Below are 68117 nucleotides of genomic sequence, written 5' to 3'. Positions count from 1 at the left end.
ACGAGAGGCAGAACGGCAGAACCATGGTGCACGGATGGTCTACAATAGAGTCTTATAGAGTAGTAGAGATTTGTGTATTTAAACGTGGGAACAGAGAACCGTATATGGTTTCTATGAGCTCTTAATGTTCAATCTGTTGAGAACTATGTCACCACGGATCACCAGATCCACTCCCTTCCCTCCCGTCAGCAGTAGAGGCGCGAGAAGCTGTAGAAGACTCGTCTCCCTTCCCATAAGCACGACAGAGGAAACACACAAGACACATGATATAGGGTTGGGCCTCTGGCCTCTTTCTGATCTCTCTGTAATATGAAGAGGTGTACAGGTTCCTTATATAGAGATGTGAGACCCCTCAGGGGCAAAGCCGGTATTTGCCCACATAACCCTAACTAGGGTTACTTAACACTCCCCCTTGGGCGAATACCACGACCAACACATGCCTCGTTAAAATTCCGAAAAAACCCAGTGGGAAAATATAGAGAAAGAGTGCATGGTGATACAAATTGCATTTGCACTTTATTGCCTCGTTAAAAACCTCATGTGAGAAACTTCAAGAAAACTCACCAAGGGAAAAAGAGTACAACAACTGTCATCGTGACAGATTTTGATCCTCTGGAATCTAGATTCTATCGAATCTTCTACAAGGGCTAACTTTAGAAATGTGCTCCCCCTGATCCTTGCAAAACTGTATCAATAAGGCAAAACATCTTCTTCTGGAAGTATATGCACATAAAGATTTAGCAAACAGATTGCATATCCTTGCAAGGACTATTTCAGGAATTTTACCTCTACTCACTTCTAGGATATACGAGGTAAGTGCACGTATCAATATAAATAAGCCACTTTGACTGATGGTGTTTGATCGACTGGATCTATATATTTGATAGAAAGTTCCATAAATGTTCACATATTGATCATCATGCTCACGCCTTCAGGGCATAGAATATGACATTTATTGTCTCACGATTGTGATCAATACAAGCATTCGCTCCCCCTAACGATGACATCTATCAAAGTCGTTATCCCTCATAACTCAAGCATATTCTTCAAGATATATGTCTCATTGTTCATCTGGAATAACGAGAATGGATGAGGTTGGGGTGCTATCATTTTCTATCTTACACCACAATTTATACATAGTTGTGCAAAGCAAATAACATGTCCTTCAATAGGACTTAGGGGATAATATAGTTGTAATAGTACATATTCTAAATATGACACATCACTCCAGGCGTTCATCCATTGCAACATCTATGATGGTGTAACAAAAGTCCATCAAAGATCGTAATCCATTAGGGATTTTTCATCAATCAGATACATCGTTATAGTCTGTCATTCTGGCACAATGGAGATATTTTGCCACTAACACCTAAACCTTATAGGTTTATGCCATTAGGGCTTTAGAGGATACCGTAATTCCACATCTAGTGGAAATTACCATGAGTAAAACTCATGGAATGCACATGTGCTTATTCGATGAACTTCAAGTCCTTTGGTACCTCATCTTATTCCTTTTCGGGTCTATATGGGTCTTTATCCCTTTATAGGGATTATCAAACTTTGGTGTTCAACACAGACTTTGTTTATTCTGGATAGGTTCCATCTGGGAACGATAGTCTCAACTACGAGATATTCTCCCTACATAGGAGAGTGATCATTCATCAGGAATGTATTATTCGGTATGAGATTTATATGTTGCATATTTATAATTCAAATATATGAGTCCTCCTAGGATCTCATGACGGATCTTCAGAATCCTATTAACTACATATTTTAATTCATGCCATTTGCCAGATATATTACATAGCGGAACAGTGTTTATTCAACACATACGTGGGATGGGTCTCTCACAAGACCACTTGAACCATCGTATTCACCACACATTATTTCAATAGTGCCCATAAATGTCTGAACTTCAAGCTCGCGACTTTCATTTTGCAATTATTGGTTCAGCCTCGATTGCATTTATCAATGACCCGATAAGAGAGCTTAAAGCACTCATGCCTAGGACTTTGTTTTGGATCCATTTGCAATCTAGAGGGGGAATATAGGTGTCGACATATTTGTCTCCCACATTTAATGACGATCTTCGTTATTTCCCAAAACAAAAGATTCATTGTTCTGTATTCCTAGCACAATGATATTGCGCGCATTGCTAGAAATTTCATCATCAAGATGAACCTCTTCGCGAGGCAAATCACCAGCAGGGCGAGTTCACCGGAGGAGAGTTATTACAGACCACGTGAATCTGCAATCAGAACATATGCTTTGACTAAGACCAATGGATCATATTCACAGGCGTCCCCGAGAATAGATCAAATGCCAATAAGTCAAATGTGGATACAATATTAATCCCGAGTATATCCACATCTACATCAGGTAGAAGCATTCAGACCAATATGGTTACTCCTCAATGATTTCTGGCAAACTCCATATACATAGGAGTACACACCGAACGACAGATTCAGTTTGGCTTTTGTGCGTTTAATAGAATATTGAGGCATTACATTATATGGGCATTCCTCCCCCTAATGTCGAGATGTTCTAAAAGCATACATATAAAATCCCCAACCACAATCATCTAGTTGTGGCCAATGTATGCTATTGTGGTGATTTATTTGGGAAATCTTACGCACATTACGGATCGGGGTTTTATGCAGTGAGCTTTGGACTTAGATTAATGTAGTGACATGAATACTACATATTTTTCCTTCAACATGAAGGGTTAGTCTCAACATCCAACGAGACACGCAACAACAAGTTGCTTCATGGTTACAATTCTGCAAACTTATTGTTATTACTACCAAATGCATAGTCAATCTTTAAGATTTAGACTGATATGTGCAACACCATTTTATCCATAAGGGTCCTTCAGGGGCTCATGCATACCATTCGTCGTTTGGAGTCATTAGTTGACTTCAGATCAACAAGTAAAATGACCATCATGGTCTAACACTCACAAAGACATTCACTGGTTGCATTGTGCGTTTAAGCACATAGGAAAATATGTGTGTAGATAATGGTAGTAAAGTGCACGGCATCAGGCCAATGTTGCCAAGCAAATATTTTTATATGCATAGATGTATAGTCCAGCTCGTTTTTATCACTGCCCATGGTTTACCCAATTACTCATACTGTTCTGAAATTGGGTATCGATTTATGCAACATTTTTAGGTATAATAATTTTGAGAGAGAACTTATAACAATAGTCAATTATTAATGGTGTTGCCAGCATGGCAAATATTTCTCCTCATATTATATACCAACTTGTTCTATAAAGCATTATTTCGATCTCTTCATTGTTCAGCAAAAAGAGAAGCTTTGGAATAGAACAGACAAGGCCAAGAATTCATTTTATCTGGGAAAAATCACCATATAACTAGCTTTTGATGAAGCAAATGATGATAACTGCTTGGCAAGAACGAAACAATACTGGTATCCGCCTAGGATCCATCTTCAACAACAGATAGTACTGCTCTCGTACGAAGAAATCATCAGGAGTAGAGAGGATACAACAGGTCTCTACAAGATCTTCATATTTCTATCACAAATTATCATCACTAGTAGTCTAGTGGTCAAGACATATGACTCTTCTGGCTCCGAGGACCAAGGACATGTTAATGTCTAATTTAGCTTCAAGCTCTGTTGTGATGTGGGATTTTATAGTTATTTGTCTACTTTTCTCACTTCTGGTAGATCGGAGGCAGATAATGGTAAGCATGCCAAAGGGTGGAATTCAGTGTAGTTCGGCTACCTAAACCCCAGGTATGTGTCCATTCAGGACCGACCTTTACCATTTAGCTTACAGTGTATACCAAACTTGTCAAAGGACTATCCTGAGTCAATTCAGTGACTATAAGTATTTACAATTCCGAGAGATGTATGCGACACAAGCATAGAGGTCCTAGATAGAACGAGTAAAGTGGTTCGACAGGAACATACTATGGTTTTCACACCAACACAGTAAAATTTTTCTCAAAATAACCTCTCGGTATACTCGCAACTTCGTGTTGCTAGCGGTTACATGTCCTTTTATCTCATAGTTTGCTTCATGTCATCCAGCGACAAAGAGAGCAATGTGATAACATCTGGTTGAGCAATGTATGACTGAGATTTCTGATCTTAAATCATTTGGTAAGGTCTTTTTGCTTACTAATATAATCCCAATTTGTGATATCTTTATGCCAAAAAGGCTTTCATGCATTAATATTGAATTTCTTCAGGTTACTTCGGGTAAAACTTTATGCACGAGGAGAGAGCAGAGATTTAACTTATCTGTGTTTCATTGTATTTCGATTTAATTTCCCGGATTTACTATAGTTGTTATGGCCACTTGGTGATATATATAAATATATGATGCCACACAACACAATCAAACAAAATATAAAGTGAAAACAAAATTGTTTACGAAGGTTGCGTATAATGTGACTTTAGGGGGCTTGAACAACCCACCACAATCCACGCGAGTACAAGCTCTAGCGTCTGGTGTCAACGCGTGTGCGGCCATCAGGGCTACGACAACACAACAAGCCTTCGTAATAAGCGCAACAGGCACAATTATGGCTCAGTAATTGAGGTACACAATAAGTCCGCGCAACGTGCACAACAGGCGCAATTGTGGCTCGATGATCACGGATGACAGACAATGCCTACAGGGTATGCGAAAAATACGCGACTCAGCAATGACGGTCTGACTCAACAGGAGTGATCCGATTAATAGAGAGCGCGACATAGCAATCACATGACGCAGCCAAGTTCGTATGACACAAATATTGCGTCATGTTGCTAGGGCGCAGCCAATAGCCAATGTCTTAACTCATCCAATTAATAATGTAACCTGATCGGCACATCTGTGTACCCACTATACAATTTAATCGCTCGACGTGAGTCCAAATTCCAAAAGCTCAACATAATATAAATATTTAGAGCGATTTGAGTATGCCTTATATAGACTTTACATGCATTTTAATAATTTTCTGCTATAATAAATAAAAGCAGAAAAATAAACACCAAAATTATTGCATGAGCATAACACATCAGCATTTTTCATATTTAAACATGTATTTCTCTACTAATTATTTACTGCAGGAAATAATTAATTAAAGTAGAAATTGTAACATAAAACATGCTTTATTCTTTTTGTTATTTACAATAGAAAATATATAGAATAAATAATATAGAGCATGTATACAAATTTATATAAATTCACCAAGAATTTTATTTATATAAATAATTAAATTGAGATTAACGACCATTTCGAAAATAAAACCAAGAAAGGTCAAAGAGGAGTCGTTGCTTCCTGTGCATGAGCAAGACCCACGACCGCTCCCTTTTTTCTGTTGACCGTCCATGCATGCACGATGCGCAACGTCACACGGTTTTTCTGTTTCGTTGCCTCAACGGCCGGCTCGGTAGTCAATCCCGCATTGAAGTTTGAAATGCGGACGTTACGGACGAATGGGCCTGCCGGGAAACCGTCCAGATCTTCGAGAATAATTAGGCTGGGAATGGGTCCTCCTGTTCTAGCGGGCTCTCGCACCACCGCCACAGCCGACCATCATGATTCATGTCGCGGTGTTGGGTCTCGTATTACCTTTGCTGCTTGCGCGACGCGGCCCCACTGTAGGCACAGGCGTGGCTTCTGGCGTCGGCACAGCTCCGGTGCGGCGTGGACGCTTCCAGCGTGGCACATGCTCGAGCGCTGGCGTAGTCTCACCGTAGGCAGACTGGCAGAGGCATGACATTGGAGTAGACCAGCTCCAGCAAGGCTCCGATGCGAGTGCTTCCGGCACAGACGCAGCACCATGACGGAGACAACAAGTTGGTGGCGCACAGATCACACCAACGGATCAAGAAAACATACCGCTCGATTGCGTAGAGGGAGAATCGAAGGCTGTCGCGTAGGACAGTTCGGCTAGGCCAAGGACCTGCCGGCGTGACGAAGGGTTGATGCAGATCTGATCTCGCAGCAACGTCGAGGTAGAGCGTGCTGATAACGTGTTGAGAACTACGTCACCACGGATCACCAGATCCGCTCCCTTCCCCCGTCAGCAGTAGAGGCGCGAGAAGCTGTAGAAGACTCGTCTCCCTTCCCATAAGCACGGCAGAGGAAACACACAAGACACATGATATAGGGTTGGGCCTCTGGCCTCTTTCTGATCTCTGTAATATGAAGAGGTGTACAGGTTCCTTATATAGAGATGTGAGACCCCTCAGGGGCAAAGCCGATATTTGCCCACATAATCCTAACTAGGGTTACTTAACACAATTAACAGAAACATAAATTTGCTAACTAGTGAAGTTCACCACATGGGGCTGGTTCGTGTTGCCAATTTTTCGAAACCCATCTATGGCGAGGTCCGAATTGCAAAAATCTCCAGTCACACCACACGTCACGCTCGCACCGGCGGGCGGGCGGCGCCCTGACGGCCGAGGGTCACGTCACACCCAGGCAGCGGCTGCGCTCCAGAGATAACTAGTGCGGCGGAGGGCGGGATGCTGCTGCTCAATCCGTGTCCTATCCCAAAGGTTGGCTATAGCGGAGTAGCGGTTGCGGCATCTGCTCTCTATTTTGGCCCTAATTACTGGTTCAATATTCTGTCGTGGTTGCATCCGCACCGGCGCACCCCATAGAGTCTCGCTTACATTCGCCCTCGGCTCCATCTAGCTTGATTTTGTGGTTTGGATTAAGGCAGCTTTAGCTTAACATACTGGCCTCCCAAGGTATAAGTGGATCTGCTCCCACACTTCATTTACTCAGTTAGCACATCAATTCGCAGACGTTTTATTACAGACTAAATGTTGCAAATGCAGTCACACAGTCTCTCAGAAACGCATAGAGTCGCATTAACTCAGTAAATCAACATAGTCCAGTGACTACATACTCCCATTTGAGTTTATTTCAGTACAGATTATTCTGCGCCTCCACTCATACCATCCATCGAGTGGAGGGCATGGGCTAAATGTCGCTAACAATGAGATGTGCTAATCTTGCTGCCTGCTGCTGGCGCCGCTCGATTGCATTACTCAAGTTTGAAGCTATGTCTGTTTATTGTTAGGTTCTGTTATGTACACTGTGTATCCATAACAAGGACACATTAATACATTATTGTACTACACTTCTACTCAAGTAGCTTCAGCCAAAATAAATGTATCTGAACAGGAACATCTGGTCGTACAACACTCCGACACCGAAGAACATACCAAAGGCCACCGCAAAGATGACCTTATCGGCGTACTCTTCCGTGGAGACATCGGTGACTGGAACTGCATCTGCTGAATTACAGTGGCGCATCAGCGTAGCGCCGCACAGCTTTGGGTTTCCAAAAAAGCTAGAGTCTGGAAATGTGCTAAACTGGCCCCCAGTTGGAACAGGCCCTTCTAGATCGTTGCTGGAAATGTTGAATTTGGAAAGGAAGTGAAGCCTCTCCAGCACAGAAGGGATTTCACCGGTCAAATTATTGTAGGATAAGTCTAGCACCTGCAGATTGGTGAGGTTGCCGACTGATTGTGGGATCTCCCCATGTAAGTTGTTGAAGCTCAAGTTGAGTGTAAGGAGTGCCTGTAGCTGGCCAATCTCTGGAGGAATTATACCGTTGAATTTGTTGTTTCCTAGATTCAACATTTTAGGGAAGCCACTGGTTGTACGGTATTGAAGAAACGGTGCCAGGTAGACAGGAAACTTAAGTATTATTGGGGCAGAGTGAGCTGCCTCAAGCGTTGGCATCTCCATCAGTGCTGTTGGTATGTCACCAGTGAGATTGTTATTGGATATGTCTAGATAGAAAAGAAGGTTTAAGCTATTAATCCAGGCTGGTATTGGTCCACTGAGTTTGTTATCGTCTAATAGTAAAGCTCGCAAGTTTTTGAGCTTAGCCAGCCAGTTAGGTAACTTCCCATACAGTGGACATTTATTTATGCCAAGACCCATGAGATTCTCAAAGCCATGAAATTCATCATCATCTGGCATGGTCTCATGCTTGAAGTTGCCCCCAATCAGCACGAGAGTGAGTGTCCTGGACTTACTGAGGATTTGAAGTGTATTTCTGATATTTGTAAAACTATTGTGAGCGAGAGCTAGGAATCTGAGGGACTTGAGATTGTTTATCCCTGATGAAAATTGACCATGAAGGTTGTTGAAAGATAATCGCAACGCAATAAGGTTGCTGCAGGAGTAGAGGCTCTCTGGAATTGTTCCAGTGAATTTGTTTGACCTGCAATCTAAAAATTTTAGATTAGACAGGGTGGAGAAGTTGACATGGTTGAGATCTCCTTGGAAGTTGTTGTCTTTAAGGATGATGGTTGTGAGATTTGAGCAACTGCTAAGGGCTGGTGGCAGCTCTCCAGACATGTTGTTATTGTCTAAGTGAAGCTCCTCCAGCCTCTTGAGCTGCCCAATAGAATTCGGGATCTTGCCATTTAGTCCATTCCACCCAAGATCAAGGATGACCAAATTTCTGAGTTTTCCTATACACTCAGGATCAAGTGTTCCTTGCAAATGGTTGTTAGGGAAAGAGAGGTGCTCTAGTGAGGTAACATTGAAGATCTCAGATGGAAGGGTCCCATTGAGTTGGTTCTGGCCAGCCTTAAGCACTTTCAAACCAGAGCAATTACCAAGCTCTGAGGGTATTCTACCAACGAACTGGTTGTAGCTAAGGTCAAGGACCACAAAGAATGGTTTGTCAACACAAATTGTGCTCGGAATTTCCCCAGCAAAGCTATTATTGCTCATATTGAGAGCAGCCAGATTCTTCATGCCCTCCAATGTGGTGGATGGAAAATATCCTGTGAGGAAGTTACTCGAGATGTTCATTACCTTCATCGCGCTGTTAGGCGTGGATTGCAGCTCATGGAATTCTCCACTGAGCTTGTTAAAGCTGACATCGAGGACAGTAATGCTGCTGGAGAGCAACAGTGTCGATGGGAGTCCACCGGAGAGCAAGTTGCCAGATAGGTTGAGCTTCAACAGGCCGTTGAGATTGCCAAGTGAGGGTGATATGTGCCCCTCAAGGCCCATAGCAGCTAGTGAGATGTCTATGATAGTTCTATCTCCATTGCAAATGACACCCTCCCATAGACAGCAGTTTGTGTCATTCTGCCATGAACTGGTGAGGCCAGAGGCTTGAGAGAGACCATTGAGGAACTCGAAGAGGGATGTCTTCTCCTCTTCTTTGCAGGAGCTGGCAGGAGAGGCCAAGAAGAGCAATAGCACAAGACTAACACCAAGTAAAGGTATGTGTAGCATTTCTGATTTTCTATTGTTGTATGAATACTGGAGTGGCTGCATGGTCTCTTACATGAAACAGGGTAGGACCTCGCAAACACATCATGCTATAATATAGCAGCGGCAACAGAATCTTGAAAAGCTTGCAAGGATGTTGTTCCCATATTGCTTTTACACCTTGTGTTCTCGTGATTCTGTTTGTAACCCTTCTGCAAGTACAAGTTCTGATATCTAGATTCATAAGAGCATCTTTCTTTTTTTATGGTAACACTCTGACTCTAGGTCTCAGTCCTTTTTTGTTTTTTCTTAATCTTCGTTCACGGATGATTAGTGAATCATGTAAAAATTATTTTACTGGAAGAAAGGCACTGCAAATTTGCAAGGTTGTATTGTTACTTCAATTGCTAAAGTCATACAGACTATTTGCTCTGCATATTTGGTATTTCATTTGCAAGAGCCATGAAGACTATCTGTTCTATATGCAGTGGCATTTCATGTGTTGGTTTTGTAAAATATAAACCTTGCAATGTTTTTCTCATTTTCCATTTTCCAATATTTTTTTGTGGAATGTGAACTGTACTGATTCGCCAAAAACATATTGTATGATTGTAGTGAAATGCCGACTGAATCAATTGGAATATGGATGCACCCCTGTCTAGAGATTTGGGAAGAAAATGAGTACAAGGTAGCCCTGTAGTTCCCAGATGTAAAGGGAACCATGGGGCTTGAGTGTACGCAGGACATACAGGTATGTTCTTCTAAACTTTGCAAATGTTGCTTTTTCTGAAGCTTATTATTGAACACAGGATACAAGTTGGTAATAGGATATCCTTAAAAGCTTTACAGTGGTGCCAGTAGCCATCCCTTTGCTGGCTAGTGCACTCCGGGTGATGACCATTCTAAGGGCTTGTTTGGGACCAAGTGAAATGAAGAGAATTGAGGGGGCTATAATCCCTTGTTATTCAAAATTGAATAGTAAGGGATTATAGCCCCCTCAATTCTCTTTGTTCCACCTACTCCCAAGCAAGCCCTAACAGTAGGATCACCAAGTGGAGCTTAGCATGCACACACCTATCCTGATCTGATCTTCTTTTGGAAAAAAAGAGAATATTCATTCGTGGTCCACGTGAATGCATCTTTCTGGCACTACGTGTTTCGTCTCTGGCCTATACCTACTGACCAGGATGGATTCGGCCTTGGTCTCTCCACCCCTGTGCAGCAAGGCTTGCTACATGCTGGTCATGGCTTCTTCTTGGGAGTGTCGCGTGGATATGGCATCCGATCCCGTCCTGAGTTTGATTGGCAAATTGGTTCACTTAAAACTTTGTATCTACCCACAGATAGGATATACTTCAATAGTTGAATTGACCACCGGTGATCATATGCCAAAGGAAGAGAAAATGACTTGCCCAATCGGTACAGCTAGCGAGTTTTGATTCTTTTCTTCTTCCTCTTCGTCTTCCTCTTCTTTGAGAATTTTCTGTGATTCCTGTTGCCTTTTCCTTTTTGCGGATCATGGAGAGTTGGTTCCCACTAGTTATCCATCACATGCTTTTAGCTTTCGGAGTCATGGTGGAAGGAGTGCAGGATGGGAAAAAAAATATCCTTGAGCTGACATTCCTTGATATTGAGCTCGTTTTAGACATGCACAATATGCAAAGTCGAAGATACTAAACGGTCCACCAATTTACGCCCCTTGGCTGCCACAAAATCTAGGCCCTGCATTCTGCTCCAGTGAAAAGAGTGTCATTTAGAATTTTGCACAGTTAACATGTTATTAAAACTTTGGTTGTCGACATCCTTTTTGAACAATTGAACTTTGAAAGACGGCTTCTCTAGATTCGCCTTGGAAAGTATTATGAAGACATTAAAATCTAGCTAAATTTGCTGAGGGACATTCTAAAAAGGCGGGTATTGCTGGAAGGCATATGATTTTGATGCTGAGTTGGTTGGCTGAAGGATGATAAGGTCAAGATTTGATGGAGACCAGGTCTTCTTAACAAAGCCTATGTCTTAACCTCCTCCGTCTTAGCCTCACTTCTGAAAGAGTGAAAGTGGGGTAAAGAAAACCTAGAGGTAGAACCCATTTGAGACTGTGAATCTTCAATCTCGGTTTGAATGAGCAAGCCCTCAAAAAGGCTAGTCTGAGAGGAGTCTAGAACTAGAACTAGAAACCGGGCTAAAATGCACATGATCCAAGTAAGGAGAGGAAGCGGAGATCTAGATCTTGAATCGAGAAAGTGGCTTTTTTTTCTATCAGAAAATGGATCAAAGCGGATATGCAAAAGAGTTTTGGTTGCAACAGAACAAAACAGACGCAGATACAGATGTACGGGTTGGTGGGCGCCGACGGGGCCGGGGCCTCGACGGCCGCAGCTGGGACCTCGTGGGTGGATGAGGAGGCGCATAGCGCGTTCGGGTGGTGGGAGCAATGGGACTGCGGGAGAGGAGCGGGAGGTGGAGGGGGGTGGGCGAGGTGGCGGCGCGCCATGGCTCAACGGCTGGTGCGGATCGGAGCAGACGAGAGTATGAATGGAGGGAGAGGACTGCGATGGGCCGATTTAGATGTTCCTTTTTTTGGACCAGTACGGATGGACCTATAGTCGTTTGATCTGGAGCCCATTACCAGGCACGGTGGGAGATTTTGCCCGTCGGCAAGCCCACGTAAACCTCATCTTATATTACTGTACCAGTTTTGTTATTTATTTAGCAAAAGAAACGGCCCTCCGTAACCGTAATAAAAGTAACGCTATCCGTAATGACTGAACTAGAACCATACTAACAGACACCGGACAGCATGATTTGGAGCGGATTTTAGCAACGTTCTTCTATTTCACGGCAGGGGAAAACATAAAAAAAAACAAGACGACGACATGTAGATAAAAACAAGTTGATAACAGTGATAATCGATGCAAAACCCACTAGAATGACATTACGTCGCTAATGACAGTCCAAAAAAAAAGTATACGCTACATCAAAAACAATCTAAACGGCTGGCTAGTTTGATTGCCCGAGACATGTGACCGGATCAACTGTAAAGAGTTGTCGATGTCGGTCGGGTTATATAATATAGTCAGATTATAATCTCAACGTAAACGTAGATGGTAGGTTCGGTCTCCGGTCAATTATGTTTATGACCAACCAACAAACAAACAAAAACAAACAAACAAAACGGCACGCGTCTCATCCTCGTATCATTAGCGACACCCAAAAGCAGTCCGTGAAGCACTCCTCCAAGCTCCAGCAGATGCGGTGGCCGGCCAGGATCCGCCGCACGCCAAACTGCCAAGAGAAAGAAAGAAAGAAAGTAGATAGATAGATATACCCGACGGGTGGTCCTTTTTTTCCCCCGGCTTTCCCCGTCCTGCTCTGCTCTGGCCCACGGCAAAAGCCGAGGCCGAGAGCGTCCGCGACCGCGACACATGAAATCCCGGGCCGGGTCGACCGTTGCAGTCCAGAGCAGCCAAGCTTCTTGTTTGCTTTGCTTCTGGGTCCTCCTTGTACGATCAGGCTCGCGGCCAGACCGTTGCAACTACATACACACATCGCAACCGTGGGTGGGGGCCCACTTGCTGTCTTTACCTTACCCCCGACCCCGACCCCGACCACCCTGCTACAACAACGCTGCTCTCCTACGGCCTGCAGAGGCTCTCTCCGCCTGTGCACAGAGTTAAGAGGGTGGGAGGGAGGAGTAACGGAGGGAGAGAGGAAGGATAGAAGATTCACGGGGTGCAGTGCAGGTGTGGCACTGCAGGCCTGGGCTGGGCTTGCCGACGCCCGGCTGTTGTGTGCCCTACCCTACTGCCCTGCCACCTGGCAGGGTACGGGAGTGTCTCGTAGCATGGTTTGGTCAGTGGTTATGGTTAGGCAACAATTGCTACAGCACAGTACCTTGGATCGCGCAGTTACTCCCCCACTCCGAGTACGCAAACAGTACCTAAACCTCTTGCATTTATGGAGCGGGGTACGGGGAGGCGTTTAAAAAGGAGCGTGTTCGGTGTTCACGTGTGGGCCCACTCTCCCTAGCCCACTATACCAGGACTCCTTTTTCCTAGGGTAAATAATTAGCCGTGTGATCACAAAAATATGCCAACGTAATTTTCTCCATGCATGCAAAAATATCGAGCAGCAAATCCGTCCCGACCGACGAGGCAAGCGAGCACGCGTGTGTTCTTTTTTCCCATCCTCAATAGCTTCAAGTAAGTGAAGATAACTCAACTATTCAAGTTACCTTCACTCCACCTAAAATAGCAATATGGTACTAAAATAACCACCGTAACTGTGAGTAGGCCTTTGGAATTTATAGAAATCACTAGTTAGATGCCCGTGCATTGCAATGGACCAACGACATACAAAATATTCAACTAAATGTTAGTGCCCTTATGGTTAGTTGTATGTATGTTCAATGGTACATCTAAAGGAGAAGCATGAAAAAAGCAGGTGAGAGAATGAAATAGGAACAAATACAAGTGCGCCGTACAAAAAGAATATAGTATGTATAACAGACAGATGCAAAATGGTAGCATATCCCATAATTATCATAAAAATACTAAACACATTGGAATCCCAAGAAACACACAACGGGTGTGTTAAACGGGATAGTAAAACATTAGTATTTTATTAACAGACGGATCAAATTCAATCAGTACATGCACCAAATTGGATCACAAATGAATAAAAAGTGAAACGACATACACACACAATCATCTAAAAGGTGAAATGAGTCAATAGCTGTTCTAGTTTTATTCGGTACATGCACGAGCACTGAAGTAAACAACTTGGGATGAAACCCTCAATGCTACAACATTATATCCCATATGAGCTCACCAAGGGATTAGAGTCAAGATTCAGATAACGGGAGAACAACAGTAAACTACAATCATATTTATTCAATCATATAAGAAAATAGCAAGTATGGTTATAAGAGGAATGCAACACCATCTATCCAAAAAGGCATACTACAAATATCAACACAGTCAAAATGAATGACTTACTGATGTATGTCCTCAGGATTGCTTCGAAGTTTTTAGGAGCAGATCTACATTTCATCACCAACCACTTGTTCCCATTTTAGCAAGTAAAAAATTCCATGGAAGTAAAAGCCTAACCAATTCCTTACCTTTTAAAGATGGACACATTCTGGAACAACAATTGCAACATGAAAGATGACATGTGTCTATTAAGCTTGCCTATGGGCACCTAGGTACAGGGAAGTTGTCACTAACACGACTTCGATCAAGATTCAAGAATGATAATTGGGAATAGCCATGTTGTATCATATGAAGAACAAACAGATATGGACGACATGTTTCACCTGATTAGTTGTAGTTTTAGTAGTTTTAACTGAAAGCTTTTTTGCCTCTTTATCCAAAGCTAACCACTTTAGAGAAGCATGAGGTTAATGGTCAACAGAACACACCTTCAACTATTCTCGATAAACATAAACAAAGCATAATATACATACCACCCATCTAGACCCTTGTAAAGCAGCGCCATCTGCATTCATCTTCTTTACACAAGTGCCTCAAACGAACCAAAATCCTCATCAATGGCCCAGCCAAGTTTCCCATGAGGCAACCCCTATTATACGAGTATACAACACGCAGGGGTGATTAAATCTGATAACTGGAAATTTGAAAAGATAGAAATTAAGAATACATTATGCTTTTCTAATCAATGCAAGATCAATATTTTAGGCACGCACGACATTTATTGGTAAAGGTTTAAAGGAACAATGCCTCATTATTATCATGGTCTGTTGCGTTTTTCCTTATTGATTCAGCAACTACGATTAGACAGAGAAATAATTATCTCGTCACTGTACTTGAACAAGCCCATTAATCAACTACAGTTAATGGTTATTTTAGACAGAGAAAACTGGAACTATGCATAGTTCCATTTTGCTCGTATATGCATAGTTCCATTTTGCATATATCAAGCAGTTTGCTCCAAGCATCGTGGATGGGACCCTTGTATATGTCAAATACTTGAGCAAAATCCAAAAAATGTATCAAAGATCAAGGAGATGTTTAAAAGCAAGGATAGTTGAACCATGTATTATGCACATATAGGTAATAGTTTGAGTTCCCCTTGCGGAAGTCTTGCTCTGACAGCGAGTCAGCTAGTTTTGCTCCACTGCACAAAAAAAACCTCTTCTAGTGGACTATAACCTACAATTCCAATTCCAACTTGAATACCTCTCACCGACACCTGTACAGGTTGGGTGCGTCATGGGCGGAAGAATGTCCATCGAACACCCACACATTTCCCACAACAAACCATACAGCGAAGAAACAGTCCAGAGCCATCTTGAAGTGATCAGCAAAAGCTTAGGCCCTACAACGAGGAGAATGCAGCTCAGAGAAAACTTGCCAACAAAGTATTTATGATTCTGATGACATGTATAGATATGCTGCTATCAAATGAGAACAGTAGGACATAAAACGTTAGATTGGTTACTGCAATGAATTCTTTTAATTATGCCAAGTGCCAAGCAATTCCCATTTATTTTTTTATCTAACAGATCTGATCTGAGAAGATTAGTCATACTCATGCGCCGAGTCCAGGTATTGTATGGACTATTACTTCTTGAGGGCAACGATCTGAATGCAAGAAACACATCTCGCCAGATTAATTCTCTTTGCAATACAACTCAGGACAACGAGAGGCAGAGTGTTCGGGGTGAGTACCTACGGGCTGGGCGTCCCGCTGAACCAAAAAGTATGGCGACGAAGGAGCGCCCGAGATCCTGGGAAGGTAGCTGCGCGAAGGAGGACATGGGCGTTGATGGCCGCCTCGCAGCGGGTCACGGTAGCGGATCGAAGGCGCGAGGGGGAGCTGAGCGAAGGGGGAGGAGGGCATTGATGGCAGCTTCGTAGCAGATCACGGGATCTAGGAGGGGAGTAGGGCGTTGATGGCGGCAGCAGATCACGACGGACATTACCGGGTCGCGCAGATCCGCGGCGGAGAGGGTTTGGCAAGGCCAGGACGCGAGCAACACGCGAGTGAGCCATGACAAAAACCAATCGCGGATTGGATCCGAGCAGACACATCACGCATTTAGGGTGGTAGAGGCGTAGTGTACACTGGAGTTGATGAACTCCTCGACGCGGCCGTTGGCAAAGCGGCCCAGGAGGCGGGGGCCCCTGGCCGTGGCGCGACATGCACTCGAAGGTGCGGACCTCGTCGGCACGGTCGAAGAAGACCTCGACGCCCCGGCCGTAGATGCGCACGAGCACCTTGCGCGGGCCGTTGCCCTCGGCCTCGCCGCCGAGCCAGGTGATCCGGAAGACCTCATTGGTCATGGCGCCCCTGAGCTGGGACACGGCCAGCGCGCCGGGGTCCATGTCGCCGCCCCAGAGGTCCCCGGCGAGGCGGTGCAGGATGCGGCGCGCGTCCACCGGTATCCGGTCGATGCTGGCGCTGCGCTTCAGCGTGGGCACGACCTTCTCGCGCGGTGGCGGGTCCGCGGCGGCCATCGACGCGTGGAGGGGCGCGAGTAGGCGACGGCGATCTGCGGAGGCGGAGAAGCCGTGTGAGTCGTGTGTCGGTTTGAGTTTGATTTGATCGGAGAGGGAAATGCGATTTTGGGGGGCTTGGAATGCGGTCTGTCACTGTCGGCTGTCGCGGAATCGAATCTGATTCTTCCGCGGATGGGGAGCTGAGTGGAGGAGAGCATTGGTGGCGGAGAGGATGTCGGGGTGAAGGCAGAACCGTGCACCATGTGGTAGATGTGGACGCCTACGTTGTATGCTTAAGAGTAGTAGAGATTATTTAGGGAAAGTCCAAATTCTCTAACACAAACATGCCCGAATAATAGCGCCTCCTCCTAGTCCTAGCTGCTCCTTCTGTAAGTAGAGAGGCACTGGTTCTAAAAAAAATACAACACTTTTAAGACACCTTACGCATAAATATGGAGACTTTTACATTAACGCTGTCAGTCACGTCTAATTTTTTAGTACGGTGTATACCTCCTCCTCTGGACGCCTGCCACGTGCGCGCGCACGCAGTTAACCCCTCGTGCCAATCCAGATCGATACAATGCAAACCAACCTGATGAATGAATGGGGCGACCTGTGGAGTAGTAGATTTGTAGTCAGAGCAATAGATTAGTGTGCTCGTTGCGCTTCTATTTATTCTACGGTAATCTATTGTGCCGTAGTAGTATAGTATAATATACCTGTCGGCTGTCATCGTTAAGAGCTGAGAGTGTGTGTGGTTAGGTTAGGATTCTCCACCAGCAACCATTGCATGTGAAGCTTGGAGTGGGCAGAGGGCAGTCTGGGCCTCGCTCTAGTGGAAAGGAAAGGAAAGGAGAGTGCACCACTAATAAATTGTGTCTCTGTACATGTGTGGTGTGGGTGCGCTCAACAGCTCAAGCGTAGTACAAGGGGCATGCATATTCAATGCGGTTTTGTTTTTTACCATTTCTTTTTGGTGCTTTTACTTCATGAGAAAGCCAAGAGAAAAGTGTGTCCAATTAATTCGGCGGAGGGGAGGGGGGACAGATCATGCAAAACAGAAGGGTGTTGTACCATGCATGGTTCCTTAACTCCTGCTACTATTCTAGAGATATGTGTCTTTTTTTGAGGGGTTTGGATGGTGAGAACTGAGGAATTAGAGGCTGAAATAGGCTCACACAATATGTCTGATGCTGTGGCGGACCTAGGATTTAAATCTAAGACACATTTTTTTATAATTAACATCATATATAGTTAGGTACCAAGTATATTTAATTTTTATCAAATTAATATATGAACATAAAACAAGCAAGATGCCTCATGAGTCAATGCCATGTGGGGTCCATGGTATATATCTAAAGTTTGGATCTTTTAATGGTATAGATTCAATTGTTCCTTCTTAAAAACTAGGTAGTTTTCATAAACTAGTTTCTTAAAAACAAGGTGTTTCCAAACAGATCTTACACTTTGAAAAAAGAAACTTAACCGTCCCGTTTTCTCTGCACTTTCTACGGCCACCTGAACAGATATACACCACACTCCCTCAATCAGACAATCACGTGGTAATTGCACCACAAACTGCAGTCGACGAACTTAAATTTCCGGAAACAGTAACCGCTGTTGCTTCTTCACCCACCGTTTCTAGTGCATGCAGCAGAATGATACCTGCTGGTCATGGCCACCTGGCTTCTCCTCATCAACAGCTCATATTTTCCTTCCTTCTCCACTACCTCCACCCAGCCATCTTCCCCCACTCCACCAGGCCACCACCACCACCAGTCCACCACCTCTCTCTCTCTCTCTCCTCCCTTTTTCTCCCCTCTTTCTGATGCTTTGACGCCACAGCTCGCAGCAGCTTTGGCCGCCCCGCCTCTGCCTCTGCCGCTCTGCGTGCCTCCCACCACCTCCTCTGCCACTGGCTAAAAGCCGAGGGCGGAGCTGTAGGAGAAGAGCCGAAGAGAAGGGAGCAGAGAGAAGCGCAGGAGAGGGGACCGCCGACCACCGAGGGAGCCGGGCAAGATGTTCGACAGTCTGCTCAACTCCAAGTTCTACAACAAATGGTACAGGAATCCTCCCTGCCGGTTCGGTTTGTCGCGTGGCTGGGATCTTCAGGCCCGGCTGTTCTCGAATCCTGCCGCCTGTTTTTTTTTCTTTCTTTCTGGACACCCGAGCTCGAAATCGATTGTTTTGAGCTTCCTTCGCCGGCGATCTGTTCAGCCTTTTCTGTTTGCCCTGGAGAAAGGGAGGGCGAATGTTTGTTTAGCCGCATTCCGCTCGTCCCTCGATCCGAATCCTTTAGCTCCACTTCTCATCTCCTTCTGCGAATTCAAGGAACTGTTCCCCGGACTTGCGAGCGTTCCTGCTCCTGTTCTTGATCTGTGTTCTGCTTTCCCGCTGTTTGTCCAGATTCCTGCATTCTCGATTTGACCTGTCACCTGTATTTGTTTGATTTCTACTACCCCAACCGCTGATTTAGTTGCTGTTTGGTGTAGCAAGCACGCGATCAAGTGCACCCGGACCCGGCTGGATCTGCTGCGGCGGAAGAAGCAAGCGATGGTCAAGTTCCTCAAGAAGGACGTCGCTGACCTCCTCACCAGCGGCCTTGAATCGCACGCCTTCGCACGGGTAAACTGTCCTCACTTATCAAGGCTTAAACCTGAATTGTGCAGTGGCATCGGACCGGACGGATCTACGTTGGTTTTTCGAAGCTGAATCGCACCGAGGAACCTATGACGAAATGCAGGAGACATGTGATGGTGTTTGTAATGGTATGTTCCTGATTTCTGTTACTTTGCTGTTTACCCTGAACTGCAGATGGAAGGGCTGATCATTGAGATGAACCAAGCATCGTGCTATGATACGATAGAAGAGTACTGCGAATATATTGTGAAGCAGCTCAGCCACATGCAGAAAGAGAGGTAACTGTCGGTTCTTCAAGTGATGCACTGTTGTCTTGTTTGGAGATAGTTGCTTCAGTGCATAGTTTGATAGCTATATAACATGATTTTCTTGTTCATTTGTGCTCAAGGCATGCCATACTCCAGTTCTCATGCATATGTCACGTTTAAGATTGAAAATTTTTTCAGTCAAGGTAGCTAACCACTGACGTGATGTTTGACTTTCTGGTTTAGCAATTCCCATAGTATCCCAAAGCTGTACATGATTTGTAGATTCTTACGTGTACCAGGTCCTCCTTTTTTGTATTTTTCTTACTAACCATGCATACTACCATTGTTCTCTCATCCCAAAAAAATGAATACCACAGTTGTTCACATTTAGGCTTTGTTCGTTTCATCCCTAATCCATGGGGATTGAGGGGGATTTTGACTTGTAGGGGATTCAATCGCTCTCAATCCCCCTGGGTTTGATAAAAACGAACAGAGCCTTAGGGATATGCTAGAATTTCAATGGTAGATAATATATTTTACTTTGGGTGTTTTTACTTGTATCACTATCAAAATATCTAGTTGTTTTATCTATCATTTCGATTAATATTACAGTAAGACTTTCTTATGCAATTGGTCACTGAATCTGTGATGTTCCTTTAACAGTGAATGCCCGCAAGAAGCCTTGGAAGCTGTGTCTACTCTAATATTTGCTGCCGCTAGATTTCCTGATTTGCCTGAACTGTGTGATCTGAGACATATATTCACAGAGAGATATGGGAGTTCTGTCGAGCCTTTTGTTAATTCTGAGGTGCTGAAATGCTTTTGCTTTTCTTATATTTGAGCTGAACTCAATTGGTTGGAACATATGGATTAACTTAATTTTTCTGTGCAACAGTTTGTTCAGAACCTCCAGAATAAATCATTTACTGATGAAGAGAAGTTGCGAGTAATGAAACGTGTTGCTGAAGAATTCTCAGTTCCATTTGATAGCAGGGCACTGCAATGGAAGATAACTTGTGGCTCTCAAAATAAACATGTAAGGTTTTAATAATCTTTTTGCATTATCAGATATATGCAATGGCTCATTGAATAATCATTTGGTAAGCATATATGCATCATTCAATCCTAATCTTCACATTCTTTTGCCATCAGGATCTTCCAAAGAAGAGTTCACTTAAACATGATATGGAACGAGATGGACACAAGGTTGATAGGCATGCTGTTCATGAAAGAAAATCAAAAGCTATGCCTGAAGGCTATGAACAGAAGCAGGAAATGAACGTAAAACCCAAAGATATCCATGTCGTTCCTGATGGCATTGGCCAGTTAGGTGAAAAAAACAGAAAGAACTACTCTGATAAACCTAGTGAGAGAAGGCACGTGGATAATCCTTTGCCTCCTTTGGACATGAAAGAAAAGAATGGTCAGAAAGAAATGAAGAAATCTGGCAAAAAGGATAGTGACCGTCGGAGGGAACTGATGGATGTGGAGGTGTTAGACATCAATGGCTTGAAAAAACAGGATGTTGGTGCGATGAAACCTTCCGGTGGCCCCGATCGTAGTTGGGGTCATGCTGACCTGGGGCTTAAAACTCTGGGCATAGAAAAACAAGAAATTGATCCAATTTCCACCTTGAATGGTAAAGCAGTGAACAAGCCTCCTCCTTATTCTAAGCCCTACAGAGCACCAATGGGCGAGAAGGTTGCTGAAGACAGGCAGCCTGTGCCAGAGAAGGCAACCAATATGCGTCCTCCTTATGTTAAGCCAAATTTTGAAAAACATGCAAATCAAGGCGCAAATGGCCACAAGCAGAGTGGCACCGAAGAAACAATTTACCAGAAGCGTGAACCAATCTATGATCCTGTCTCCGTGAGAAGTAGGGTTCCAAGACCACCTGCACATGCTGATGAATATGCTGGAATGGAGGAAAAGATGGCAAACCAAGCACCTGATGGCCGAAGAAGACACTCAAGCAAGAGGAATGGTGCCCATGACAATCATGACCAGAGAGTTGCCCATGTTGTACCACCCTTAGAAGGCATGGGGGTCGATGACGATATCAACAACGCGAGGCCTTTTCATCGAGTTCCTAGCGAGCGAAGAAAGCACAAAAGCAGGCAGAACGGATCGACGAGCGGCAGTGACTACAATTGGGCCAGCGAAGGCCACGAGTCTGATGGCGACGATGTGAACACATCGATCGATTTCGGCAACCTCCTGCCCCGAGCCCCCAGTTCGCACAGGAAACACAGGAGCCGGAGCGCTGATCCTCGCAAGGCAGGAGGCCGCGGCGACGACGAGGAGAGGATGATGGACAAGCTTCTGATGCACTACAGCAAGAAAGGGCTGGACAGGGAGGAGCGCAAGGAGAGAGCCAACAAGTCCCGGACCCTGTTCCCACGAGACGACCAGCGCGGCGACGGAGCCGGAGAACTGTCTAGCAAAGGAGGAGGAGCATCTGCACACCGCCCTGAAAGAGCCGCATCCTTGCCTTCAGAATCCGCAAGCCCCAAGGCAAAGGCGAAGGCGAAGCCCCCTGCTCGGTCCATGTCCATGCAGCCAGAGATGTCGAGGGGGAACGTGCATCCGAGCATGCCGGATTTCGACGAACTCGCCGCGCGCATCAGTGCTCTGAGGAACGCGTGAGCTGTGCCCCAAGACTGACTGCCCTTCAGCGACGCTTCTGTTGTTTCAGGAACAAACCTCTACCATGGAATCTGAAACCTGGTGGTGCCTGCGAGTCACGGCCTCACGGGGGATAAGAGGACACTCGAGGAGATACAACTGTGGCCTGTTTTCGCAGCAATTTTTTTTTGTCTTGGTGGTATACTTGTTCTCGTGTTGCTCTGAGTGTGTCTTGGTGGTAGAGTATTGTCATCAGGAAGAGTTGTTAAGATGTGGCAATTCATAGGGATACCATACTACCATACCGATAGCCAGCTACAGCGATCTGGATGTGGTTGTTTGTTGTACTCATAGAACAGATACTGTTGGTGTGTAAGATGTCCATTGATGCTGCTACGATGATAAAGAAATTCCTTCTTTTATTATAAGTTTTCCCTCCATTTGCTGATGAGGCCGGAGCAAATGCCGTTTTCTTCAGCGAAAATCAGGCAGCCTGGCGGCAGGCATTGCTTGCTGGTTCCTTGTTTTTTTTTTAGTCTCTCCTGGGAGAGGAGAAGGGCATGTGACGGTTGTTGCATCTGGCGGTGCCGACCGACAGCTTCTGCTGCAAAATCATTCGGGGGCACGTTCTTGCATTGTGCGGTATTCTTCTTTCTTGGATTGCCCAATCGATCTTTTTTTATATATGTACGGGGGGATCGGGTTCTTCGAATCAATTTTATATATGTACTAGGTCATAGTTTCAACCGAAACAACTGCTAGTCTTGTTCCAATATTGTTATAGATAGATGAAAGAAATCGTGAAGTGCTTTTTTTTGGGGGTGTCATTTGTACCTTTGATTCAGACCATTGACACTGAGGCCAAACTGGTAGCTAGGTCATACTAGTTTGCCAATCAAAAGAGAGAGAGAAAAAAAAAGAACGGAGGGCAAAGTCAGCACTCCAGCGGTCAGCAGCGCATGTCTTGAAGAACTCTGGCCGTGCAGCCGTGCAGGTGCAGTGCAGGTGTGGCTGACGGCTAGCCCAAGGACCTCATGACGCCGACGACGAAACGCAGGATGTCGCAGTCGCCTTCGCCGCCGCCGCCGCCGTCGAGCACGTCGTCGCAGACCAGGCGCTCCAGCGCGGGGTCCCGCGGCAGCGCCCCGGCGTGGAACAGTACGGTCGCCGCCGTCTCGGGCAGCGGCCGGCTCGCCAGGCACGCAGCCAGCCTCGCGACAGCCCGGAGGAACAGCGGCAGGAGGCCCTGCGTGCACGCAACAGCGCCGACGACCGCGTTAGCAGACTAGCTTAGCTAGCTAGCTAGCTAGGCACGAAATGCAGCGAGAAACCACGTGACGACGTGCTCACCATGCGAGGTTCTGTGGACGACGGCTACGGTGCATGTGCGGCCTGAAGCGTTAGCTCTCGTCGCCGGTGCTTACTTGTACATTATATACATCTATAAATTAGTAGGTAGCATCGGAACCATCTACTGGGAGGCGGAGGCCGCAAACGGGCGGCGGTGGCAACGACGGGCGCCCATTGTCGCGTCGCGTTGGGAACCGGCAGCTGCTTGTTTTGTTCGCCTCGTTGGTCGTCGTCATCGCCGTCGGTCGTGCAGTGCTTTTCTCCGGCTCTCGGTTTTGGACTCTGCTGCGCCTGCGCGTCCTCCTCCCTCGTTCTTCGCCTGAGCGAGCGTGGCTGCCTTTTTCTAGTCGGGGTCGCAAAGGCCCCCCATGCTGACAGGGTTATTTATTTATTTATTTGAATCCATGCCATTATAATTTTCTAGATTTTAAAATACGATAGTTTGCCTATTTAGAAATCTATCATTGTATCTTTATCTCTCCTTTATTTACACTAGTACCATTTTCTGCCTGGATGAGCCAACTGTCAGCAGCGGACACGTACAGGGATGTGCGTGCGTGTTTATATTGTAATAATTGAAGTGATTGATAAGGCAATTTGCATGGATATGGATGATGATGCTGAATGTGATGCACTGGACTGGAGCCTCTCTGTGTGGTTGCTTCCTCCTGATGCAGAGTTAGGCAGATGCTAACATGACAATAAAGCCAACTAGTGCTGGAGTTGACACTGCTGGTCCATCTAATACGTGCTGGCACCTAAGAAGACCAAGGCACCTAAGAAAGAACAAGGCTAAAGTGGTTAGAAGAAGCCTCAAGGATTTGCTGTCTTAAGGGCAGTATGTAAACTTGTTTAGGGGGTGATATATTAAGTGTCTGATGGCTGGTCATTTTGGTAAGTTCAGTTGGTGGCCTGTTAAACTGTTGTGTAGCCTGCCCTTTTTCGTGCCTATAAGTTAAGTTGGTGGCCTGTGATGGAGTAGTAATGGCCTGTGAGCTTTGTTGGCATTTCTGATCTTGTAGACTGTGAACTCCAATAATTTAATTTCGCTTTGGTTGGGGCGCGCCTGGCTCAGCCTGTAGTGCAACGGCCGAGCGACGCTCGAAGAACCCAGTGGCAAGCCACTGTTGTGGTCCCTCCCCACAAAAAATACATTTAATATCGAAGTGAACACATGGTCCACATATCAGATATTAAACTGATAAGAACAGATACTACACTTGATCTTAGCCAAAAGGCCGAGAAAGGTATGAATTGTGACGGTGCCCTGCACCTTCTTTTGTAGTCTGCTTCGGTTGCCTCACCCACCAAGGGCTGCCGAGCTGGTACTATCCTATGAAACCGGAAGCGGAAGCGGGGCGGAGCGTTGTGGCTCGGCGCCTCGGCTGCCCGGACGTTTTCTCCCGGCCCGTTACGAAGGTTGCAGCGCACGCTGTTCGCGCAGCCCAGCCCAGCAATTGGCCTTATGGACTAGGACGACAAGGACATGCTCTTTGGCTTTGCTCTTGCTTCTGTCCGAAGAGAAGTAACACAGCTGGCATGTGGGGCGGGCGTTCATCAACAGGTTAAAATCATGAACCGAGGAAGCCACGACCCTAATAATAAAAGGCTAGACTAAAAGCTCGGGTTACTGGCCTGACTTCGTCTTAACGATGGTTCGTAATCGTAAGCTCTTAGCTACTTGCTTGACCTGTAAGACTTTATAGCATTTTATTGCATCGCCGTCACACTACTTTTTCAAGCTAAGTTAAGACTTCTTGCTTTAGGCATGCACATCTTGATATCCTGGTGTTGGAAGACGAGTGCATAAGCCACAGCTTCTTCTGGTTCTAGGTCATCCAATTGATTTTCAAAAACAGATATTCTGTTGATTTTGACACTCCTCACCACAATTCATTTCACGTGATACTCTATGCTTAATTCAGCATCAACGTTGCGGATTGCCTATTCGCCTTTAGTACATCAATCTGCAGAAAAAAAAAAGAGAAGGAAATAGGTGTTAGCAAAGTACTTGAAAATTCTGACAATAACCATTAAATGTTTAAACAAATAAAGAAAATGGATTGACAACACAGATATAGCTCCCTCGTCCTTTATGGATTGGGTGGATACAACTCATTGACATATTAAAGCCCAGCATTCAGAACCCATGTCCAAACCGTTGTCCTGGTACAGTAGAGTTGGAACCAGAAACAACGCCCATGTATATCCCACCAAATCAAGAAACAAAAATATTATTATTTTTGACCATGTACGCATCAAGAAACGACAATATTATTCTTCCGCCAAAAGATTTAAAGTTCCCTTATTAATTAAGTAATACAATCAATTTTTGAATTGGTATTGGTTGGGGTGCGCCTCGTCCAGCCAATAGTGCAACGGCCGGACGACGCTTGAGGAACCCAGTGGCAAGCCACTGTTGTGATTCCTCTCCCACAAAAAATAAATTTAATATCAAAGTGGACACATGGTCCACATATCAGATATTAAACTAATAAGAACAGATACTACACTTGATCTTAGCCAAAAGGCCGAGAAAGGTATGAGTTGGAACGATGCCCTGCGCCTTCTTTTGTAGCCTGCTTCTATTGCCTCGTCTTCTTTCAGCGAGCGAGTTGGTGCTATCTGCGGGGTACCGTAAGCGGCGTGGAGCTGCGCAGCGCAGCGCTGTGGCTCGGCCGTCCGGTAAGATGTTTTCGCGCGGCCCGTTACGAAGGTTGCAGCCCACGCTGCTCGTGCGGCCCGTCGCCCTGTGCACTAGCACATACACAGCTGACATGTGGGCCGAGCGTTTATCGAGAGGTAATCACCAACCAATGAAGGGACGATCCCAGAAGCTCGAGTTACTTGTCGGACTTGTAAAACTTCATGTAGTTTTATTGCATCACCGTCTCGCTAATCATGTAGTTTTATTGCATCACCGTCTCGCTATTTTTCTAAGTATCAAGCTAGTCAAGAGTTCCTGCTTTATGCATGCAGCTCAGTATTTCCCGGTCTAGGTTAGGTTTAGTTGCATTCCTCCAACACAAGCATATCTCTGATAAAAAAACAGGAGAGTACCAGCACAAAGGCATGAAATAAAGTTAAGCTGTAGCAATATTTCAAATCCATTAATCGTCTATATTGACATACACGAGAGAAGAGACTCCTTTATACGATCATCTTTCATTGCGTACACCAGAACAACAGCTATCCTTGCTTAGGCTAAACAACAGCTGTCCAGAAGCATGTATGCATTTCATATCCTACCGGCGATCAATAACATACTAGCCAATTAGTTTCCCCTTACAACTGAACTCTTGAATGCTTTTCATAACCTATAAATGGATTGTATATTTGTATTCAATGGCTCCAGCCGCCGTCATGCTCTGAGATAGAAAACAGTTAACTGAAATTTATAAATTTGCAAATACGTTTCGAGTAGATCCGGTTTTGAATGTTGTTTTACAAGTCGGTAAAGTTTAATGATTTGTTTTCATGTTTTTCTAAGTTCAATGGTCTAAGTGACAGAGTGTGTCGTACATCGAAGTTTGTAGAATATGGTCATCTTGAGAGACATCATTGTATCTTGTAAACACCATACTACACTTACACCTAGTAGTGTCCATGCAAGTCTATGTACTTGTTGACGCCTTTTTGGAGCGCCAAACACTCAACAAGAACCGTGGCGGTGCCTTCTGCACAGGGGCGGACGGTCCGCGTGCAGGGGCCGGACGGTCCGCGGCCTGGTGCGAGGCGCGGTGGTGCTCTCTGCGCAAGGGCGGACTGTCCGCGGCCTGGGGCCGGACGGTCCGCGGCCTGGTGCGCGGCTAGGGCTCCTGCCTGACGGCCGGACGGTCCGCGCCCTGGGGCCGGACGGTCCGCGCGTACGCAGGGACGGCGGAAGATCGCCGACGGCGCCTGGATCTCGCTCCCGGGAGGGACCCCGTCGGGGAGTAGAGATCCTAGGTGGTGTCTAGGCTCGGGTAGACCGACCTAGACTCCTCTAATCGACGTAGAGTCGAGGAGAGGCGGAGAATTTGAGGATTGAGAGGCTAAACCTAAACTAGACTAGAACTACTCCTATGATAAAATGCGAATAAAAGTTGTATTGATTCGATTGTTGATGATTACAAATCGGCCGTAGACCTCTCTATTTATAGAGGAGGGGGGCTGGACCCTTTACACAACTGATTCCGAGCTAATCCCGCGAATATAGCTAACAACCGTAGCACAAAACTCGGAACCCTAATCTGTTCTGCGCACGCGCGGACCGTCCGGCCCACAGGCGCGGACCGTCCGGACCGCGGACCGTCCGGCCTCAGGGCCGGACCGTCCGCACGCTCACTTTTGGTTCGAACATATGCCCCCCTGCCTTTTGGTGGAGCTGGGCGAACCAAAAGCAACTAACTCGATGTGATCACATCGGTTCTCTTAGGCATCTTGCCACATACTAGGATGGTATTGTTTGAGGAAACGCCCATTCAAAGCCTTTGGTAAATCCTTGCCTTGTAATGTTTGTAGCAAATAGGCGTTACCAGACATTATCTGTTTTACTTTATAAGGACCCTCCCAGCTTGGCGACCATTTTCCAAACTTCCGGTCTTTATTCCTTAGAGGCAAGATGGTCTTCCACACCAGATCCCCTACTTGAAACGACTTTGCTTTGACTTTCTTATTGTAGGCCCTGGCTACCATGATCTTGTCCTTTTCTATTGCTCCCAAAGCTATCATCCTCTTGTCGGTCACCTCATCAATATTATCCATCATTGAATCATAATAATCAGTAGCAGTTAGATCATTTTGTCTCGCAAACTTGACAGCATTCAAACTTATTTCCACAGGTAACACTGCTTCCTGCCCATAGACAAGCTCAAAAGGAGATACTTTAGTAGCACTATGTTTAGATATTCTATGAGCCCATAAAGCTTCAGACAAAATCTTATGCCAATGTTTAGGATTATCAGATACCTTCTTCTTTATCAAATTAATCAATGTCCTATTACTAGACTCGGCCTGTCCATTGGCCTGAGCATAATATGGAGACGAATTAAGCAGCTTAATTCTGTATAATTCAGCAAATTCACGTACCTCCTTTGACATAAAAGAAGTACCTTGATCTGTAGTCAAGGTCTGGGGAATGCCGAATCTATGAATAATATGCTCAGTTATAAACTCAATTACCTCCTTGTGCGTCATGTTTTTTAGAGCAACGGCTTCAGTCCATTTGGTGAAATAGTCAGTGGCAACTAACACAAACCGATGCCCCTTTGATGATGAAGGATGAATTTCTCCAATAAAGTCTAATCCCCATCCTCTGAATGGCCAAGGCTTGATGATAGGATGTAATTCGGCTGCAGGGACCAACTGTAGGTCGCCGAATTTTTGACACACTTGGCACCCCTTGTAGTACTTGAAACAATCAGCTGTCATACTAGGCCAATAAAAACCAGACCTTCGCAACAACCACTTCATCTTTGGAGCTGATTGATGGGTACCACAAATTCCTTCATGTACTTCGGCCATGGCTAATATAGCATCATCTGGGCCCAAGCACTTAAGCAGGACATCATTAACAGTTCGGCGGTAAAGTTCATCACTCATCAAAACATACTTGAAAGCTGTTCGCCGAATGTTCTTATCTGTCCTGATATTGGGATTTTGCAAATAATTAAATATAGGTGTCCTCCAATCACTTGCATCGGCTTCATTGTCAGCCGAATCGATTAAGAGAACCTTTCTGGTAACCTCGGACGGTCCGGCAACAACACGCGGACGGTCCGCGACCTGGGAATTTGGCTCTGCACTGGTTATCAGATTTTCAGTTTTGTGAAATTTCCCTCTCTTTATCCGATAGCCTGATGCATCTTGTGCCAAGTTGTTAGATCTATGATTCTCAACTCTAGAGATATGCCGAATACTGAACTCGTCAAAAGAATGGATTATGCTCCAACATTTCTCAAGATAACTATTTAGAGTACCATCAAGACATTGATATTCTTCTAACACTTGTTGGACAACCAGCTGAGAATCACCAAATACCTTCACATGTTTTACTCCCATACCATTTAAAAGTTCTAAGCCGAATAGGAGGGCCTCATATTCAGCTTGATTATTAGTGCAATAAGTTTTCAATCGGCTAGAGAAGTCAAAGGAGACATTACTTGGTGAAACAAGCACAATGCCAATTCCTTGCCCTTCATTGCAAACCGATCCATCAAAATATAAAGTCCAAGGAGTAATAGTGAGGTAAGACATGTCTAGTTCATGAATATCATTAACCCGATGTTCTACAATGAAATCCGCTATGACTTGACCTTTCATAGATTTCAATGGTTCATAGGCCAAGTCATATTCTACGAGTGCATAAGCCCACTTACCAATTCTACCACTCATAATTGGGTTATGCAACATGTATTTGATCACATCGGCTTGACCAGAAACAGTACAATGACTAGACAGTAAATAACATCTACATTTGGTGCATGCAAAAAACAAGCATAAGCATAACTTTTCAATAAAAGTGTACCTTGTTTCAGCATCCACCAACCTTCGGCTTAGATATGTCACCACATGCTCCTTCCCCTCGGTTTCTTGTGTCAGAACAGCCCCAATGACCTTGTCCTCAGCTGCAATGTATAATCGGAATGGTACTCCTGCTCGTGGTGCTTTTAATACGGGAGCCGAAGATAAGTATTTTTTGATGAGATCAAATGCTTCTTGCTGTTCTGCCCCCCAAGCGAATTCGGCATCATTCTTAAGCCGAAGAATAGGGGTGAACGCATCAATCTTCCCGGCTAGATTAGAAATAAACCTTCGTAAATAATTCACTTTGCCGAGAAACCTCTGTACCTCGACCTTACAGGTCGGAGGTCCCACATTCCGAATAGACTTGATTCGGTCAGGGTCTATTTCTATACCATGTTCATGTATGACAAATCCTAAAAACTTACCAGCCGACACTCCAAAAGCACATTTACGTGGGTTCATTTTCAAACCATACTGACGCATTTTATCAAAGGCTTTACGCAAATCAGCTATATGAGAACTAAACTCAGCCGATTTGACTACAATATCATCAATGTAAACTTCCACAGTGTTTCCTAACAATTCATGGAAGATCAAATTCATAGCCCTCTGATAAGTAGCACCAGCATTTTTCAGACCAAATGTCATGACAACCCACTCAAATAAACCAATGAAGCCTGGACATATAAAGGCCGTTTTAGACGTATCTTCTTCGGCCATGAAAATCTGATTATATCCGGCATTACCATCAAGGAAGCTAATAATTTTATTTCTTCATGCATTATTAATTAATGTGTCGGCTATGGGCATAGGATATTCGTCTTTAGGAGTTGCTCTATTTAAATTGCGAAAATCAATGCATACTCTAAGTTTACCTGTCTCCTTCTTCTCCACCGGCACAATATTGGAGACCCACTCTGCGTATCTGCAAGGTCTGATAAAATCAGCTTCTAGCAGCCGGTGGATTTCGTCCTTGATGCGTGGGAGAAGATCTGGACGAAATGTTCTAGCTCTTTGCTTGAAAGGTCTGAAACCAGATTTAATAGGCAACCGATGCTCTACGATCTCTCGGCTTAATCCAGGCATCTCAGTATAATTCCAAGCAAAGCAATCTGAATATTCTTTCAATAGACCGATCATCTCATTTCTAGAATCGGTCTCCAGGGTCTTGTTTACAAAAGTCGGCCTTGGAATTCTACCATCTCCTATGTCAATCTCCTCCAAAGGATCGGCCGATGTAAACCCCTGTCCTAGTTTATCAAGATCTCTGAATTCCTCTATCATGTCCCCCACAGAGGAATCAGATGATCTTTGTGTGATGGCGGAATTTCCGGTCTCGGGGACCGGATCATCCGTAATACTGTCTTTTCGCTGTGGTAGATGCTCGGTCTTAAAGTCCGAACTCTTTTGTGAAAGACCAGACCATCCGGCCTTGGCGGCCGAACTGTCTGTGACCAAAGACTCATGAACTTTGTGTGTATTCATCATTTTAACTTTATTTAGGATTTAGCCGATTCTCCATCGGCTCTAGCATTACAGGAATGAAACCTTTCTTATCTATACTTATGAATTGATAATCAGAAAAGTCTACTCCTGTGAGACATGTAGCAGTCTCATAAGTCCAGAGTACAGGGGCATCGGCCACAGCGATGCAGGCCGATACATCAGCATGTACTTGTTCTATGTCATCGCCTACCCATTGTATCAGCATTTGATGTAATGTAGAAGGTATACATTGATTGGCGTGAATCCATTCTCTGCCTAGGATTAAACTGTAATTTCCTTCTACATCAGCGACGAAGAATGCAGCAGCAAGGGTCTTAGTCCCGATGGTTAATTCAACGGACGTGACTCCCCTGGCTTTGATCGAACTATCAGTTCCAACACCGCTGAGGGTCATGTTGGTCTTGACAAGTTCGTCATCTTGTTTACCTAATTTTCTGTATAATGAATAAGGCATCAGATTTACAGCCGCCCCTCCATCTACCAACATCTTAGCAATCGGTATCCCATCAATGTGGCCGCGCACGAAGAGCGGCTTTAAATGATTTACCGATTCTTTTGGTTTAGTAAAGGCGGCTTCTTTAGGACCAAAATCAAACTGGGCAACAACAGGTTCATCGTTGCCGATAATAGTACAATCGGCAGAAAATGTAATAATATTTACATCCATACCTGGGCGTTCTGGAGAAGCCTCGTAGTCGACCAGGTCTTCTCCCAGCAGATCGTCCTCTTCCATTGATGTTGTCGTGTCGTTGGAGGCTTCCTGGTGAACGGCGGACGGTCCGCGTGCGGGGGCCGGACGGTCCGCGCCTGGTGCAGGTCGTCCAGAGACTTCCTGGTGAACGGCGGACGGTCCGTGCGCAGGGGCCGGACGGTCCGCGCCTGGTGCAGATTGACTTTCTATTTCTGTGGCCGTTTGTTTTTTCTCAACGGCCTTCGGTCTCCATTTCTTTTGCGGTGGCGGGTATAGTGGATGTGTGTCATTAAATGTCTTTTCCGCCTCCTTCTCCTGGCTCTCCTTTGCTCTTAGGCGCTGTAATTTTCTCTTTTGGGATCGTGTCAATCCCGCTGGGCACCATCGAGGCATGGAGTATTTTGGATCGACTGTTTTGATGGTAGCCGTATCCTTTTCGGTTGTGTTGGCCGATTCGCCGAAAATCATCGGCCCTTTATTATCTTCTTGTATGACAACATCTGCAGTGCCTATTTTGATGATGTCCTTTTTTGTTGCAGGCATATGCCCCCCTGCCGGATTGGTCGGCCTAGGAGGCCGAGTAGTCCGGCAATCTTGTTGGGTCTGTGCCTGGTGACCAGATTCAGCAGCGCTCAATCGGTCTTGCACTGGCGGCGCCAACCTATCAAAAACGGATGTTTGGGGTGCCCCCCAGGCGGGGTACTGTGGCATCCCAAATGGATATGGTGGCATGCCCCACATTTGATTTGGGACATATGGTGGAGGTAAGTATGTGTATGGATATGGCATAGATGGATAAGGGGGTGGAGGGGTCCATGTCGGCATGTTAGGTCTCAATTGTACAATAGGACCTTTCATTTCTTCCGATTGGTGAAGTGGTCCAATCGGCCTGACCTGACGTTGCTCATGAATGGGCGAGCGGGGTCGCTTCGGTGGCCGGTCACTGGGGCCGGCCTTCTTTTTCACATATTTAGACAACAATTGATCGAAAGTCGGGCCAGGCTTGATCAGCCGACCAGCTGCTTTAAATGTATTTGTTTTCCACGTACCTATCTCTGGTCGTCGTGGTTTGAAGGTACGTGGTCGCTGCGAGTCCTGAGCATGGCCGGACCGTCCGCCAGAGTCGTCCGGACCGTCCGGGGAAGCGTCGGACCGTCCGCGTCGGGACGGCAGACTGTCCGTGATGCGCAGCACGGGTTCCCGCAACTGTCTCCCTGTCTGCGCTTGCCCCCCAGTGTTAGAGGCTGTGATGGTCACCTTCAGTGTCTCCCCTCCATCGGGAGTCTTCTCGGCCACCACCTTCCTGCAAGCAACTTTACAATCTCCATCGGCCCTTTTAGCATTGCCGATGATTGTTTCCTTGCCTTTGCCTTTATCGGCTGTATTTGGCCGAACCAAGACTTTCTTGCCCTCGAAGTCAATCATGTTCATCGGAAAGGGCTCTGTATCCACCTGCATTTCCTGAAATTTCAATCGTCCTTCGTTAATGGCCGATTGAATCTGTCGCCGAAATACATTGCAATCATTAGTGGCATGAGAAAATGAGTTATGCCACTTGCAGTACGCACGACGTTTTAGCTCGTCGGCGGATGGAACAGTGTGATTTATTTTAATATTGCCATTTTTAAGTAACTCATCAAATATTTTATCACATTTACCAACATTAAATGTAAACTTTACCTCCTCTTGCCGTTTCTTTTGAACCGGCTGTAAGGAAGCACAAGCCGAAGATTTGGACTGCTTTGGCCAAACCATTTCAGCAGCGTACACTTCTGCTGATTCGTCATCTGAGCTACTTTGGTCGCATTCTACTATGTGTACGTTGTGACGCATTGTTTTAGCAGTTTCTTTGCTCCGGCTTTCGCAAGCCAAAGCTCTCTGGTGTAACTGTGCTAGTGTAAAAAATTGGATGCCTTCTAATCTTTCTTTTAAATAATATCGCAGACCATTAAAGGCTAATCCTACTAGCTGTTTCTCTGCTAAATGAATTTGAAAGCATCGGTTTCTTGTATCTCGGAATCTCCGGATGTAATCATTAACCGATTCATCTTTTGTCTGTCGCAACGACGCTAAATCTACCAAATCCAACTCATAGTCACCGGAGAAAAAATGATCATGAAATTTTTGTTCTAAATCCCCCATGATGAAATGGAATTAGGAGGTAAAGTGGCGTACCATGCAAACGCAGTTCCTGTTAAAGATAATGAAAATAAACGTACGCGAAATGCCTCTGTGTCGGCCAACTCTCCTAATTGTGCTAAAAATTGGCCTATGTGTTCACGTGTGTTCTTTCCTTGATCACCCGAAAATTTTGTGAATTCGGGTATCCTGGTTCCCTGTGGGTATGGGTGGTGATCAAATCGGCTGTCATAAGGTTTCCGATATGATTGCCCCCCAGGGACCATGCTTACTCCGAGCTTATCTCGGAACGCCCCGGCTATTTCTTCCCTCACTATATCAATGGCAGCCGGTGCAAGACCACCGGCTCTCTGGTTAAACATAGGTGGAGTTGGTTGTATATTAGTATGTTGTCGTTCCCCCCATTGGTATGAGCTACGTGGTGCATTTCCATTTGCCCTATATGGCTCATAGGTTTGATCGTTTCTTTCCGGCCTTCTAGGTGAGGCCGAGAAGCTTTCCTGGGCTCTGAATCCTGAATTAATGGGCTGGTGCATTGCATAGTGTGATGGGAAGTGTTGCTGGGGCGGGCGAGGATTCAGGTAATAATCCTCCTCAAAAGACTCATGTGCGGACTGTCTGGTCATTGGCCCGGACCGTCCGTGATTATGTGCGGCCCGTCCGTCGTTGCATGCGGACGGTCCGCCTGGGTAGTTTAGATTCAGTGTTGTGTGTGGTGGTTCGGGCGCATATCTAGGTAACTCATTAAAAATAGGCCCCACTGTTGCTGGCCCGGACGGTCCGCGCTCACGTGCGGACGGTCCGGGCATGTGCAGATCGGCTGGTTTGCTGCCGATTTGCGGTTGATTAGGGTATGTGTCCATCGGCATCCCATAAAGGGGTTGTGACTGGTCGTGACAACCTGTAGCCGATGTGTTACACGCATTATCTCCTAACTCAACCTCGTGCGAAGGAAAATTTGCGGTACTAGATTTATCAAATGCACGTACTAGTCTCTTAAGATCGCTTTGCATACCCCCTATGATGTTATGCATTTGTTCACGCTGATCTTCTACATAATTTCTAAGAGATTGCAGATCGTTGGTATTACTTACATTGGGGATATCTGGCGTGGGTTGGAGCGAAGCCGGATCCGTCGCCCGATGTCGGACGACCTTGTTGTTCCTGTCCACTTTGAAGTTGGCCAAGAACTTTGCTTTCGCCTCCTGGATCATCCGCTCCTTATGCTCCTCGAACTGGAGCTGCTCGTCAGCCGGCAAGGTTTCCCAAGTCGGCTCTATGATGTTGCTTGGAGAAATATCAGAGCTATCCCTTGAACCGGCCATTGAGGGCCGATTTGATGAGCTTAGATATGTTTTCCCCAGCGGAGTCGCCAAAAAGTATGTTGACGCCTTTTTGGAGCGCCAAACACTCAACAAGAACCGTGGCGGTGCCTTCTGCACAGGGGCGGACGGTCCGCGCGCAGGGGCCGGACGGTCCGCGGCCTGGTGCGAGGCGCGGTGGTGCTCTCTGCGCAAGGGCGGACTGTCCGCGGCCTGGGGCCGGACGGTCCGCGGCCTGGTGCGCGGCTAGGGCTCCTGCCTGACGGCCGGACGGTCCGCGCCCTGGGACCGGACGGTCCGCGCGTACGCAGGGACGGCGGAAGATCGCCGATGGCGCCTGGATCTCGCTCCCGGGAGGGACCCCGTCGGGGAGTAGAGATCCTAGGTGGTGTCTAGGCTCGGGTAGACCGACCTAGACTCCTCTAATCGACGTAGAGTCGAGGAGAGGCGGAGAATTTGAGGATTGAGAGGCTAAACCTAAACTAGACTAGAACTACTCCTATGATAAAATGCGAATAAAAGTTGTATTGATTCGATTGTTGATGATTACAAATCGGCCGTAGACCTCTCTATTTATAGAGGAGGGGGGCTGGACCCTTTACACAACTGATTCCGAGCTAATCCCGCGAATATAGCTAACAACCGTAGCACAAAACTCGGAACCCTAATCTGTTCTGCGCACGCGCGGACCGTCCGGCCCACAGGCGCGGACCGTCCGGACCGCGGACCGTCCGGCCTCAGGGCCGGACCGTCCGCATGCTCACTTTTGGTTCGAACAGTACTGTTTTCACTTTAAAAGCTAAGTAATATAGAAGATCTTTGAGATTATGTATATAGTTTTTAAAAATTGAACATGTATCCATTATAAAGTGAAATCATTACGTTAGAAATAATAACAGGATATAAGTCGTGCATAATCATGTCAGCCACTTGATCGTGACGTGATCGTGCTAGCCCATCATGTCGGGATGGTGTCCGTGTTTGTGACCCGACCATGCACCATGGGTTGCTCACGTGATGCTTTTGGGTAGGACAACATCGTTGATCGCGACTCAATGGTTCGTGCATAAGCACGTTGGGGTTACTCACAGAGTTGTACATGTTCGGTCCGCTTAGAAATGGCGTAATACCTTACTTCATGTTGGAGATTTGGTATTGATCTCTAGAGTATGAGGATTACAGACAGAAGATTGTGGGTGAGGATGAGTTGGAGTGGTGGATGATGAGATATGAAATGGTAGGGGGGGCCTCGGGCTTATATACATGACCAGAGAGAGTTATCCCATTATAAGCTGCGATTACTATCTACTTGCTTATCTCCTCCTTTGTCGCAGATCGTGTCCCTGCATATTCAGAGCCTTCATCTCCTAACCTCCCGAGTTATCGTCGAATGCCAAGCCCTTCGGGTGTTTGCAACTGCATCATCCGACACCTCCAGTCTTCAATGGCGCTTAACTCGTACGTCGGTCTTCATTAGCCTGGGTCGGGCTCACCTGAGTTGGCTCCCTTAGGGTGACTTAGCAGGAAGCCCATCAAGCGTCCCAGGATATGTTTTAGTGCATGTGAGGCCCCAGGGGTTATTGTTGGGAACCTGCCTGCCTGGGCAAGTTGATCCAACGAGTGAGTGGGAAGCGTGTTTGTAAAGTTTAGCATGTGATGCAAAAAGCTTCGTTAATCTCTCTTGTGAGGGCACTGTACGGGGGTATTTATAGGTACTCGAGGGGCCGCCTGTCCGTGTCAAAGACGTTTAGACCCTCGATATGGCTGGGCATTCGGTTTCTTTCTAAACTTCGGTTCGGTTTTTTCGGTTTTACAGACATTAGAAACCGATCGTTTTTTAAGAATGAAAACCAAGAAGTTTGGTTTCGGTTTTTTACTTCAGTTTTTCGGTAAAAACCGAATACCAAACTTATACTCAAGACAGTACATACAACAAGTTTTCATGATAGATTACACATAATTTTTAAAAAATAAAAATTTTATAGGTACAAATATTTAGAGATACAACATACATCCCATACAAATAAGTGAATAACAATTTAATTGTATCACATGTTTAGTTCACATAATCGAATAGTCAAATTTGATAACTGATAAAGTTTGGTATTCAGTTTTTTTGGTATTTCGGTTCGGTATACGTTGAAAACCGATTACGATACCGAAATCGAATTTCTTAGATAAAAAAACCGAAACCGAACTGAACTACCGAAAAACCGAAAATTCGGTACGATTCGACTTTCGGTTTATGGTAAAAAAGTGCTCACCCCTAACCCTCGAGTACCCGGTTTATCCCTAGAATATTCCCACGAGGGAATGTTGCAGATAGTCATTAATGTAAACCTTATTACAGACACGACCCTTATCGCACATGTCCTCACGGGGCCCATCACTATGGGCCGAAATCACACATGGGCATCCCCCGACGGTGAGGGCACGTGAGGTCCGTAGACATCGGCAGGGCCTTCATCTTGCCACACGAGAGCGAAGGGGGTCGCGCAGGTCTCCGTCCGATCGACGCCCTCGTCTTGTTCTGCCATGTTTTGTGGATGTAGCCTTCGCCTGCGCAATGAGGAGAGGAAGTCGTAGAGCGAAGGGTGGCGTGTTCGTCTTCGCCCCAACAATTATCTATCCCCCACAGGTGCCGGTCCAAGCACAACACTAGAGTCATACCGTACAGAAGCACTATGAGTCGCGTCATGCTTATGCTATCTTCAACAACTTATTCATCCTCATATTTATATTCAAACTTTACTTTGCGAGCAGTAAAATATACAATATAAAAACAATATTTTTGGTCCACAATTTAAGGGGTGTTTGTTTGAGATTATAATCTATCCAGATTATATAATCTAACAACTTTTAAACTAAGAGTTAGTTCAAAAATTGTTGGATTATATAATCTAGGTGGATTATAATCCCAAACAAACACCCCCTTAGTCTATTCCTTTCGCACAAAAAACACCTCCATGCATGCATGCACCTCCACCCATAAATGGCTTCCTATTCCGACTCTGATGCTGCAACAACTAGCTCGTTGCTCTCCCCTCCCTCGAAAATCGTCACGTCGCACCACGCACCGGCGCTACGAAATCTCGATGCGATCCGAGGATACAAGAACCGACCTGCGACTACGCCGCCGTGCTCCGTGCCCTTGCCGCGCGCGTTTGCATGTATTCTCTTGTCTAGAACACCGGCGGCCATGGCGCTATCGGCGTTGCCAACGTCTGCGCTGAGCTCCCTCGAGGCGATGCTCCACTCCCTGATGCGAGGGTCAGGGTCACGAGGAGGAGGAGCGGGGGCCGACGACGATGACGACACGCCCGTCCACGACGACACTCTCTCCTCCTCGCCGCCGCCGCCGCCACTTCCATCGCGTCCGACTCCGCGCGGCCGGCGCCCTTCGCGGTCGCGGCGCAGAGTCCGGGTCCAAGACACATGGCCAGCACGGGCGCCCCCGCCACCATTGTCACCTGTCGAGGTTCCGTCCTACGATTCACTTCTCCGCTTCCCCTATCGCATCAAACATTGTTAAGCATTGGGCATCATCAATGGCAATTTTTGAGGAACACGTGTGGCTGCTCGAGGCTTATTACAATGCGTTATGACCGATGGCGCAGGAAGACGTGACGACAGCGGCGACGGAGGGTGTCGTCTCGCCCTCGGTGTCGGTGGTGGAGGAGCTGGGGAGAAAGGCGGCGGAGGCCGAGGCGCGGCTGCGGGAGAAGGAGGAGGAGAACGCTGCGCTGAAGCGGCAGATCGAGAGCTACCATGTCAGGTGGCTGGAGCACGAGATCAGGGCCAAGGCCCTGGAGGAGGCATTCCACGAACAGGTGGCCGCTCTTCAGGTCCGTCCGTGCGTCCGGCAGAGTCTCGATTCTCGAACACGCTCTGGATCGATAACATAACTAGCGTCGATCGATGCTATTCATGACCATGCATGCAAAATGGCTCAGGACGATGCGCGGATGGCCCAAGGAACAGCGCACGACCGCCGCGGGGCCGGGTCGTCGGAAGAGACGGCGGCCGAGGAGGATCCGCCGCCGGTGAGGCTGTGGCACGGCCGGGACCGCATGTCCTCGTCCGCGGGTGCCATGCGGGGTGCGGTGGGCCGCCTGCTCGTCGTCGCGGAGTTCCGGCGGCAAAGCCGCACGCTGGAGCACGCCGCGGAGCCGCCGCCGCCGTGGCAGCCGGCCGCCCCGGTCGCCAACTCCGCCGCCGACCTCAAGAAGCTCAAGGCGCAGCTCCGCGCGTGGGCCAAGGACTACAAGGCCCGGCTGCGCAGGGCCCAGGCCGGGATCGGCAGGGATCGATGGCGCAGGGGCAACTGCTGGATCCGAACGAGCACTTAGAACATGCATATGCGCACAATTCTTCTTGGGGTCTCCCTGGTGTGGGAATTCCTTTTTTTTCCGTGCTCCCATGAACGAATTTTGTAAAAGTAGATCACATTTGGGGTTGTTCGGTTACACCAATCCATATAGATTGAGGAAGATTGATGGAGTTTCAATTTCTAGTAAGTCAAAAAATTCTCCTAATCTATACCAATTTTCTATAATCCATATGGATTGAAAATAACCAAACAAACCCATAGGTGGAGTAGAAAAAACAATTGACACGTTAATTTGCAGATGCCAAACATTGAAGTTTGAACGCAGATCGAGCTAAACACCAGCACATGATGATAGGTTAGGCTTAGACTTGAGGTGATAAGAATCGTTGTAAGAGAGCACTCTAAGAGCAACTCCAAGAAGGAATCCTAAACTGAGGCCTTAAATTCTGTTTTAAAGACGAATTTGATATGTTTAGGATCTGAATAAATTGTTGCTTTCCAACAAACAGACCCTAAACCCAGTGTTTAGCAACTAACTCTGATTTTCGCGGTTCCCGCTCACGCGTTACTCTGTTTCCCGCTCGCGTCACGCGCCCAGGTTTCTTCTTATTCCAGACGGCTGCACACACGATACATCCCACAGCGCCGTCAACCTCCCCAGCACAGGGCACCACAGATCTCCTCGCCTTGGATCACCTCCGCGCATCCATATTCTGGTCAGCGGCCCTCTATCTCCCTCCATCCTGTATTCCATTTGCATTGTTTCTGCAAAAGTCAGGTCCTGCAATCTCCTGTGCATTTGTTCCCCACGGAAGAGATAATAAAGTGCCAAAGATTCTTTGATTATGTTGCTTCTAATCAAACCATTGACGTTGTAGCCCATATGTTCTTGCCAGTATTGTTCCATGAGTTGTATCTTGTATGAATAATTTATTCAGAACCTGTTGTACAATTGCAACTAGTATGTAGCATGTTGATCAACTTCATTTTGCAGTGTATATCGTCATATGTTGTGATATGTGACAGCTTATATTTAGTAAATGGGTAACTGAAATAATTTTATATTCTGCCATATGTCCACTGCAGAAAGATGTCTGCAACTACGATATCTATGATCCACCGCGAAGATGAACAATCATACAATGAACTTGACCACTTCATGCTTTTCTTGATGGGTGCATATCGGAAGAGGAAGCAAAAGCAGCGAAAAAGACATCGAGGTTCAGTTTTTGGACACAAGGTTTACAATCGAAGTAGAGATGAACACGGTATGAAATTGTACCGTGACTACTTTTGTGAGAACCCAACATATCCTGAGAAGATGTTCCGGCGCCGTTTTCGTATGAGTTCATCTCTTTTCAAACGGATAGCTAAAGCCGTTGAACAACATGATAACTATTTTGTTCAGAAAAGAAATGGTGCTGGTCTTCTTGGATTTTCCTGTGTACAGAAGGTCACTGCAGCTTATAGACAGTTAGCTTATGGTGTTCCAGCTGATTATGTTGATGAGTATTTGCGGATTGGTGAAAGCACCGCTATTGAGAGCCTACGGAAATTTGTGAGAGCAATTTGCGAGGTGTTTGGCGAAGAATACCTTAGAGCTCCAAATGAAGATGATACAACTAGATTGCTTAAAATTGGTGAATGTCGTGGATTTCCTGGCATGCTTGGCAGTATTGATTGTATGCACTGGAAGTGGAAAAATTGTCCTACTGCTCATCATGGTATGTATTGTGGTCATGTGAAAGAACCAACCATCATACTAGAGGCAGTTGCGTCTACGGATTTATGGATATGGCATGCCTTCTTTGGCCTACCAGGATCGCACAACGATATTAATGTCTTGCGCAGATCTCCTCTCTTTGACAGACTTATGGAAGGTCAAGCGCCATATGTTCAGTATATGGTTAACAGGCATAATTATGAAATGGGTTACTATCTAGCTGATGGGATTTATCCAACTTGGGCATCATTTGTGAAAACAATAAAGGCACCGGCAAATTTAATGGATAAAAATTTTGCTGCTGCTCAAGAATCTCAGAGAAAAGATGTTGAGCGTGCATTTGGTGTGTTGCAGGCTCGTTTTGCAATCGTTCGAAATCCAGCGCGATTTTGGGATGAAAAAACACTCCGAGACATTATGTTGGCTTGCATAATAATGCACAATATGATAATTGAAGATGAACGAGACGCTGACGGTCTTGATGTGCCTTATGATAAGAGTAATGCAGAGACTGAAGGTGTGGTGTCGCGTGTAGGGACTTGTAATTTTTCGCCATTTGTTGGACGTCAAGAAATTCAAGATTCTCACATGCATCGTCAACTTCAGCAAGATCTAGTTCAACACCGATGGGAGTGGCGCGGGCACCGAAATGAGCAACATTAGTTTAGGCAGACAATGCTATTTGATGAATAAATCATTAGTAAAACAGTATTTTTATTTTTCCCTTTCTCAACATGTCTGTAATTTTTTTAGTTCAATACAGTTGTTTACATGGTCAACATTTCTTGCTGTAAGTTCAATACAGATGTTTCAGATCTTCAAAAATAGAGAAACAAGGCTCACATGGTTTTGGCTGCAGGAAGGCAGCAGAGACAAGTGCTGTCAACAATCCAGTAACTAAATCGTAAACTGAATCATGCTGCCATTACACAAACAGGAATAAAACTGAATCATGCTTCATACAGTTTAAACTACTGATCTGCTCAAATAATACTCATTAAGCAGTACTGAACTTGAAGGCAGCAGCCTGAACGACAGAAGAAAACTGAATCATGCTGCCATTATTTGACTGAATAATGATCCTGAACTAAAGGTTTTATTTGACTGAATAATGAAGCCTGAACGACAGCAGCCTCAACTAAAGGTTTTTATTTGACTGAATAATGATCCTGAACTAAAGGTTTTTATTTGACTGAATAATGAAGCCTGAACGACAGCAGCCTGAACTAAATGTTTTTATTTGACTGAATAATGAAGCACTGTTGCCTAACTACTCCCGAAACGCCGAGCCAAAATCTCTTGTTTCATCATCTTGAAGTATAGTTTAGAGTCATCGTCCATTGTGCTTGTGTCTGTTAGCATAATTTCTTTGTCCTGCCGATTTTGCTCCAATTGAACCTTGGTCATCTCAAGCTCATAGAACTTATCATCACGGGCCTTCCGGTCTTTCTCTGATTCTTCCCTTGCTTCCCTCATCTTTTTAACTTCTTCAAAGAAAAAATCGCCATCAGCATCGCAGCCATCGTGCTTTCTCGCTCGTGCTTTTTCCTTCTCTGCTTTCCTCCCTAGTGGTCTGTCAGCATTGACAGGACCATTACAGTTTGCCTCATGGAGGTCTTTCAGCTTTGAATCTCTGAAAGTCCACTTTGGCTCATGCCTAAGAATAATCCACGCATGGAAGACAGAAAATGCCTTCCCTTGATGGTCTTCCCGAAATTTCGCTTTCGCTTCAGCAAGCTACAAAATGACAAGGATAAATCATGTGAGCAAATGCTGTTATGTGAAGAAATTGTTGTATAAACATATGTAAATTTCACCTTGTCATCACTAGTTTTTCCACTTTCATTTTTTCTTTCTATGGCGTCATAGTATTGTTGAAAAATGTTCACTTCCTTCTGAATTATACCCCAACGATGCTTCAAAGACGACCAATTACGATCCGACTCAAATGTCCTATTCTTGTGAAAGTATTTGCATACTCTTTCCCAAAATGTGCCATCTTTTTGATCTCTTCCAGTAATAGGATCTTTACTCACATTAAGATACGCTGAAACTAATAGTGTGTCCTCCTCTTCACTGAAATTTTTGGATCGGCACCTTTTAGTCACTTGTGAGCTCATTTCATGCAGCACCGGTGATTGTACAGCTTCGTTATCAACTAGCACATAATCATCTGAGACAAAATCATCTGCAACATCCTGGCTTAGTAGTGACGTGTAGTAACCACCATGGGAATTCAGTGTGCTGCAAGAATAAAATAGTTACTACAACCTAAAAGTATTATTGACACAAACACCAGCAAAGCATTTAACAATACATGAACATTAGCAGGTGAACAATACATGAAGGAAATCAATTGAAAGAAGTTCATGGCATTCAAACCTAGAATCGGATGCCATCCAAGAGGGATCAGCGTTGTTGAACAATGAGTGTGATCCAAATGAAGGTTGTTGGCGTTCAGTCGGCATCGAAGATGAGTTATCGTTGCCGAACTGTGACCGAGATGCAGGTTGAGGGCATGCAGCGACACCGGATGACATGGGACCTGTTGATTCTTGCCGAATTGCATTTATGGCGGTGTTTAGCGAGGACCTTCGACGACCCCTTTGTGGCTGTTGCGCCTTCCTTTGATCCATGTGTTGAGTTCGAGATCGCTGGAGCAGGGAACGCCGACTGGTTGCAGCAGGGCACGGCGACGAGATGCCAATCCTGTGCGGGCGGGGCTCTGGCTGAAGAAGACGGGAGGGATCAGGTTGTGCGTCTCCGACTGCAAGCTGGGCGGACGGGCGGGGCAGCACCTGTGCGCCGGCGGCTGCGGATCACAGTTGCCGATGGCCCATCGACGAAGGAGACGAAGATTCACGGAGGGTTTGGCGGTTGAGATAGCAGGATAGGACCTCCCGTATGGGGTTGTATATCTAGGACTCTAGGGTTGGAGTCCTATATAAATTTGCTTCAAATTTATAAATTAGGACCTTTCTTGGAAGCTATTTCGTAGTCCTAAACTCTTTTATTTAAAATAAGACCCGGTTTAGTATCTTTGTTGGAGTTGCTCTAACAAGTCACTACAACGATTCTTACTAGAATAAAAAGCGCCCTATCGGGCGCTAAGGCACTAAGCCAATCACGTACGTAGTGAAACAAATAAAATCATATGTTATTTGTTTCATGACAAACTCTTTAATGCGGTTTTAAAAGAGAATCTACATCTAGATCATTAAATGAAATAGGATCAAATGCTTTCTGAATCTAACATTTTTTTCAGAAATCAAAGACTGGTACAATTTCTCAGTAACATACGTTCGACCACTGGCGTACAGGGAAAAAGAACGGCCTGGATGGCCACATACATTGCTGGGCAGTCGAAGATAGTATTTCAATCCGGTCATGTACATATAACTATACGAGGTAAAGGCAGTACATACCCAGTTTGTCCCCTCCAGCTGAGAATAAAAAGAGGTAGCAATGTATCCACAATTCCTGAAGTGAGTGCATAGATGACAACCAATGCAGTAAATAGTGCACCATGGTTGTAAGGGTAGAATACTCCGACAAGTGCAAGAAGGAATATAAAGGTTGTGTTGAAGAGGTGCCACAGAAAAGATTGTTAGGTATCTTTTTTGTCGAAACAATGAGCTGGAGGAATAATTTCAGCCCTGCAAAATATTACAGACAGAGAGAAAATAACCACAGGAACCTACAATGCCAATAGTTGAGTTCCTGTACCAAGAACAGAAGAAAATACTGACTTATTCTTTGGGAATCGGAAGACGTCACCATGAGGGCTTGTTCGTTTTGCTCTCGATCCATGTGGATTGGGTGGGACTGAGTGGGTTTAAATCCCAAACAAGTTAAAATCTTTCATAATTTTTTTCAATCCCATCCAATCTACATGGGATAGGAATAACCGAACAAGGCATGAATATACTTTCCATCCAGACTCTTCCTGGTCATCATCCGCTTCCTCATCGCGGGCATACCTTCAGGGCTTGTTCGGTTCTACCCCAATCCATATGGATTGAGGGGGATTGAGGGGGTTTCAATCCCCAGTAAGTCAAAATCCCCTCCAATCCATATCAATCCCCTCCGATCCATATGGATTGAAAATAACCGAACAAGGCCTCAAGTGGAAATGTACAATCTAAAGTAAACATACAGATGTACATACAACTGAATTGTATCAGGCTAAGTTGCTAACACGTTGTGTGCACTGTACCTGAGATAATCAGCCAATGTGATCAGCTGAATGTATAATCAAAATTTATCTTTGAATGTGTTAAACTGGGCTGTATATATGCATTTATCTCTAAATGTGATAAACTGTATCATATATATGAGTTTTCTCCTAATCTGAACAATCAGTGAGGTCCAATTCTTTTTTTGTATAGATTTCCATTTTCTTTTACATTCCCCTGCACCGTGTACAAACAAATATGGTACTGAGCCTAAAAAACCTACGAACATAGCTCTATTCATCACCATTTTGATATCACGTATAACATTTGTAGATGGCCAAGCGATAGTTGGATTTATTTCAATTGGTGTCATTCTACAACAGACATGCCAAGAGGTAGGAAAAAGCAGACCATTCAAAGCAATGAGTAATATTTGCTAGAGGAGCATATGGACCAAGAAAGTCATGAAGAACATGTTGTATTACACTATTACCTGACTGTTATCCTAGTACTGGAAAAGTCCATCTACATAGCAACAATGTCAGTGAGTTCAATGGCCAAGGTATTTGCCAAGCTCGCTGATACAACAAATAATTACTCTATCAATTTAAGATCATCTATGTTTTAATAGTGCATCAACATCATGTCAGTAGCTACTATGGTTCACAAAAAAGCAGAAGCAGAGCTAATGCAGCCTGCATGGCATTACAGATATGGAGGTGCTTTCATAACGTGTCATTTTTAGCTGTACAGACATAATTGCACAAGCAAAGCATCCAAATTATGTTCTATCCTTGATCCAAACAATGCAAGCAAAAACATGGAATCGTCACACAGTAAGGAAGGCTGTACCGGCTCTCTCGTCTTTTCTGGCGAGGAAGCCCTCGCCCCTCGCCTCTGGCGACGTGCAGCATGACCCAGCTGGCGAACGAGCTGCCTTGCTGGAGGCTTTCTTGGCTTCCTGCTGCGATCAAATCAACACATTAGAGGTGAGCGGAAGAAAGCAACGACAGCAAGAAGAGGAATCAATTTGGTTTATCTATCGTGCTGTCAACTATCTGCTATCTGCAACTTTTAGATAAATTTAAGATAGGTTTGGATGGCGCTGAGTGAGGACGTGTTCGATCTAGTCGGTGAGCGACGGATGGCAACGACAACTGAGGTGACGGGGAAAGTAGTTCAGAAACAGTATCATCTCCCAGAGCAAACATGGATCACTCTAACTTGTAGCTGGAGCTCAGTTTGAAAGAGAATTGTTCAGAACTATGCTTTGTATTGATGGAGGTTTGGATGTTGAGATATTCCAGCCCCTCTCCAAGTCCAATATCTACCAAAAAACGAAAGAAAAGTCAGTTAATAGTTTACTGAATCGGACGGCAGCAACTGAAAACAAACATATGTCAACCACCTCCTGGCTCCTGCTAGGAGCTACCAGGTATGTACTGCTCTCTTGCTTCCCCAAGTTCCCCTCATGTCCACTCATCCCCATGTTCACCCATCCTGACTCTTCGAGTAGCCATGTCAATGCAGTTTTTTGCTTCAAAAATCGATCTGCTCATGCTCGTCCCCACCCAGCTAGTTCACAAGCCTCAACGAAGCTAACCAAACATCAAGAATAAGGATGTACACACGTATAATCGAATACAAGCAACAGAACATGAGTATTACAGATTGAAGAAGAGGTGTGTTGCCGTCGACGATAGCCCCGCGATGGTGGCTGGTTGAGTGGACCCACGATGAGTCGCACCAGATTTACTACGGGCACCACCGGATCCATCGCGGGGATGGACAGGACGGTCGAAATGCCGCGCGGACCCAGACCACGCGCAGCGTGCCAAGCCCCGCGGCCGGGCTCGCGCGCCACGAGTCCCGCAACCGAGTGCCACCGCCCCGTGCACGGTGCACCCCGATCCACATCGTCCTCGTCGTCCTCGGACTCGAAGATCCCGCCCCGTGCACGGTGCACCCCGATGCACATCGTCCTCGTCGTCCTCGGACTCGAACGGCAGCCCCGACGCAATCGTCCTCCTTCGTAGGCTGCGGCCGCGGAGGCCACCGTCGGGGTGCACAGGTGGACGGGGCGGCGGCCGGAGTCCTACCGGGGGCGGGGGAAGCGGGGAGAGGATGACAGAGAGGCCTTACGAGGAAGACCACGTTCTTGGGTATGGCGCGGAGGGGAAGGCTGGTGGAGGCAGCCCAGCACGGGCGATGCCGGGGATGCAGGCTCGGCGGCGAGATCGGGGGAAGGGGCAGGGGCGCGACGACCCACGAGAGAGGGAGGGTGTGGGAGGGAGGAGAAGGTCGGGAGGGACACCGGACGCGGAACCACTCACAACGTCATTGGATAAAAAATTCGGGTCCGCGACCCTGTACCGGCTGATCCACGCGTCAGCACCCGCGATGGGCAAACGCCCGTGAAGCGCGGGGAGAGCCTGAAAGGGGGTCAGATTTTAATAGAAAGAGATTATACTAAAGTTGGTTTTTGGAGATGATCACAAGAGTTCCTTATAATGTGATGACCAGATAAGTCAATAACCAATAAAGCCAATCAGCGATCTTCCGCTACCTTCAAGCCATCTAATCGATAACAACCACCGAGAACATTTCTATATTTCTAGAACTGAAATAATAAAGCCATAATTGATATGATTAAGTAGTACTAAAACCATGTCGCCTCTATTGTCTGTTTTGAATGGGCTTTTGGCTCTTGCCTATTTTATTTTTCTTTATAATGTAATGATATGTAAGTTCTCCTAAGTATTTGAGAGAAAAAAGTGTTATAATTTTGTTATGGTAGCACGGATTTCAGTAATAGACATAACAAAACAGGATAAAGCGTAAACTTTAATTATTACAAGAAATTTTATATTAGTTTAGCTTATTCATCTCTTAGGCATCCTGATGCTTTTAGAATCCACGTCGTATCGAATTGGACCCACGCTTTACAGATCGCATCCACGAGAACAAAGTCGTCGATTTATTTATACATAAGTCGTAAAGAGCTAGGAAAGGCCTTAAACACATAGCAGATGTTTTTAGCTAAAAGGATCATCAAATTTCACTAAGAGCTAGTTTACGGTCCCGTTTGTTTCCTTTCATTTACGGGGCGTTTGGATCCCTTCATTTTAGAGGAATTGGAATTCACTCAATAAAATAACTTATTTAGTTTGGAATTTGACATTCCACCACTTTCCAAAATTCTGATATAAGCCTATCTCAAATTCATGGGGTGGAGGATGAGAAATGATTTTATGCATTAGTAGAATTTGTTTCTACTCTATAACTTATATGACACTCTTCGTCTCACTCCTCTTTAGTAAAAATGTAGTACATAAATATCTCTGACATCTTGCTAATAATAGTATATAAATATATTTTGCATAAAACCGAATTAACTTAATTGATATATGCCTAAATTACTATTATTAGGATGCAATTCAATTCCAACGATCCAAACGGGACGTTAGAGAAATTGGAATCTTACTAATGAAATAGTTTATTTTTTTAGAATGCGACATTCCACCATTTTCCAGAATTATCATATAAGCATATCTCAAATTCATGGGTTGATAGATAGAAATTGATTCTATAGATTTACATGCTATTTTTCCGATACACAACTTATAGCACACTCTTCTACTTGCTTCGCTATAACATAAATGTAGTATATAACTATCTCTCTCATATGATTTAGGATAATATACAAATATATTACATATATAAATATATGAACTTAATTAATTTGGTCTAAATTATAATTATTAGAATAGAATTCAATTCCAACGAAACAAACGGGGCCTGAGAGATTTCTATTTTTCAAGAGTTTCTTCTAAAAAATAGATTTTTTTTGAGAAAACGGGTTTCTAAACTTGGTATAAAAAATAAGCAGGAGCACTAAAGAAGAGGAGACGTATTTCTTCCTCTTCCTGAAATAGGAGTCATTTTATTTGCAAGACTGTAAGGTAAAGTTTGGAATGACGGTGAACAGCAGACGCCAGACGGCGAGAGAAAAAAAAAATGAAGGCAAGGCGCGCGAGGGCCGCGGGGGTGGCCGGTCGTCTTGTGGTGTTGGTCAGTTGGTGTGTGTGAAAAGGGTCGCAGCCGGCGACCCGGCGAAAAGCCAGAATGGGCAACGTCGCAGCACACCGCAAACGCAAAGGGGCTGTGCCGGGCGCCCGGGCGGGGTCCGATCCGACGCGAGCGGGCGGAGGAGCGCGAGCCTAGTGACCAGCGCAGCGCACCACCACCAACAGCAACAAGTAGCCAGCCACTCCAGCACCAGAACGCAACACAGACACAGAGACTAGAGAGAGAGAGTCCCGAAGCGAGCACAAGAGGCCACCGCACAGCGGCCAGGCGGCGAGCGAGACTCCTCCACACGTCTCTCCCCCTTCCCCTCCCCTTCCGTTTCCTCTGTAGCTGCGCCCGACCGAACCCCCCTACCCCGTGGAATCCTCCTCCGATGCGGCGCCGATAGGGGCTGGCGGAGGAGCGGAATGGCGGGGCACGGTGAGAAGCGGCGCCGTACGGGAGGGGCCCACGAGAAGCCGGAGGAGGAGGAGGAGGACCGCATCTCGGATCTCCCGGACGTCCTGCGCCTGCACATTCTGAGCCTACTGCCGCTCAAATCGGCCATCCGCACCGGCGCGCTCTCCTCGCGGTGGCGCCGCCTCTGGGCGTACCGCTGGCCGGAGCCCTCCTCGGTGACCATCCGCCTCCCCCCCGGCGCGGCGGGGGCGGCGGCCGCGGCGCGCGCCGAGGCGCTGGCCGGGATCGACCGCCGCGGGCGGCGCCGCGTCGACGGCTTCTCGCTCGCCTTCCACGGGGGCCAGCTGGCGCACGCGGACCTCAAGCGCTGCGTCGATTACGCGGCGGCGTGCGAGGCCGAGGACCTGCACCTCCGCGCCGACGGCGGCGCGGGCGCCGCCCGGGGCTCGCGCGGGGCCACGCGCCGCCCGGGCGCGCTCGCCGTGCAGTTCCCCGTCGGGAGCCCGCTGCTCGCGCGCCTGTCGGTGCGGGGGCTCAGCCTCACGGCCGTCAACAACGCCATGGTCGCCACGCTCGAGGTGATCCACCTGCACTCCGTCTTCCTCACGGACGCCGCGCTGCGCCGGATGGTCGCCGCCTGCCCCCGCCTCCGGGAGCTCGACCTCCGTTACTGCCGCCGCCTGCGCCGTGTCGACTTCAGCAGTGTTGGGGTGCCCAACCTCAGTAGCTTCACCGTCGTCGACTGCTCCCGCACCACCGAGCTCCGGGTCCCTGTCGCGCCCCGTCTCCGGTCGTTCCGGTTCAGCGGTACCTTCCTCTCCAGCAACATTCTCTCTGGAGCTAAGGGTTCTCTTGAGCATCTCTACCTCTGCTCTGGCGGGCCAGAGACCGGCCTTCCCGCCACCAACTTGCCCTACGCAGTTCCTCGCCTGTCGAACCTCACTGTCCTCACCCTCTGCAGCATTGCTCTCCAGGTTTGCTCAGGCGTCTGTGCCATTTCCTTTCAGCCCATTTTACTGCCTCAACGCTTATACTTGTTTGCCTTGCCTTGTAGTATGTTTCTTCTTTCACAGCCAAGGCCGGCTCGGAGGGCAACCTGCATGGCTTAAGGGAGCTCCAGTTGCTCACGTTCGGGATGGCCAACTCCAACCTTGCTGACATTTATAGCTTCCTCAAGACCTGCCCGTGTCCTCGCTTGGAGCGTCTCTTTGTGCAGGTCTCTATTTTTTCTTCTTACTTTTCATGAAAAACTGCATTCAACTGTTTATATTGTTTATGGATATCTGATCTTTTTGTCAACATGCTCCACCGGACATGCAGCTCCCGACAAACACCGGTGATGCATTCACGGAGAATTTCTTGGAGGTGGCGGAGGAGGATCCACCAAAAGGTGGATTAGAAAACCTTTGCTTAGCCAAGCTGACAAATTTCAAGGGGCACCGCAATGAGATGCAACTAGTAGGATTTCTGCTTAGAAAGTCTTGTAGTCTGAAGAAACTATTTCTGATTGCTCCTAAGGAGGATCACCCTCAAGGACTCCGCAAGACACTGTCAGATACGCTGCCTGATTTTCTAAAAAAAGAAATATTGCATCTGGAAAGAGCTTCAACAGATACGCAGATATTTTTCAGTGAGCCTGATGCTCAGACGCAGCAATTGCATTCGGAGGTCTTTGTCAGGTTTTAGCTTGAAATGAGGAAATGCTGTTGTAGTCCAGTTTCTGCTCCTATAGTTTTAGATTTCTAGCCTTTAGAGAACAGACATGGGGAAAAAAGTATCTGCAAGGCATACATAGTTTTGATATATGTTTTCTTTTTGCAATTTGTGTTACTAAAGAAGTCCTGCATAGCGGTTGAAATGAGAGCTGTTCTGATCTTCCACATTTTCTTCTTCTCATCCCTCTCTTCTCCCCCTGTTTGTGTTCGCGATCTCTTTGGAGTTGGCTTATTATAAGTTGCTGTTGTACACAGCCAACCATCTATTGGAACACAACAACCTTCATTTTATTTGTCGTACAATTGAATTGGTAGGTTAACTTTGTGGTTCTAGATAGATGGAGCATGTGCATATCTCTTGCTTAATCTGGGAGTTGCATTATATTTTTCTTTTCAGTTTTTTCCTAAATAGGTATAGTTTCTGTTTCTGAGCTAAGTTTCATATAACTTGTCATCTGTCTTGAGTCATTCATGTAAAAAAGATGTATCAGGGGAATCTTATAAAACTGTCTTTTTGTGCGGTTAGGATTATATTAACCTAGTATATATGGACTCTACATCTGCTTTCTCTGTTTGTTGTATGGGTGAAATTATTGTTGCTTAGATGGGACATGTGTCTTAAAGCGATATAATCATATGGACTTCTGTACATTAAAGCTTTCTTTCATATTATATCCATGATACTGCAGATCTCTAAGGGAACTATCATTTCTTGTACTTCCATCCTGGTTGTCTTGTGTGTCTGCAAAACCTGGAACACCTCTGAATGACAGAGCTCCTGCCTTTTTTCTTAAAAAAATAATATATAGTTGACAGTCTGTTGTTGGCAGTATTGGTTTACATCCTTAAAATGTCATACACGGGTTGTTCAGGACTTCAGGTGACCAAATTCATATGTGCTCATTTTGGTGTTACTGGTGAGGTGGTGAGGAGGTGTATTTATTTTGATGTCATTGAGTTTTAGTGGTGGAGCTAGATGAGATGAAATGCTTTGGACTCTGGTGTTCTTAGCTAGCTTTGCAGGATGAAACCATATTTGTGGAAATTCTATGGTGCTCCTTTTGTGAAGTGGAAGCCATATCACCGTAGTGCTTTGCACTTATGTCTTATCCTTCAAACCATGCAGAGCTGTAGTGCCATACATCATAGCAAAATGATATGGATAATGTTGGTAAAGGTGTCTAGTAGCTTTGAGAATTCTTATGCACTTGTATGTTTGAAGCAGCCATATCCGTGCATACCCTTCATATTTTTGAATTGAATCAATTATTTCTGAAACTTTAGGCTGGCCGCTGCCTAATAATCTCCAGCTACAAGGAATCATACTTGATGCGAAGTTGTGGAAATGGATTTTTGATTTATGCAGCTTGGTGTTTCAAGATATATTACAAGTGACGTAAAATTTATGTGGTTCTGTTGGGAGCAACATGTTGGCCACTTGACTATTAACATGCAATTTACCGTTGCTTTTTTACTCAATGTGTCTATCTGTACTGCTTCATATATGGAAATGTAAGTTAGCATACTCTTTTAGACTTGTTTTAATATCAATAGAAATGCACACTTGAAGTATACCTTTGCAGCAAGCTGTGTTCAGTAACCAGTAAGCATTTTTACTACTTCCTCCATTCCTCCAAATTATAAGACTTTTTTATTTTTCTAGATATATAATTTTTTCTACGTACTTAGATATACATTATATCTAGGTACATACTAAAAGTAATCTATTTAAAAAACTAAAACGTCTTATAGTTTGGAATGGAGTAAGTAAATCTTTTAAATACTGGATGGAAACCATTAATCTATTGTGATTTCTTTCTCAATGCCAGTTTTTTCATTAATCTTTGCTATTGTGTAGTTTGCAATCATAGAACAGATTTGTTGGAAAAGTACTTTACCTATCTATTTTCTCTATTTACATTGCCAACTTGTAAAACATAGGAATAAGAGAGTGCATACAATATCTTAAAAGAGAGTGATATGCTGCTTCAGAAAAGATTGCTTATGCTGATGAGAAAAAAAAGAAGGTATATCCTACTTTGTGTGAATTAGTGGTGGGGCTACTGGGATTGACCTTGCAGTGGAGATGCACAATTTTATTATTCAACCCTTGTAGATATATCCACACTCCAAACTTTGTTAAGATATGTGTTATTCAATCTGAAAGATATGTTGTTCGACCTGTGTGAGAACTGAGAACTGAGAAGGTCTTCTTCTTAATACAATACTTGGGGTTGTCTCATCCTCCCTAGGTCGAGTTTTTTATATTCATTATCATTTGAATGAATGTTTTGACAGAAAAAATGGGCTAAAAAGAACTATATTTTGGGACGGAGAGAGTATATGTTAGGGCAGAGACAACTCTTGTTTGCAACACCGCTCTTAGCTCTTTTGAGTAATGTATGCTAACTTTCTTGCAACTTGATAAATGATTTTCCATTGAAGGGACCTGTACACTTAAGTAATTAACTAACGGGGTTAATGGTGTCTGTGAATAACTGGTCTACCTTCAATAACTAGAATAACACAGCAGCAAAGCATTTTTAATCTCAAACAAGTTGAGTAACAAGTAACTATAGAATACCATGAAAAGAACGATCTTTGAGGATTGGGGGATTTATCGAGTTAGGATTACACGTAAACATCGAATCTTTGACATGGGCATACTGATTTAGCTTTTACATAGTAGTTTTATGAAGAACTGAAAACTTGAGATATATTCAGATGTCTGTAACGTTTGGCAACAGGCATCTGCACTATCTAAGCACTTGTATTCAGGTGCGTCGTCTGTCTGCAAGCTATATCTTGTCCTTCCTGTCATTTCCGCAGAATGTGTTTACGATCCTGCACTCATGTTTCTAATGTTTCGTGATCAGATTCAGATGGATGCCTGTATGGTCCCGCACTCTATTTTAAATGATCGGTAAGCAAATGTTCCATTTTTATTGAAGGCTAGTATACACTAATGCGTCCTTATCTTCTCTTAATTTTTCTTGTCCTTTCTAGTACATTGTACATGTTTTTCCCTGAGCCTTCTATTTCACTATACTCTAACAGTATGTGTGTGGCCAATTAGGCCCTGTTTGGGAACAAAGTTTTTGAAAACTACAGTTTTTGAAATACTATACTATACTTTAGTTATGACAATACCGTAGTTTATAATACCGCAGTTTTGAAAACTGAGGTCCAGAGCTAAGTTTAGAATGCCTTAAAACAACTATAGTATTTGCAATACTTCAGTTTTGAAAACAGAGATTTTACCCAGCTTGCCAAACACCATTATGTATATAATACTGCAGTATTTGAGAATACTGTAGTATTCTTCCAAAACTGCAGAAAAACTTTGTTCCCAAGCACCCCCTTAGACTTTTTGTTCTGTAATACTAGTGTACGTATGTGGGGCGGGGGTGGGGGTTCTGTGTTCAGAATTAAGACTGCATTTATTGTTGTCTAGTCCTTGCATTTATTGTTGTCTAGCAACTGTGCTACAGTATGGTTGCCCAATTCATTATAATTACTGATTTAACAAATAGTCCTACCCCATCCACAAAGTTGCTAGGGCATAGAGTGGAGTGCATGACCAATTTATTATAATTACTGAATTAACAAATAGTCCTACTCCTACCCTATCCACAGTTGCTAGAGCATAGCTTATTGATTGATGCCTGTAACTACTACGGCTCGCCAAACATCTGTAGCCCCTTACTCTACATGCCATTGATTCATCCTATAGTATGGGCTCGCTTATTCTGATAGATTACAGCAACCTCATTCAAGTGTTGGCGTGCAGAGTTCTTAGTTTGTGTGCATTTGATTGATAGCTTATTTTTGCAGAGATGTCTTGCTCATTTCTTTTGTCACTTGGGTTCTTTCTAGTCTCACATTTGTTATTTTGGTGGAGGGCCTTCTCGGCGCTGCATCCAGTTATTTTTTTGGGATTGTAGCTGCCCTGTCCAGTAGCTCTCCACATTGGGCACATCGCACCTCTATTTTGTTGTTCTCAAGTTTTTTTATTTGTGTGCTTAGTGCAGACTGCAGGGTACCCACAATTGTCCTTTTACGTTTTTTTAAAAAAAAAGTACGGACCTTGCATTGTGAGCTAACGAAGGCACTGGTCGCTCGATCACATGGGGGTGTGGTCTGTGGTGGACCGGCAGTACTGTCTCAACTAGCCAATGGTCCACAGTATCAGTACCTGCTCCGTGCTCACCAACCGGTACCGGTTCTCCATCGCGTGCACCTCGTGTTAAAAATATTTTGTACTCTCTCTGTTCTGATTAATGTAACTCTCAAGTCTCTTACTCTTTATTTCTTTTTTTATAAGTTAAACGATTTAAACTTTAACTAAAATCGTGCAACATACTTATATTATAAAGTAGATATCATTACACTGATGGAATGCGTTTTTAGTAAATTTGATTTAAGACAAGTATTAGTACTATTTATTATAAATTTAGTCGGACATAAGCTAGTTTTCTTGTATTATTTTATGCACTGGAGAGTAATAACTTATCTCATGCAATGTGCTCACTCCATCCATAAAAAGATGTAATTTTCGTTTTTCTGTAACTTGACCAAACTTATATATAGGAAAAATAGTACCATTCATAATATAAAACAAACATCATTAGATTGATTATAAAATATATTTCCATAGAAAATTTTATTGTAAACATAAATGTAAATAGTATATATTATAAATTTGATCAAACTTAAACTAGTTTGATCGGCACAAATCTATACTTGCATTCTATGTGGATGGAGTAGTTAGCCTCATGAGACTGAATAATTGGCGGCCTGCACTTCGCATTTCGTGCACTGGTGCATCTTCCATCCTCGGGTTTATGGGATGAATAATACTTCAGTAAATCCCATCTTTGTTACCATTTTATTAAGATTGTTGAGGTGTTCATTGATATGATAGATAACGCTCATATTTAGCCATTTAGGCTCACAGTTCAGTAAATCAATCATATAGTAGATGACATGATACTGTCACTCACGCCACTGTTCCTTCCACTGCAAGTATGTCTACTGTAATTAATCACTTACTTTTGGTGCCTGGCAGCTTCCCTCCACACGATGCGGTAGACAAGTGGGAAAAGGTAAATGTGCACCCAACCTTTTATTATACTCCTATTAGCAAGCATAATAAAGACTATATTTGTACCTCTAGCAGTGGACTATATTATTAACCTTGCATGCTCTTGCTCTAAGATGAAGCCTACATCAGCTAGCTATGTACAGAAAGCACCATGTTTCCGATGGGCCCACCCGTCCCCAGAGTTGCAACGGAAGGATCTAAGCTCTTCAGGAACGCGGGTGAGGTGAAGTGAAGACGATGTCCGTGACGCCGGTTCAGAGCTGGTGAAGTTCTCTAGCAACGGGAAGAAGAGGGTTTTTAAGGATGCTTCCGCTTCAAAAAAGCTAAAAGACCAATTAATGGTTTTTTTGCCTTTTAGAAAACAGGTGTTTTTAGTATGTTTCTAAGAATACTTCAGACACTTTTTTATTATTTTTTTTGGTTTTTAATATTTTTTAATGAATGGAATAAACAATTTATTCATGGTTGTTGTAAGAGATAAAGATAAGAGGTATATTTTACACCTGTTTTTTTTTTTTTGTAGATGATACCCTATAAAGTTATAACAGTTTTTTATAGCTCATAGTCAAATGTAGTTTTTCTTCACCGCCACAGTTGAACCGAATAGACACTTAATACTACGATGATACACAAATCTTCTCAACAATCGAGAAAGAGAAGAGGTAGTCTATGGGTGACAATGTGCTCTAAATTTTACACCATAAGATTTAAGGATCAGATCGGATTAAGATCATGCCTTATTTTTATTTATTTTTAAAATAAAATTTATTTAAAACTCTGTCATTTTGTGAAGAAGTATTTGGATCATAATCCATTATCATCCCTATGAGTGTCCATACATAGACGCCACATTCTGACTCTAAGGTACTATCCTATTGAATCTCAAGTCTCAACTACAGTATGCTTAGGGCTTGTTTGGAAGCGAGGAGAATGAAAGGATTTAAGAGGGCTAGAATCCTTCGTTATTCAAAATTGAATATTGGGCGATTCTAACCCCTAAAAGTAAAGAGGCTAGGATCCTTCTTTATTTAAAATTGAATAGTGAGAGATTTTAACCTCTCAAACCTATTTATTCCTCTTGCTACCAAACAAGCCCTTAATTTCATTTAACAGAGGGAGCAAAAGTGCTTGCATTTGCCTCCGTCCGGATGACACTCACACTCTTGAGCCTACCTACAGCAGAACGAACTCGAAAGTTGCTCGACGACGAACAGCCTGCATGCATCATGCGACATGCTAAAAATGGGAAGAGGGAGTTCTCTCCAGGATTAGGCGGTGCATGCGAAATCGTGGCTGACGGTTGAAACCACGGAGACATTCTTGGGGAGGGACGACACGAGTAGCACCGGAGAGAACGCGCGCATGGCGACCACCGTGCCATGCATGCGTCCGACGATTTAGGACGGGACACACGGCAGCCTTCTGCCAATCGCGCACGTACCACCATTGCCGCCGCGCCACTCGCCGAGCCCTTCCCCGGTTTAAGTGCTCACTGCTCTGGCCTTGACGCATTCTTGTTTGGACACATACGTACGTGTGAAGGACCAACACGAGGGCCGGGCGCGCACCCCCCCTCTATCTCTCCCGCCGCCGTTGATCTATCACCGGGCCGCCGGTCCGTGACTGTCGCCAGCGGCTGCTGGTTGTTGCTTGGTTGCGTCGCCGCGGGACCCGTGACCCGGGCGCAATGCCGGGAGCCGTGATCGTGCACCACCACACGAGGTACAAGACGTACCCCGGCGAGGTCACCGGCATCGCCATCTTCTCGTGCTTCATCGCCTCCGTCGCCGGCTGCATCTTCGGCTATGACATCGGCCTCACATGTGAGTGACGCACACCGTAGTAGAATCAAGCTGTGATCTCTTCTCGAGCTAGCTGGAGCTTGGCTTGCTCTGACTCTGACGTCGTACGGTTGTTGTTGTTGCCACGCTGTCGCCGTCGCCGCCGTGGTGGTCGTACGTGAAGCCGGGCTGACGTCGACGGAGCCGTTCCTGGTCAAGTTCTTCCCCTCCATCTACGAGGAGATGAAGAGGCAGGTGGTCGTCAACCAGTACTGCAAGTTCGACAGCCAGGTCCTGACGCTGTTCAGCTCCTCCCTCTTCCTCGCCGCGACGGTGGCCACCTTCTTCGCCGGCCCGATGACCCGCGCCTTCGGGCGCAAGTGGACCCTGTTCGCCGCCGCGTCCGCGTACGTGGTCGGCGCGTGCATCGGCGGCGTGTCCGTGAACTTCCCGATGCTGCTCACGGGCCGCGTCCTCGTCGGCTCCGGCGTCGGCATCTCCATCCAGGCGGCCCCGCTCTACATCTCCGAGGTGGCGCCGGCGCAGCAGCGCGGGATGCTCAACATCCTGTTCCAGCTCATGATCACGGTGGGCATCCTGACGGCGAACATGACCAACTACCTGGCGTCCAAGGTCTCGGGCGGCTGGGGCTGGCGCATCCCCGTGACGTTCGGCGCCATCCCGGCCGCCGTCATCGCGCTGGGCGCGCTCGCCATCCCGGACACCCCGGCGTCGCTCGTCGAGCGCGGGGACACGGCCACGGCGCGCAAGACGCTGTCCCAGATCCGGGGCGTCGGCGACGTGCGCGAGGAGTTCGACGACCTGGCCGCCGCGAGCGAGGACGCCAAGGCCGTGCAGTGCCCCTGGCGGGAGCTCTTCTTCGGCGGCAAGTACAAGCCCCAGCTCACGTTCGCGCTGCTCATCCCCTTCTTCCAGCAGCTCACCGGCATCAACGTCATCATGTTCTACGCGCCGGTGCTCTTCAAGACAGTCGGCTTCAAGCAGAACGCCACCCTCGTGTCCTCCGTCATCACCGGCCTCGTCAACGTCTTCTCCACCTTCGTCGCCATCGCCACCGCCGACAAGATCGGACGCCGCGCGCTCTTCCTGCAGGGCGGCACGCAGATGATCATCTCCCAGGTAAAACACAACACCGCCATTAATGAAATGAATTAGCCTCCATGTATGGTCGAGCATCCATGGTGCATGATTCTTCTTGCCTGGCACTGGCAGATCCTTGTGGGGACGTTCATCGGGCTGCAGTTCGGCATGAGCGGGACGGGCGACATCTCGGAGCAGTACGCCATGTGCATCGTGCTGTTCGTGTGCGTGTACGTGGCCGGCTTCGCGTGGTCGTGGGGGCCCATGGGGTGGCTGGTCCCCAGCGAGATCTACCCGCTGGCCGTGCGGTCGGCGGCGATGAGCGTCACGGTGGCCGTCAACATGTTCTTCACGGCCTTCATCGGGCAGATCTTCCTCACGCTGCTCTGCCACCTCCGCTTCGGCCTCTTCTACTTCTTCGGCGCCTGGGTGCTGCTCATGACGCTCTTCATCGCCATGCTGCTCCCGGAGACCAAGAGCGTGCCCGTCGAGGAGATGGCGCACGTCTGGAAGAAGCACTGGTTCTGGCGCAAGTTCGTCATCGACACCGGCAACGACGCCCGCAACGCCGAGATGAGGAAGAGGATAGCGCTAGAGATGAGCTGATCATCGTCGTCCATGCATGCAGTCTCCATCGCCCATGCATCATATATATGCAGTAGGCAGGCAGGCAGATGAAGGAAATTACGTACACAAGCGCCAACTAAAACTAATTAAACCCAAGTCAATTACGTCATATATCACTCAATAGCTGCTAGAACATATATGAATGGTTGTTGTAGACTGATCGTAATCCCAGCTAGTTATGATATACATCTTGCATTTTAACTAGCTAGCGTATATATATTGTACGGGTGTCTAGATTTTTTTATCTGTTTATTCTAACATTCGAGATCTACATATTTTATTTTGGCCGTTTCATCGTATGAGATCTTTTGACAAATTTTAATGGCAAATTATGAGAACTTGCTGAGCCATACTATTGGGGATTCAAATGATTTCACATAAAAAAGTCATCATTATGAAGTTGTACCGTAGGATGTGTTCGGTGAAAGCAACAAATACACGATAGAGGTATCATGTAGTTTAGACTGTTTCCAGTAAACTGTGTAAATTAGGGGACACAGAACTATATATTAAGTTGTTTGACACTGTTGTAAAGACACTACACTAAAATTTTGAATTTCCTACGGCCTCGTAACTTCCTAAAGGCAGCAACAACCTCTCGTAGGTTCTATAGTCTATAGACTTCTTCTAAAGCTGTCAGAAGTTTGGGAACTTTGGACGGGTGTCTGTCAGCGCCGTTGGAAGTGAGGCTTCAGATTTGACCGATTAAATCTATTGGAGATGCCTTACGGGGCGTTTGGATCCCTCCATTTTAAAGGAATTGGAATTCACTCAATAAAGTAACTTATTTAGTTTGGAATTTGGCATTCCACCACTTTCCAAAGTTCAGATATAAGCTTATCTCAAATTCATAGGGTGGAGGATAGGAAATGATTTTATGCATGATTAGAATTTGTTTCTAATCTATAACTTATATGACACTCTTCGTTCTACTCCTCTATAGTAAAAATGTAGCACATAAATATGTAGGACATCTTGCTAATAATAGTATACAAATATATTTCATATAAAAGTGAATTAGCTTAATTGATATATGTCTAAATTACTATTATTAGAATGGAATTCAATTCCAGTGATCCAAACGGGGCGTTATAGAAGTTTGAAATAGTGGATGAAATAGAAGATGTAATAGGGGATCTGCTAGAGATACCTTATAAACTTTGGGTTTAAATATGTTGGGCAGGTACTAAAAGTGTTCGATCCGGTGGTGCACGAAACATGTCTGAGGCCCTCGATTTCAACCTTCCAAGAAGTAACAATTGGATTTTAATGTGGATCCATAAATAGACCACTTGTCTAGCCTTGGCTGATATCCTAACACTCCATACTTTTGTGAGCACATCTTGAGGTTAGAGAAACACACCTCACTCATTTAGTCGTTTGCATCTTGTAAATCATCATCTAGGTGATATTAGAGAGCTCCTAGTGCATCAATATAGTTGTTGCATTCTATGACGCTAGTTGAACGACTTGGGTAGGAGTTCATATGTTCACTGAGTGGCTATTGGAGATTGTTGTTAGCTTTGATCATCATTATGAGGGGCTCTTGTGATCATTCCTTAAGAGACTTTCGTGAAGAGTAACTCTAGTGAAAATATGGCCTCTTGGAGTGCCTCTTTAGTGTAGTTCTTACGGAGCCGTAATTATGGGCTTGGCGCGTGATGACAATTTGCGTGTGAACCATCTATCGATCTTAGACTTGCCACAATGAGGATGAAGGATGTTGGCAAACAACCGAACCCTTGAGAATATATTTGATGTCATTTCTTGTCCCATTTGGCTTGCTAACTATACTTATATACTTGTGTTGTATTTGCTCAACTAGCCTTAAACTTGTAATAATTTCATTTGATTAAGCAGATTGCATCATTCAATATAAAGCTGAAGGTCAAGCTACTAGAATTGCGTAGAGGCTTGCATACGATGAATTGACGACAGTGTAAAGTGGTTGTTGTAACACTATTTTTGTACTAATCAAACTTTTCTCTAGTGTATTATGAGTTTATATGTTTTTTAGGCTATACATCCTGTTGGAGACTTATCCTTAAATGTTATGAATTAAGAACAAGGCAACACAGAAATCGTTAAACGTTAAAATCCTTCGTCCTTCGAAGCATTACTTCCCTCGGGATATAATGAGTCTTGGACGAAGGTTATGAAGGACATACCTTCATAAGTACAATTAATAATGAAAAAAAATTCACACGAAGTATAATAACATAAATACTTAAATCTTATTATTAGCTCGTCCCTATTTTTATTATTATTATGTAAAAATAGAAATGATAACAAATTACAAATGTACCTTCGGTTTGAGAGAAGGCAAAAGTACAAGCGTGACGCAAAAGCAAAATGCCCAGTCAGTGTGAACAGTACGGGAGCACTGTTCATCTATTTATAGGCACGGGACGCAGCCCATGTAAAATTACACTCATGCCCTTTACATTTGCTAATAACTCTATAATAATCCATCGAGGTCTAAATAGCCTTTTCTCCTTTAAGTTGGTTCCCTTTTCTGTTATCACGCTGAAGCTCCCCTGCGCGTAACTTCGGCTCTGCGCCATCCTTCGTATTCTTTGTGCTTCTTCACACTGTAATTTTGACCTAAACCCGAAGGTACCTGTTCATGTATCATACTCCAGAAACATTGTTAAATCATATTTTTGAGGACCTTCGGAAGCCGAAGGCCCCCAACAGTAGCCCCTCGCTATATTAATTTGTTAGAATGATAAATTCAGATTGCGATATGGACGAAGGCCTTACGCCGAAGGTCCGAAAAAACATCTTCCCTTTGCTAGAATAGCATCAGTCAATAACAAACGGGGCCCTCCCATTTGCAACGCACTGGGCGTATAAATAAGAGCACACCGCGAGCACATCTGGCACACTTTCTTGCCATCTGCTCTTGCTTACTCAACTTTTAGCTCTTTGCGCACCAACACTTGCTTAGCTTTTTAGGTTTTTTAAGCTTCGGCTTTAAGAGCAGTTTTTTAGCATTTCGGAAGATGTCTGAAGATAAAAAAACTGTTGCCGAAACAAGGCTGAGTCTTTCTGAGGAGAAAAATCTTGGGTTTCTTGAATCAATAGCAAAGACAAATACAGAGAAGATCACTAAGGAGATTTTAGAAGGTTTATCTGAAGACACTGGTGATAGTGACAGTTATGATGTGGAAAGTGGAGGTGAGGACTCCGAAGATCGACCGTGGCGACCAAGTCACATAGTCTTCGGAAAATCAACTATTAAGCAGAGTCACCTTGACAATATGAGGGGGAGATATTTTCGAGATATATCTACTGTGAGGGCAGATGACGGGGAGAAGACTGTACCTACTCCCGAAGATAATGAAGTCGTGATCTTCCGAAGCTTCTTCAAGGCTGGGCTTCAGTTCCCTCTAATCAGTTTCGTGGCTGAGGTTTTGAAGATATTCCAGATTTTTCTTCACCAGATTACTCCCGAAGCCATTATAAGGATGGGAGTCTTCGTATGGGCTGTGAGGAGTCATAACTTGGAGTCGAATGCTAAAAGTTTCTGTAGCATGCACGAGCTTCTATATGAGACGAAGCCCTGGGGTAAAGAGCAGTATCACAACAACTTTGGCTGCTATAGCTTCGTTGCCCGCTCCGGGTCAAGCTGCCCTGTGCCCACCTTCCGAAAGCGATGGCCCGGGGATTGGATGAAGGAATGGTTCTATGTGAAAAATGATTTAAAGGAACGAGAGGATATTAAGGAGATTATCATGCGCCCTATCTGGCAACGCTTCGGCCTTTGGAAGCCGAAGGTGGAAATTGATGAAGCAGTCGAAGAATGCCGAAAGGCCTTCGGCATAGTCTGCTCGTTCATCGGGACAAGGGACTTAATTCAAGAGCATGTGGCCTACAGGATATGGCCATTGGTAGCCAACTGGGAGATGCCAAAGGAAACTATCAACAACCCCCACGAAGGTGGTTTGGTTCGACTAAAATACACCTTCAGATTTGGAGACCAGTTTGATGAGCCAGACGATGATTGGCTGAAGAGCGTCGAAGCTACAAGTGATGAACTGATTGGGTCGTACTCCAAAACAGAAGATAATGCACTATCAGCGGCCTTTGGAAGCCGGAAAACGAAGAGACTCAACCGAGTTTTCGATGCTATTGGGTTCATGTACCCTGACTACCGCTACCCGTTACGGGGGCAAAAAAGAAAAGGTGCAACTTCCAGGAAAGGTGATGCTTCAGCTGCTCCAAGCGAGCCTGCGCCGAAGAGGAAAAAGGTGAAGGTCCTTACTCACCGACCGCGCTTTATTGAACCAGCCATAGTGCCCGAGTTTGTCGGTGAGACCTCTTCGGCTACTGAAGCCAAAGAACCTGCACTTGCGCAGAAAACTGAAGAGCTGACTGCAACGTCGAAGGCTGAAAAAATTGAAGAGCCGAGAGCTGAAGGGACAAAAACATCAGAAATTTTAAGTCCTTCGACAAAAGTTTAAGTGCCAAAAACCTAGAAAGGTCCAGCGATGACCCCCAAAAGAAAAATGATGGTTAATGTTCTAGATGTACTGGAGACAATAAAGTCTTCAAGCTCTACTCCAAGGAAAATTGCCGAAGCTCCAAAAGCGCAAATTGAGACAACAACCTCTGAAGCCGAAGCTACAAAGCACCAGGCTGAGACCGAAGCTGGGCCTTCAGAGCCCGTCAAGGAGAAATCCTTGGAAACCGAAGAAAAAGAGACAGAAGCGGCAGAGCAAATTTTGGCTGAAAAAACTGCCACTGCCCCCCCCCCAAAGCATTTTTCGAAGCTCTCAATTATATTTTACGACATGCTTCGGGGAAGAAGTTGACTGAAAAAGAAAAGCGAGAAGCTCAGTTCTATGCCCGAAAATTGAAATATCCAAAGGGGGCATTGATTTTCAACGGTAGCGGAGAAGAAGGCTTCTTGTATTGTCTCCCAGACAGCAAGGAGATTTCTGTCTGCCGGGAGATAAGCAAAAGCTTTGGATTCCCGACACTAGAGGACGGGCTCTCGGTGCTATCAAAAGATGAATTAGCCGACAGCTTAGCATACAATAGCTTAAAGGTGAGGAAATGAATTTTACTGAAAAGCAAAATTTTTCCATTTGTTTATACTTAATACCGTATTCCTTTTTCAGAACCTTATTCTTAGCAACGCCCTTAGGGCGCAAAAAAGGGCTGAAGACGTGGGATGTACCATGGCCTAGAACAACCTTCGTTCCGAAGTAATCAAACTAAGGAACGAAGGTCTTGAGAAAGATAAAATATTAAACTCATTGCTAAATAAAATAAAAGAAGACGAAGCTACTTCCAAAGCCCAAGCCAAAGCCCAAGCTGAAGCCCAGAAGTGCAAAATTGAAGATCTTCAGAAACAGCTGGCTGAAGAGAAGTTAAAGTGTGCAATTGCCGAAGCTGACCGAGACGCCAGTAACTATTGGAAAAATTATTGGGAGAAGACAGTTGTAGAACTTCGGTCTTCAAAAGAGAAATGCTACGAAAAATCCATAGAATGTGTGCAAAAAATAAAATCTAGCTTCGCCAATGTTGGCGCATTCTCTAGCGAGGATAATTTCGTAAGGGGCAATCCTGAAGGCCCAATTGACTGGATCAACAACGAAGCTGAAGCCTTTGAAGAAGTTTTGAGTGGTCGTGGGGATGTCTGCGCCTTCTCAGGTGCCAGGGGAATCGCGACTATTTTGGAGAAATCAGGCTGTGATCACGTGAAAGCTTTGACTCAAACCGAAGCTGCCTTATCTATTGAAGATACAAAAGACCCCTCGGCCGAAGCAAGCTTAGTTGGCGGGAAATTCTTTACTGACATCTGGGAGAATGGCGGCCGAGAGATGGCGCACGAGATAACAAAAAAGAGTGAAAAAGATTCTCATGATGCAAAAGAAGTGACAAAGGCATCTGAGAAAGCTGCGGAACTTGAAAGGCGAATAGGTATTGCTTAATAACTTTTAACTTTATGTTTTATTTTTATGACTTCGGACTTATTTACGTTTTCTATCACAGCTGGGCTATCTCCTTCCCTAGAGCCCTTCGATCCAACGGCCGACCCAGAAGCAAAGAGAGAGAGGAAGAAATCACTAAAATGGCCGAAGCTATTTTGGATGAAGCTATTTCTCGACTGTTAAACGAAGCTGCGGAAGTAGTTTTAAAAGAAGAATAGCTGTTATTGTAAAAACACTTGGAATGTAATATTTGCTGAACAAAGTGTGTAGTATTTTTATAATTCTGAATGTAATATATAAGCTGCTTGTAACTTAATTCTTTACGATGCATGAAACTTTACATACATACCGTTTTTGAACCTTTCGGCGAAAAAACACCTTCCATTCTTTTTGTGTTTCGTGAAGAATATCCATATTTCGTAAAAACATCCAATCTCCATAAAAACATTATGCTTCGTAAGCAATAGATCTCCTTTTCATATCGGAGTTGACGAAGCTGTACTTCTTCAAAACTTATTTTGTGCTTTGGCACTGCTTCATCGAAACAATCTCCGAAGATTAACATTGTATCCCCTTCTTGTGCCATTGATGCAATATGATGTATGATGTTATGCTATGCAAATGATGTGATGATGTTATGCTATGCAAAATGATATTTGTGCCGAAGATACACACATTACCACAGTAGAGCACACAATCTTTTTGCCGTTTATTTTTCGGCTTCATCGCTTATTTTTCGGTGTATCAGCGCTGACTTTTCGCTGTAAGCCTCCCTTAGGAGCTTCTTCGCCTTTTACTTCGGCGGTATTCGCGTTGACTTTTCGTGCTTTGCCTTATACTTCGGTGGAATCAGCGTTTATTTTTCGCTGTAAGCTCTGCATTCCCTTTGGAACGACTTTTGAGCAGAAAACTTACACTGCGCTCTCTTAGGAACAACTTTTTGTAGTTTCAGCAAACTTACATTGCGTTCCATAGAACGACTTTTTTGTAGCTTCGGATATACTTTTTGTAGCCACGAGCTCTTAAGAACTTTTTGTAGCCACGATTTTTTTAGGCTATACATCCCATCTAGCTATTTAGGTCATATCATTCGTTTAGGTTATGGTGATGTCCTAGAGTCCCAAAAAAACGAACTTGGTTCAATTAAATTTCTAAAAAATGTTTGTAAATACTAAAATACAAAACAATTGAATGACCCTACAACAAGCTGACGGTAAAAATCAATCTTCACCGTCGGTTCATATGGCAAGTCGATGGTAACGAAGAGCACATCATCACGACTAAATGTGTTTGGCTATATAACATGTTAAGGGGTTATTTTTTTTATCTCAATCCATGTGGATTGGATGTGATTGAGACGCCGTTCGATTGTTACGGATTGGTGGGTCGAAACGATTTCTAACCGGATTGCTTCTCTAAT

General features: G+C 45.2%; 9 protein-coding genes, 2 long non-coding RNA genes, 2 other non-coding genes and 1 pseudogene across 16 annotated transcripts; 7 read left to right on the top strand and 7 right to left on the bottom strand.

Annotated features, from left to right (window-relative positions):
* The window catches only part of LOC109945652 (uncharacterized), a 2493-nt pseudogene extending 2279 nt beyond the window's left edge, over positions 1 to 214 (bottom strand).
* Positions 215 to 6343: 6129 nt separating this feature from the next.
* On the top strand, positions 6344 to 9971 carry LOC112296191 (uncharacterized). Its single transcript, NM_001362126.1, has 3 exons — positions 6344 to 6528; positions 7163 to 9231; positions 9836 to 9971. The coding sequence occupies exon 2, from the start codon at positions 8754 to 8756 to the stop codon at positions 9123 to 9125; it is 372 nt and encodes a 123-aa protein (NP_001349055.1). The 5' UTR covers positions 6344 to 6528; positions 7163 to 8753; the 3' UTR covers positions 9126 to 9231; positions 9836 to 9971.
* Positions 6842 to 9836, bottom strand: LOC103654909 (receptor-like protein 2). The gene has a single exon (XM_008681717.3). The coding sequence runs from the start codon at positions 9284 to 9286 to the stop codon at positions 7136 to 7138; it is 2151 nt and encodes a 716-aa protein (XP_008679939.1). The 5' UTR covers positions 9287 to 9836; the 3' UTR covers positions 6842 to 7135.
* A 2312-nt stretch (positions 9972 to 12283) lies between the features above and the next one.
* LOC100381644 (putative choline kinase 2) lies at positions 12284 to 16951 on the bottom strand. Of its 4 annotated transcripts, XR_004857599.1 has the most exons (4): positions 15913 to 16951; positions 15773 to 15825; positions 15421 to 15559; positions 12284 to 14803 (listed from the first exon to the last, which is right to left on the bottom strand). XR_004857599.1 is itself a non-coding variant. In NM_001174459.1 (2 exons), the coding sequence occupies exon 1, from the start codon at positions 16699 to 16701 to the stop codon at positions 15913 to 15915; it is 789 nt and encodes a 262-aa protein (NP_001167930.1). In that variant the 5' UTR covers positions 16702 to 16779; the 3' UTR covers positions 15251 to 15825. The 4 variants fall into 4 exon arrangements, 1 of the variants encoding a protein (NP_001167930.1); XR_004857600.1 differs by lacking the exon at positions 15773 to 15825 and having other exon boundaries at positions 15913 to 16945; XR_564994.4 differs by having other exon boundaries at positions 12487 to 15559.
* Positions 16952 to 18452: 1501 nt separating this feature from the next.
* On the top strand, positions 18453 to 22607 carry LOC100383750 (uncharacterized). Its single transcript, NM_001362127.1, has 6 exons — positions 18453 to 18743; positions 19176 to 19308; positions 19498 to 19601; positions 20235 to 20379; positions 20467 to 20607; positions 20724 to 22607. Exons 1-6 carry the CDS (start codon positions 18703 to 18705, stop codon positions 22215 to 22217), a joined length of 2058 nt encoding a protein of 685 aa, NP_001349056.1. The 5' UTR covers positions 18453 to 18702; the 3' UTR covers positions 22218 to 22607.
* Positions 22608 to 22906: 299 nt separating this feature from the next.
* On the bottom strand, positions 22907 to 23598 carry LOC100275023 (uncharacterized). The gene is made up of 2 exons (NR_147611.1): positions 23547 to 23598; positions 22907 to 23442 (listed from the first exon to the last, which is right to left on the bottom strand). It is a non-coding gene; the product is annotated as an uncharacterized lncRNA (long non-coding RNA).
* A 1003-nt stretch (positions 23599 to 24601) lies between these two features.
* Positions 24602 to 24797, bottom strand: LOC111591483 (U2 spliceosomal RNA). The gene has a single exon (XR_004858092.1). It is a non-coding gene; the product is annotated as a U2 spliceosomal RNA (small nuclear RNA).
* Positions 24798 to 25893: 1096 nt separating this feature from the next.
* On the bottom strand, positions 25894 to 26090 carry LOC111591461 (U2 spliceosomal RNA). The gene has a single exon (XR_004858087.1). It is a non-coding gene; the product is annotated as a U2 spliceosomal RNA (small nuclear RNA).
* Positions 26091 to 38715: 12625 nt separating this feature from the next.
* LOC118477032 (myosin-1-like) lies at positions 38716 to 40214 on the top strand. Its single transcript, XM_035967558.1, has 3 exons — positions 38716 to 39189; positions 39329 to 39556; positions 39665 to 40214. The coding sequence occupies exons 1-3, from the start codon at positions 38911 to 38913 to the stop codon at positions 40058 to 40060; spliced, it is 903 nt and encodes a 300-aa protein (XP_035823451.1). The 5' UTR covers positions 38716 to 38910; the 3' UTR covers positions 40061 to 40214.
* Positions 40215 to 41131: 917 nt separating this feature from the next.
* On the top strand, positions 41132 to 42833 carry LOC109945971 (uncharacterized). The gene is made up of 4 exons (XM_020552374.2): positions 41132 to 41714; positions 41790 to 42122; positions 42593 to 42668; positions 42770 to 42833. The coding sequence occupies exons 1-4, from the start codon at positions 41132 to 41134 to the stop codon at positions 42831 to 42833; spliced, it is 1056 nt and encodes a 351-aa protein (XP_020407963.2).
* LOC103654908 (uncharacterized) lies at positions 42767 to 47428 on the bottom strand. The gene is made up of 4 exons (XM_020552373.1): positions 47335 to 47428; positions 47164 to 47266; positions 43582 to 44008; positions 42767 to 43501 (listed from the first exon to the last, which is right to left on the bottom strand). Exons 1-4 carry the CDS (start codon positions 47426 to 47428, stop codon positions 43031 to 43033), a joined length of 1095 nt encoding a protein of 364 aa, XP_020407962.1. The 3' UTR covers positions 42767 to 43030.
* Positions 47429 to 50205: 2777 nt separating this feature from the next.
* LOC103654907 (putative F-box protein) lies at positions 50206 to 52844 on the top strand. The gene is made up of 3 exons (XM_008681715.4): positions 50206 to 51401; positions 51482 to 51643; positions 51748 to 52844. Exons 1-3 carry the CDS (start codon positions 50436 to 50438, stop codon positions 52111 to 52113), a joined length of 1494 nt encoding a protein of 497 aa, XP_008679937.1. The 5' UTR covers positions 50206 to 50435; the 3' UTR covers positions 52114 to 52844.
* Positions 52845 to 55418: 2574 nt separating this feature from the next.
* Positions 55419 to 57756, top strand: LOC109946112 (uncharacterized). The gene is made up of 2 exons (XR_002269362.2): positions 55419 to 57247; positions 57360 to 57756. It is a non-coding gene; the product is annotated as an uncharacterized lncRNA (long non-coding RNA).
* Positions 57757 to 58587: 831 nt separating this feature from the next.
* On the top strand, positions 58588 to 61049 carry LOC103654906 (sugar transport protein MST6). Its single transcript, XM_008681714.2, has 3 exons — positions 58588 to 59069; positions 59212 to 60167; positions 60261 to 61049. The coding sequence occupies exons 1-3, from the start codon at positions 58934 to 58936 to the stop codon at positions 60732 to 60734; spliced, it is 1566 nt and encodes a 521-aa protein (XP_008679936.1). The 5' UTR covers positions 58588 to 58933; the 3' UTR covers positions 60735 to 61049.
* Positions 61050 to 68117: the final 7068 nt, after the last annotated feature.

The sequence above is a fragment of the Zea mays genome, chromosome 4, assembly GCF_902167145.1.
Source record: "Zea mays cultivar B73 chromosome 4, Zm-B73-REFERENCE-NAM-5.0, whole genome shotgun sequence".
Classification (NCBI taxonomy): Eukaryota; Viridiplantae; Streptophyta; class Magnoliopsida; order Poales; family Poaceae; genus Zea; species Zea mays.
Note: the sequence above shows the minus strand (reverse complement) of the source record. Positions and strands in the feature narration are given on the sequence as shown.

What these genes read in the sequence shown, in the direction of transcription:
- LOC112296191 (NM_001362126.1), top strand. Translation starts at nt 8,754, where the DNA reads ATGCCCTCCAATGTGGTGGATGGAAAATATCCTGTGAGGAAGTTACTC.
- LOC103654909 (XM_008681717.3), bottom strand. Translation starts at nt 9,286, where the DNA reads ATGCAGCCACTCCAGTATTCATACAACAATAGAAAATCAGAAATGCTA.
- LOC100381644 (NM_001174459.1), bottom strand. Translation starts at nt 16,701, where the DNA reads ATGGCCGCCGCGGACCCGCCACCGCGCGAGAAGGTCGTGCCCACGCTG.
- LOC100383750 (NM_001362127.1), top strand. Translation starts at nt 18,703, where the DNA reads ATGTTCGACAGTCTGCTCAACTCCAAGTTCTACAACAAATG. An exon ending in AATCGCACGCCTTCGCACGG is followed by an intron (nt 19,309 to 19,497) that starts GTAAACTGTCCT and finishes CCTGAACTGCAG; the next exon opens with ATGGAAGGGCTGATCATTGA. An exon ending in AGCCTTTTGTTAATTCTGAG is followed by an intron (nt 20,380 to 20,466) that starts GTGCTGAAATGC and finishes TCTGTGCAACAG; the next exon opens with TTTGTTCAGAACCTCCAGAA.
- LOC118477032 (XM_035967558.1), top strand. Translation starts at nt 38,911, where the DNA reads ATGGCGCTATCGGCGTTGCCAACGTCTGCGCTGAGCTCCCTCGAGGCG. An exon ending in CACCATTGTCACCTGTCGAG is followed by an intron (nt 39,190 to 39,328) that starts GTTCCGTCCTAC and finishes CCGATGGCGCAG; the next exon opens with GAAGACGTGACGACAGCGGC. An exon ending in AACAGGTGGCCGCTCTTCAG is followed by an intron (nt 39,557 to 39,664) that starts GTCCGTCCGTGC and finishes AAAATGGCTCAG; the next exon opens with GACGATGCGCGGATGGCCCA.
- LOC109945971 (XM_020552374.2), top strand. Translation starts at nt 41,132, where the DNA reads ATGTCTGCAACTACGATATCTATGATCCACCGCGAAGATGAACAATCA. An exon ending in ATTTCCTGGCATGCTTGGCA is followed by an intron (nt 41,715 to 41,789) that starts GTATTGATTGTA and finishes GTCATGTGAAAG; the next exon opens with AACCAACCATCATACTAGAG. An exon ending in ATTTGGTGTGTTGCAGGCTC is followed by an intron (nt 42,123 to 42,592) that starts GTTTTGCAATCG and finishes CTTCAAAAATAG; the next exon opens with AGAAACAAGGCTCACATGGT.
- LOC103654908 (XM_020552373.1), bottom strand. Translation starts at nt 47,428, where the DNA reads ATGGGGATGAGTGGACATGAGGGGAACTTGGGGAAGCAAGAGAGCAGT. An exon ending in AAACTGAGCTCCAGCTACAA is followed by an intron (nt 44,009 to 47,163) that starts GTTAGAGTGATC and finishes TTATTCTTGCAG; the next exon opens with CACACTGAATTCCCATGGTG. An exon ending in GAAAAACTAGTGATGACAAG is followed by an intron (nt 43,502 to 43,581) that starts GTGAAATTTACA and finishes GTCATTTTGTAG; the next exon opens with CTTGCTGAAGCGAAAGCGAA.
- LOC103654907 (XM_008681715.4), top strand. Translation starts at nt 50,436, where the DNA reads ATGGCGGGGCACGGTGAGAAGCGGCGCCGTACGGGAGGGGCCCACGAG. An exon ending in TCTGCAGCATTGCTCTCCAG is followed by an intron (nt 51,402 to 51,481) that starts GTTTGCTCAGGC and finishes CTTGCCTTGTAG; the next exon opens with TATGTTTCTTCTTTCACAGC. An exon ending in TGGAGCGTCTCTTTGTGCAG is followed by an intron (nt 51,644 to 51,747) that starts GTCTCTATTTTT and finishes CCGGACATGCAG; the next exon opens with CTCCCGACAAACACCGGTGA.
- LOC103654906 (XM_008681714.2), top strand. Translation starts at nt 58,934, where the DNA reads ATGCCGGGAGCCGTGATCGTGCACCACCACACGAGGTACAAGACGTAC. An exon ending in CTATGACATCGGCCTCACAT is followed by an intron (nt 59,070 to 59,211) that starts GTGAGTGACGCA and finishes TCGTACGTGAAG; the next exon opens with CCGGGCTGACGTCGACGGAG. An exon ending in CGCAGATGATCATCTCCCAG is followed by an intron (nt 60,168 to 60,260) that starts GTAAAACACAAC and finishes TGGCACTGGCAG; the next exon opens with ATCCTTGTGGGGACGTTCAT.